The sequence below is a fragment of the Neophocaena asiaeorientalis genome, unplaced genomic scaffold (genome assembly GCF_003031525.2).
Source record: "Neophocaena asiaeorientalis asiaeorientalis breed wild unplaced genomic scaffold, Neophocaena_asiaeorientalis_V1.1 scaffold363, whole genome shotgun sequence".
Classification (NCBI taxonomy): domain Eukaryota; kingdom Metazoa; phylum Chordata; class Mammalia; order Artiodactyla; family Phocoenidae; genus Neophocaena; species Neophocaena asiaeorientalis.
The window spans coordinates 282,187-354,275 of NW_020172006.1; the positions used below are offsets into that span (position 1 = coordinate 282,187).

The 72,089-nt window shown below is 39.2% G+C and overlaps 2 protein-coding genes across 2 annotated transcripts in view; both read right to left on the minus strand.

Moving 5' to 3' along the window:
- Positions 1-10,178: 10,178 nt before the first annotated feature.
- GDPD4 (glycerophosphodiester phosphodiesterase domain containing 4) lies at positions 10,179-33,361 on the minus strand. The gene is given in 6 exon segments (XM_024749732.1): positions 10,179-10,248; positions 11,025-11,107; positions 18,844-18,991; positions 31,826-31,980; positions 33,047-33,268; positions 33,356-33,361. Coding segments are annotated over 6 exon segments (684 nt in total).
- Positions 33,362-70,352: 36,991 nt separating this feature from the next.
- Positions 70,353-72,089, minus strand: part of PAK1 (p21 (RAC1) activated kinase 1) — a 147,757-nt gene continuing 146,020 nt past the window's right edge. Inside the window, exon 15 of the mRNA XM_024749686.1 lies at positions 70,353-71,690. Coding sequence (XP_024605454.1) covers positions 71,604-71,690 — 87 coding nt within the window. The 3' untranslated portion in view covers positions 70,353-71,603. The remainder of the gene's footprint in view (positions 71,691-72,089) is intronic.

The following is a 72,089-nucleotide window of genomic DNA, read 5'->3' on the forward strand; positions in this document are numbered from 1 at the left end:
GAGTATAGTTTCTTTACATTGTTGTTAGTTTCTGCTGTATAACAAAGTGAATCAGCTATACGTATACATATATCCCCATGTCCCTCCCTCTTGCATCTCCCTCCCATCCTCCCTACCCCACCCCTCTAGGTGGTCACAAAGCACTGAGCTGATCTCCCTGTGCTATGCAGCTGCTTCCCACTAGTTATCTATTTTACATTTGGTAGTGTATATATGTCCATGCCACTCTCTCACTTCGTCCCAGCTTACCCTTCCCAATCCCCGTGTCCTCAAGTCCACTCTTATTAAAGGGGCACACTCAAAAGCTCACACACTCTGAGTTCCAGTGTAGAGGCAGTAGTTTGAAAAGACCCTGAGTCAGACACATTTGCTAATATTGGAGAGCCTCACAGAGAGTCAGGAGGCAACTGGGACTCTCCTGGGGGAAAGCGTTGCTTCTCTGGTAATACAGAGGAGAAATGATATCTTTTTATTGAAGCATAGTTGATTTACGATGTTGTGTTAGTTTCAAGTGTACAGCATAGTGATTCAGTAGTTTTGCAAATTATATTCCATTATAGGTTATTACAAGATATTGGGTATAGTTCCCCTGTGCTATACAGTAAATCCTTGCTGGTTATCTATTTTATATATAGTAGTTTATATCTAGTTTGTATCTGTTAATCCCATACCCCTAATTTGTCCCTTCCTCTTTCCCTCTCCCCTTTGGTAAACATAAATTTGTCTTCTATGCCTGTGAGTCTCTTTCTGTTTTATATACAGATTCATTTGTATTATTATTTTTTTAATTCATACTAAATTTTTTTTCTTTTGTTTTCTATTTTTTTTTAACATCCTTATTGGAGTATAATTGCTTAACAATGCTCTGTTAGTTTCTGCTTTATAACAAAGTGAATCAGCTATACATATACATATATCCCCATATCTCCTCCCTCTTGCGTCTCCCTCCCACCCTTCCTATCCCCCCCCCCCAGGTGGTCACAAAGCCCCAAGCTGATCTCCCTGTGCTATGCGGCTGCTTATTACATTCCCATCAACAGTGCAAGAGGGTTCCCTTTTCTCCACACCCTCTCCAGCATTTAGTTTTTCTTTTTTGAGTGTGTGGTATGCGGGCCTCTCACTGTTGTGGCCTCTCCCGTTGCGGAGCACAGGCTCCGGACGCGCAGGCTCAGCGGCCATGGCTCACGGGCCCAGCCGCTCCGCGGCATGTGGGATCTTCCCGGACCGGGACACGAACCCGTGTCCCCTGCATCGGCAGGCGGACTCTCAACCGCTGTGCCACCAGGGAAGCCCCAGCATTTATTGTTTGTAGATATTTTGATGATAGCCATCTGACCAGTGTGAGGAGATACCTCATTGTAGTTTTCATTTTCATTTCTCTAATGATTAGTGATGTTGAGCATCCTTTCATGTGTTTGTTGGCAATCTGTATATCTTCTTTGGAGAAATGTCTATTTAGGTTTTCTGCCCATTTTTGGATTGGGTTCTTGTTTTTTTAATATTGAGCTGCATAAGCTGCTTGTAAATTTTGGAGATCAATCCTTTGTCAGTTGTGTCATTTGCAAATATTTTCTCCCATTTGGAGGGCTGTTGTTTTGTCTTGTTTATGGTTTCCTTTGCTGTGCAAAAGCTTTTAAGTTTCATTAGGTCCCATTTTTTACTTTCGTTTTTATTTCCATTTCTCTAGGAGGTGGGTCAAAAAGGATCTTGCTGTGATTTATGTCATAAAGTATTCTGCCTATGTTTTCCTCTAAGAGTTTTATAGCATCTGGTCTTAAATTTAGGTTTTTTAATCCATTTTGAGTTTATTTTTGTGTATGGTGTTACGGAGTGTTCTAATTACATTCTTTTACATGTAGCTGTCCAGTTTTCCCAAGCACCACTTACTGAAGAGGCTGTCTTTTCCCCATTGTATATTCTTTCCCCCTTTATCAAAGATAAGTTCACCACATGTGTGTGGGTTTATCTCTGGGCTCTCTATCCTGTTCCACTGATCTATATTTCTGTGTTTGTGCCAGTACCATACTGTCTTGATTACTGTACCATTGTAGTATAGTCAGAAGTCCAGGAGCCTGATTCCTCCAGCTCAGTTTTTCTTTCTCAAGATTGCTTTGGCTATTCGGTGTCTTTTGTGTTTCCATACAAATTCTGAAATTTTTTGTTCTAGTTCTGTGAAAAATGCCCTTGGTAGTTTCATAAGGACTGCATTGAATCTGTAGATTGTTTGGGTAGTATAGTCATTTTCACAATGTTGATTCTTCCAATCCAAGCACATGGTATATCTCTCCATCTATTTGTATCATCTTTAATTTCTTTCATCAGTGTCTTATAGCTTTCTGCATACAGGTCTTTTGTCTCCTTAGGTAGGTTTATTCCTAGGTATTTTATTCTCTTTGCTGCAATGGTAAATGCATTGCATCGCGGTACGCAGGCTTCTCATTGTGGTGGCTTCTCTTTTTTTCAGAGCACAGGCTCTAGGCACACAGGCTTCAGTAGTTGTGGCTCGTGGGCTGTAGAGAGCAGGCTCAGTAGTTGTGGTGCACAGGCTTAATTGCTCCGTGGCATGTGGGATCTTCCTGGACCAGGGCTCGAACCTGTGTCCCCTGCATTGGCAGGCGGATTCTTAACCACTGCGCCACCAGGGAAGCCCTTGTTTGTTTTTTATGTATTATTTGTGTGAAAAGTTACTATAAACCTATTACAGTATAGTGCTATATAGCTGACTGTGTTAGTTGGTTTCCTAGGCTAACTTTGTTGGCCTTATGAACAAATTGGACTTAATGAATGTGCTCTCGGAACGGAACTTGTTCTTATGTAGGGGACTTACTGTACTGGGAAGGGGACTCTGTGGTATCACCTGTCACCCATACACTGTTTTTGGCACTGCCCTCAGCCCGGACTCATCCATGGGAATTCGGGCAATCAGCCCAGGTGTCCCTCAGGCACCGTACTCACAAAACCTCTAGCACAGATCTGTTGGCACAGAACCACTGAAGTCAGGCACTGAGACTGCCACAGTCACGCACCTGGACCCAGCATGGGAGCTACTGAGTCAGTCCAAACCTTGGCCCCGCCTCAGTGCGCTTGCACGGCAAAGCCTGCAGCCACTATCGCCGGATCCGCCCCAGCCACAGGAACACCAGTAATCTGCTTGGATATCCCAGACAAACTGAGTTTACATAGCTACGTGTGTCGCATAAGTCCCTCGGTTGCAGAACCACTGCACACTCAGATTTCAGTCCTGCTTCTGAAGTCGCTCAGCCTCTGGGGATCAGCTGGAATTTCAACCCCACCTCCACTCATGGGCAACCTACCAGCGCTTGCGTGCTCCCAGAGCTCACAGAGATGGAGCCACTCCTGCCGTGAGCAAGTCGAGTAAAGCTGCTATGGCGGGGCCCATCCCTCCCTTCGTGCACATTAACAGTGGGGCTTCAGTGGCAGAGCCCTGCCAGCTGTGAGCACGCTGAGAATAAGGCTGCTGTGGTGAGCCTCACCCCTCCCTTCGAGCATGCATGTTAACAATGGGGCTTCAATGGTGGACCTGGGCTCCTTCCTGCACACACGCCCAGTCGCAGCTTGGACCACACTCCAGCCCCTTCAGGCTGTCTCCGTGAAGCCAATCCATCTTCTCTCTGGGTCTGTCCTCTGAATCCCAAGCTTCAGCACCTAGCACCTCACACACACCAGCAGACATGTGTCTCAGGCTAGGGAGTGCAGGGAGGTGGCCAGACCCTCTGTGCCGGTCTCTTTCTGTTCTACCTGATCTCCCCACCAGTGAAAGCGCTTCCCAGTGTGAGGGAACCTTTTCTCTCTCACAGCTCCTGCCCAGGGCACAGGTCCCGTCCCAATTCCATTTTTTTTTCTTTCCTCCTACCCAGTTATGTGGTGATCTTTTTTGTAATTTTGGTTTTATGAGATCTTCTGCCAGCATTCAGCAAGTATTCTGTGAGAACTGTTCCACATGTAAATGTATTTTTGATGTATTTGTGGGAGGAGGTGAGCTCCCCATCTTTCTATTCCACCATCTTGATCAGGCTCCCCTTGTTTTATTTCTGATCTTAGAGGGAAAATATTCATTGTTTCACCATTAAAATGATACTGGCTGTAGGTTTTCTGTAAATATTTTCTATCAGATTGAGGAAGTCTCATTCTATTCCTAGTTTGCCCAGAGCTTTTTTTTTTTTGGTGGTACACAGGCCTCTCACTGTTGTGGCCTCTCCCGTTGCAGAGCACAGGCTCCGGACGCGCAGGCTCAGCGGCCACGGCTCACGGGCCCAGCCGCTCGCGGCATGTGGGATCCTCCCGGACCGGGGCACGAACCTGTGTCCCCTGCATTGGCAGGCAGACTCTCAACCACTGCGCCACCAGGGAAGCCCTTGCCCAGAGCTTTGATCATAAATGGGTGTTGATTTTTGTCAAATATGCTTTTTCTACTTTATTTTGTTAATATGGTGGATTATAATGATTAATTTTCAAATGACATATTTATCTGGCACTGTTGGGATAAACCCCACTTACTCATGATGCATTGTCCTTTTTATATACTGATAGATTCAATTGCTAATATTTTGTTCAGGATTTTTGTCTAAGTTCATGAATGATATTGATCTGTATATTTAGTACTTGTAACATCTTTGTCAGGTTTTATATGAGTTTTTTGCTGACCTCAAAGAATCAGCTGGGACGTGTTCCTTCCTCTTCTTTTCTCTGAGTTGGTATGGGATTTCCTTCCTTCCTTCCTTCCTTTTTATTTCTTAAATATTTGATCAACCAGTGAAACTCTTTGGCCCTGGACTTTTCTTTATGGTGAAGTTTTTGATATACAAATTTGACTCTGACAGATAATAGGCTATTACAAATTTATGTATCTTTTCTCAATTCTAGTAAGTTTTGTATTTCAAAGAATTTCTCTACTTCAAGTTGTCAAATATAATGGCATAAAAATGTTCATAATATTCCTTTTTATGTCTAGGATCTGGAGTGATATTTCCTCTTTCATTCATCATTTATCATATTGGCAATCAAACTCTCTCTCTCTCGCTAAAAGTTTATCAATTTTCTTTATCTTTTCAAGAACCAACTTTTCATTTCCTCTATGTTTGTATCTTTTCTATTTCATTGATTCCTGCTGTCTTTAGTGTTTCCTTCCTTTTACTTAGAGAAAAATTTACTTTTCTTTTTCTAGATTCTTAAGGTAGAAAATTAATCAATATTAAACCAATCTTCCCTCTAACATTTAAAGTTAGAAATTTCCCTCTAAGCCCTGCTTTAGCTGTACCCCACAAATTCTGTTGTTGTATATGCATTATCCTTTAGTTTGAAATATTTTCCAACTTCCCTTGTGATTTATTCCTTGATCAATGGGGTGTTAAGAAATACGTTAATTTCCAGCATCTAGAATTCATGTTTGTTTCTAATTTAATTTTGCCGTGGTCACAGAACATACTCTGTAAGATTTCAGTCTTTTGAAATTCATCTATTGATGACACTTTTCACACTTTTTAATTTTATGCATTCCTTAACTAATTATTGCAATTTTAGTTATTTTTACTTTTGTCTTTTAACCTTCATGCTTGCTTTTAACCTTCATGCTTGCTTTATAAGTGATTGATCCCCTACCTTTATTATATATTTACATTTTCCAGTGAGATTTTAAGTTTTGTATGCTTTCTTATTATCAGTTAGTGCCATTTCTTTTCAGTTTAAAGAAGTCCCTTTAATATTTCATGTAGAATCAGTGTAGTGGTGATAAACTCCTTTAGCTTTTGCTTATCTTGGAAACTCAATCTCTCCTTCATTTCTGAATGATAAACTTGCTGGGTAGAGAGCTCTTGGTGAGATTTTTTTTTCCTTTCAGCACTTTGAGTATGTCCCACCACTCCTTTGTTGCCTCAAGTTATTTTTCTCTTGCTGCTTTAAGGATTCCCTCTTTATCCTTAACTTTTACCATTTTAATTGTAATGTGTCTCTTTGGGTTCATCTTATTTGGAGCTCTCTGGGCTTCCTGGACCCAGATATCTGTTTCCTTCCCCAGATTAGGAAATGTTTTAGTCACTATTTCTTCAAATAATTTTTCTGGCCCTTTCTCTCTCTCTTCTCCTTCTGGGACCCAAATGTTATTCCACATGACGTTTTCCCAAATCTTCCATATGATATCTTCACTTTTTAAAATTCTTTCTTCATTTTGCTGCTCTGTCTGGGGGAGTTCCACCATTCTTTTAGCTTGCTCATTAGTTTTTCTACCTCATCTACTCTGCTGTTGAAGCTGCTAGTGCATTTTTTCAATTCAGTCATAACTTCTGTTTGGTACTATCTTATATTTTTTATCTCATTGTGAAAGTTCTCACTATGTTCATCCTTTCCTCTCCCGAGTTTGATGAGCATATTTATGACCATTACATTAAAGTCTATCAGGTAGATTGCTTATCTCAGTTTCATTTCGTTGTTTTTCTGAGGTTTGTGTCTTGTTCGTTTGATTAGACCATATTCTTCTCTCTCCTCATTTTGCCTAATTCTCTGTTTCTTTCTATGTATTAGGTATATCAGCTGTCTCTCCCAGGCTGTTGTATAGATTGTCATGTAGTTTATTTGGGGAAATATGCCATGTACACTTGAAAATATTCTGCAGTTGTTGGGTAAAATGTTATATGTCAATTAGGTCAAGGTGGCTGAAAGTGCTGTTCAGACTTCTATATTCTTTTTGTTTTATTTTTTGTGTTTAATTGTTCTTTCAAGTACTGAGTAAAGAATGTTAAAATCTCCAACTATGATCTCTCTTTCAGTTGTCTAACATGTTTTGAAACTCTGTTATTAACTGAAAACAGAGTTATAACTATAATGCCTTCCTGATATACTGACCTTTTCATCATTATGAAATCTATCTCTGTTTCCAGTAATGTTCCATGTTTTGAAGTTTATTCTTTTTCAGAAAATATTTTTATGTTTATTGTTTGCATGGCATATCATTGTCCCATCCTTTCACTTTGTAATCTATTTGTATCTTTGTATTTGAAGTATTTCTTTTGTAGACAGCATATGGTTGGGTCTTATGTTTTTCTATCTAGTCTGACAATCTCTACTTTTGATTTGAGTATTTGATCCATTTATACTTAATGTAAGTAATTAAATGGTTGAATTAATGATGACCATGTTTCAACTTGTCTTCTATTTGTTTTGTCTGTTATTTTGCCTCCTTTGTCCTTTTCTCTCTGAATCCATCTACTATAAAGAGAGATTCTCTTGCTGGCATTGAAGAAAAATCTGCTACATTGTGAGTGGGCCAAATGGCTAGGACTGGATATGGTCTCTAAACTCAAATCAAAACCCAGTCAACAGTGATCACAAAAAAAGGGACATTTCAGTTCCTGTAAGGAACTAAATTCTGCCAACAACCAGTGATCTTGGAGACTCTAAGTCTCAGAAGAGATTGCTGCCCAGGCCAACACCTCAATGTTAGCCTGGAGAGACTCTATGCAGACGACCCAACAAACCCACCCGTGACCCACACAAACTGTGAGATGATAAATTTGTGTTGTACTGAGCTGCTAAATTTGTGGTAATTTTTTCTATAGCAATAAAAACTAATACATATGGTAATAGAATCTATCCAAAATGAAGCAAAGAAATTAAATAGGCTACAAATAAACATGAACAGAGTTTCAGTCACTTATAGGATAAAATGAAACTGTCTAACATCTATGTAATTGGAATCCCAGAAATAAGGTAGAGGCAAAAAAAATTTTGAAAAATAAAGACTGAAAATTTATCCAGTTTGATAAAAATTATACTCTGACTGATCTAAGGAGCTCAAAAAACTCCAAGCAGGATGGACACACACACACACAAACACACTCACTCACTCACTCACTCATATACACACTCATATACAACAAGATAAACTATAATCAAATTACTGAAAACCAGTAATAAGAGAAACAATCTTAAAAAGCAGCCAGAGAAAAAGGACATATACAAGTAAAGGAACAATGATTTTTTTTAAAAAATGGAAGATCTTTCTGGAAGACTTTTCATAAGAAACTATATGAGACAGAAGACAAAGGATTAACTTCATTAAAGGTCTGAAAAATATATCCTAAAGCTAGAGAGGTGATAAAGCATTCCAGTGGCAGCAGTAGGTGCAGCAGTACATGCCCATCTTGGAGATGGTCATGGTGCAAGATGTGACACTATGCTTAGTGTTCAAGGCTGTATTCTCCCCAAACTGAATTGGTCTGGACTGTGTTTTCGGCTTCTTTCCAGTCTCCCTTGTTCCTTGCCTGATTCCAAACTTGGTCCACCCCTTCTAGGTATCTCTTGGAGGTACTCAAACAGCCTTCTCATGCATTTACTTAGTTCAGGCAAAATTGGTTTCCCTAATTGGGCAACTAAAAGATCTTAAAAACAGGAAAAATTCTTAATTTATTTCCTACTTACCTTACTTTCTTATCATCATTCAACACAGTTGGAAGTTGGGGTCAAGTTAACTGAGTACTTTTCTAAGGCATTATAGCCATGTCTTTTATCCCAATTTAAACAGCTCTTTGAGCTTTCCTTTAAAAGTTCTCTCCGTTCATGCTTTCCTCAACATTCCCATATTCTTTTCATTTCTTCACTGGATTACTGTTATGGGCCAAATTGTGTCCCACATTCATATGTTGAACCTCAAAATCTGATTATATGGAAACTAGATTAAAACGAGGCCATTGGGGTTGGCCCTGATCCAGTCTGACTAGAGTAGAGAAAATTTGGACACACAGAGAGACATGAGGCAGGGGTGGGTAGAGGTGTGTGCACAGAAGAAAGGCTGTGTCAGGACACAGAAGAAAGTGGCTATCTGAAAGCCAGGGAGAGAGGCCTCAGTAGAAACCAAACCTGCTGACACATTGATCTTGCACCTCTAGCCTCCAGAACTGTGCGAAAATCAATTTCTGTGTTTTAGCCACCCAGTCCATGGTATTTTGTTATGGCAGCCCTAGTTTACTAATAAAACTACTAAAAGTCATAAGGGAGCTGGAACATAGCCTTCAGACTTCTTAACAGCCAGCAGGGTGATCTAAAAATCCATGTAACTCAGTGTTATTTGAGATCTCTCTGTCCCTTAAGAGATTTGAGTGAGCTTGGTTTAAACCTTCAGTTTCACAGAATGAAAGTCCATTTCCTTTCATTTAATTTATTCAAATTTCTGAACTTATTTTTTCATGGTCCCTTTGGATCCATTGCTGCAACTCTAAGTAATGTATGAGTTTAACCCTCTGCCAGCTGGTACATGGCATCTCATGATCTTTACCATTGTCCACAATAAATTAAATTAATTCATGATTTTGTGACTGTATCAACTTTACTTAAGGCTCCAAGAGCTATGAGAAGAAACTGTATCTGGTACTGCACAGTCCTCTGCTTCCTAACTGGTTTTCCCCTTGACACTGCACTGGCTTCCCAAACCTGTAACTCACTGTGTGATTATACCCACAACCACCTGAATAATAAACTCTAGCTTCCATTCCCTTACTGGACCTATCTCACTTAGCCTCTGAGTTATTCTGCTGAATAATAAGTTATTCTGCTATTCCATCCCTTTACTCAGAAGTCTGCACAAGCTCCCTTGTTTGAAATTCACTTGCCATCTCCTGATTCTTATATGCAGGGCCTAGACTCGATTCCAGCATCCCCCCTCCACAGTTTTCTCTCTCCACCTTCCAATATACATCACCCACAACTGAAGCCACATAAAGCACATTCAGCCCTGGTAAGCATGGCACCTTCTCTGTCCTGGACCTAGGGGCCTAGCCTAATGGCATCAATTGCTATGCCTCTGCCTGCTTCGTCACTGCTCTCTGTGGGCCAGAACCTCTGTTCTCTTGTGTCACCCTACATAGACGGCTTTCAGTTACTTCAGTCTCTCTCACAGTGCCTGGCACAAGGTAGGTACTCAATAACTATGTGATGAATGAATATATCAACAAGTGAACAAAAAATACCCGTGTTCAAAATCTTCCAAGGAGTCTCATTGTTTAGAGGATAAAGTCCACAATGAATCCTGATGCCAAGGGCCCTCCAGAATCTGTGCCCAGCCTCTTTGTCCCAACTTCTCACTGGTCCCCACTCTTTCAACACTTGTCAAAAACATTAAAGGCAGGCCCTGTATCCTGGAGGCAATGGGTAGGAATTAAGAGAGTGGGCTAGGCCTCTGATTTACCTGTGTGAATGCCAGTGCTCTGGAGTAATTTTTCTTTTTGGCTCTCTCTCCACCTGGAAGGAAGCAGACTATCCATGAGCCTCACAGACCTCTTCCAAAATAGGCCATAATTCAAGGCAGTGGCCAGAAAAGAACATTATCCAGTCAAATTCTACCTTAAGCAGAGGGTTTGTAGTTTCCGCCTTTAAAGGAGAACTCAAATGAGGAAATGATGGGCATGATGAAGTCTAAACAACCATGGACTCTTCTAGCTAAAATTCTTCTACCAGATGTCCCCTCTCCCACCCTGAACCTTGCAATCTTGAAGCATTTTCCCTCAAGAATTCTCAAATGTTATTTTCTTGGACAGATAAAAAGACTATGGTCTGGAAAGGGGCAGTGATTTTCCCAGGGTCACCCAGAAACTAAAGGCAAAGCCACAACTAAAATCCAGGCTCCCCAGTTTGTGAACTTGCTCTTTACACAGCACTCTGCATGTCCAATTTTGTGGAAGGTGGGAAGGTGGAGACACTTGTTCTGAGCAACCTTCAATCCCTGTCCTCTCCCAACTGATCCACACCAAAACAGTAGTAACAGGATTTGATTAAGCTTTAGTGAGAGTCCTTATTCTTAGAATATGGTCTCATTTTTAGGAGGTAGAAGGGGTTGTGAGGAGCTGCAAGCAGCATGAGAAGAAATGGGAGGTTCAGATGATAAAACCCTGTCTTCCTGAGAATTCGCCATATAGAATTATGGGGAAAATGTAACTGTTTTTTCTCAAATTTACATAAGGACCATTTATATTTTTATTTTGGGAAAAAATCATTTAAAATTACAAACATATGCTTACCAATGAAAATAAAATATGGCAACAATGAAAACTGCAGAAACACACTCCATGAGAATCCACATGAACTTATAGTAACTTGGTGTCTGCAAAATAGAAAATAGTTAAAGGATTTACAGCTAGAAGGGATTTTAGATCATGTAGGCCAGGTCCCTTGCTTGGCTGCCAGGGAGGAGAGGGGGCAGACCAGGCAGAGGAACCTTGATGATGGGGTTGGTCTCAAACACAGAGAGTACCTGCTGCTACCCTAACAATCCCCCCTTTCATGTGCCAAAGGATAAAATACTTCCCACACTTCTCCCTGGACCCTCAAGATAGGTGTTTGAGGGAGTCCCAGAGATGTCACAGAGCAAGTGTATTCTGGACCCAGGACTACAGCCCAAGTTTCTTGACTTCCAGTGTTCTATGTTTTCATGGCATGGCTTCCCAAACCTGGCTGTGCATCCAAATCTACCTGAGCAGCTTTTAGTAATACAGGTTCCTGGGCCTCACTACAGACTCAGGAATTAGAATTTCTGTATTTTTAACAAGCTTCCCAGGAAAAAGCAACCAGTCTGTGAACCAGCATTTAGGAATCCTTCTCCTAAATCAGCATGCTTCAGATAAATATGTTGAAATTATAATTCTTAATTAACATGCCAACTTCTCCAGTCTCCTTGCCTGAATCACCCAGTTCACAGAGCTCCATCTTCTAGGTTCTCTTGTATGAGTTTTTCATTTCGCTAGTTTACTCATCCCTTTCCACCTTCATTGTCCCCCTTCTAGTATTACTTGATGGTACTGGGTCTATCATTTTTATTTTTTCTTATGCCATTTCCACCCTATCCCATGGTCTTTCCTTGGACTGATTAACCATGATAATAATAACAATAACATGAACTATCATGATAATGATGAGAACAACAACTAACATTAATGAGAATTTACAGGAGTTAAGGAAGCATTCCAAGCACTTCAAAGGTATTTTCACAGTTAATCCTCACAACAGCTCTACTAGGCACGTACATTAGAAGCTCTTACCCAACTTCCACTAAATTGAGGCTCTTCATCCTCTCTGGGAACCTAGCTGACCTGTGCTTTGGCCTGCTTCAGGATGCCCACTAAGTGAGCTGTACCGTCACCAAGAATCAGTTGTTCTTACTACCCAAATGGCTTAGAACAGCTGCACCAGTTGTTTAAATTGCGCTGTGTAATTCAGTGTTACTTAAATCTGAGCTTAAAAAGTATGTCATTTTCAAGGAAACTAAGTCGATGCTTTGAAAAACTTGATGAAGAAAGAAAAGGTCATTAAAAAATAAACTGCTTTTGATTTAGGTATGAGAGAAACACTAAGAGATGAGGGGAGGATTATAAAAAACTGGGTGGCTTCCTCATTCCCGTCATTTCTCCAAATGACTTCACGTTGTTTTACTTTTAATTTTTTAAAGTATTTATTTATTTATGTATCTTGGCTGCGCCGGGTCTTAGTTGAGGCATGCAGGATCTTTTAGTTTCGGCATGCAGGATCTTTTTGTTGTGGCATACAGACTCCTAGTTGCGGCATGCGGACCTCTTAGTTGTGGCATGCAGACTTAGTTGCAGCATGCAGGCTTTTTGGTTGTGGCATACGGGAATTTTTAGTTGCAGCATGCGGGTTTCTTAGTTGTGGCATGCAGACTTCTTAGTTATGGCATGTGGGCTCTTAGTTGTGGCATGCAGGATCTTTTAGTTGCAGCATGTGGGCTTCTTAGTTGCAACATGCGAACTCTTAGTTGTGGCATGCATGTGGGATCTAGTTCCCTGACCAGGGATCAAACCCAGACCCCATGTATTGGGAGCGCAGAGTCTTACCCTCTGGACCACCAGGGAAGTCCCTCAAGTTCTTGTTGTGCTTTAAGGAAACAAAACGTAGAAATCATAGATGGTTCATTGGAAAGTATACATAAGCAAGAGAATACAGAATTCAATCAGCTGAAATACACTCAAAGGAAAGACATTGAGTCTATGTCAAAAAGTGAATGATTTAAATTAAAATGTGTGAGGTATGTATGTGGTAGATTGTTAATAAAAAAGACCAAAATATTCCTCCCAAAATGCAGGTCTATATGCAATGTGACTTTGCTGTTCCTCTCCATCAAAAGGTAAAGTCTGTTTCTTCCCTGCCCCACCTTGAATCTGGACTTGACCATGTGATTTTCTTTGGCCAATGGAATATTAGCAAACATCACACTGGGATATCCTTGAAAAGGTATGTGCATTGGGACTTGACCTCTCTTGCTGCTGAGAACCCAATGCAACCAGGTGAACATACACAAGCTGGATTCCTTAAGGATGACTGACCAAACGAAGAGAGACCACAGTCATCTCAGGTAAGACCATAGACATATGAATGAGGCCATCCTACCACTTAGTCCAACCAAACTGGCTGAGCACAGAGAAACCACTCAGCCATCATAGAGAATGTGACAAACATTTATTTGTTTTAAGCCACTAAGTATTAGGTACATTTTTTTTAATGTAGTAAAAAGCTAATACACTGTATATCATTTTTTTTTTTTTTTTTTTTTTGGGTAAATGGATCCCCTGCATCGGCAGGCGGACTCCCAACCACTGCGCCACCAGGGAAGCCCCACTGTATATCATTTATTTCACGATTCCCCATTTAGAATTTTTGAATTAACAGACCGCTAAGCAAACAGGATTATTTTGGATAAAATTGCTTCTATTGTAGTATTTTTTTAAACATCTTTATTGGAGTATAATTGCTTTACAATGGTGTGTTAGTTTCTACTGTATAACAAAGTGCATCAGCTATACAGATACATATATCCGCATATATTCTCCCTCTTGCAGCTCCCTCCCACCCTCCCTATCCCACTCCTCCTGGTGGTCACAAAATTCCAAGCTGATCCCTCTGTGCTGTGTGGCTGCTTCCTACTAGCCATCTGCTTTAGATTTGGAAGTGTGTATATGTCCACGCCACTCTCTCACTTCGTCCCAGCTTACCCTTCCCCCTCCCTGTGTCCTCAAGTCGATTCTCTACATCCGCATTTTTATTCCTTTCCTGCCCTTAGGTTCTTCAGAACCTTTTTTTTCCCCACATTCCATATATATGTGTTAGCCTACAGTATTTGTTTTTCTCTTTCTGACTTACTTCACTCTGTATGACAGACTCTAGGTCCATCCACCTCAGTATAAATAACTCAATTTTGTCTCTTTTTATGGTTCAGTAATATTCCATTGTATATATGTGCCACATCTTCTTTATGCATTCATCTGTCGATGGACACTTAGATTGCTTCCATGTCCTGGCTATTGTAAATAAAGCTGCAATGAATATTGTGGTACATGACTCTTTTTGAATTATGGTTTTCTCAGGGTATATGCCCAGTAGTGGAATTGCTGGGTCGTACAGTAGTTCTATTTGTAGTTTTTGAAGGAAGCTCCATACTGTTCTCCATAGCGGCTGTATCAATTTACATTTCCACCAACAGTGCAAGAGTGTTCCCTTTTCTCCACACCCTCTCTAGCATTTATTATTTGTAGATTTTCTGGTGATGGCCATTCTGACTGGTGTGAGGTGATACCTCATTGTAGTTTTCATTTGCATTTCTCTAATGATTAGTGATGTTGAGCATCCTTTCTTGTGTTTCTTGGCAATCTGTATATCTTCTTTGGAGAAATGTCTATTTAGGTTTTCTGCCCATTTTTGGATGGGTTGTTTGTTGTTTTAATATCGAGCTGCATCAGTTACTTATAGGAAGGAAGGAAGGAGGGAGGGAGGGAGGGAGGGAAGGAAGGAAGGAAGGAAAGAAGGACGGAAGGAAAGAATAAAGTTATTAAAATTAAAAAATTTTTAATTATTAAAAACTAAAAAAATTTAAAGAAAGAAAAGGAAAGAAAGAAGAGAGCAACCAAACCAAAAAACCAATGATAACATGTGCTAAAAACGACACAGACACACACACACACAAATGGACAGATAGAATCCTAGGATAAATGGTAAAAGCAAAGCTATACAGACAAAATCACACAAAGAAGACTTTGGCTGATATGAGAACTGCTACTTCGGCTTTTTTTTGATTTCCATTTGCATGGAATATCTTTTTCCATCCCCTCACTTTCAGTCTGTATGTGTCCCTAGGTCTGAAGTGGGTCTCTTGTAGCCAGATATGTATCCATTCAGCCAGTCTATGTCTTTTGGTTGGAGTATTTAATGCGTTTACATTTAAGGTAATTATCGATATGTATTTTCCTATTACCATTTTCTTAATTGTTTTGGGTTTGTTAGTGAAGGTCTCTTCCTTCTGTTGTGTTTTCTCCCTAGAGAAGTTCCTTTAGCATTTGTTGTAAAGCTGGTTTGGTGGTGCTGGATTCTCTTAGCTTTTGCTTGTCTGTAAAGGTTTTAATTTCTCTGAAATCACACAAAGAAGCATACACATACACACAAAAAGAGAAAAAGGAAAAAAATATATATATATATAAATAAAAAAGGAGAGCAACCAAATCAATAAACAAATCTACCAATGATAATAAACTCTAAATATTAAACTAAGATAAACATAAAACCTGAAACAAATTAGGTGCAGAAAGCAAACCCCAAGTCTACAGTTGCTCCCAAAGTCCACTGCCTCAATTTTGGGATGATTCGTTGTCTATTCAGGTATTCCACAGATGCAGGGTACGTCAAGGTGATTGTGGAGATTTAATCCACTGCCCCTGAGGCTGCTGGGAGAAATTTCCCTTTCTCTACTTTGTCCGCACAGCTCCTAGGGTTCAGCTTTGGATTTGGCCCTGCCTCTGCATGTAGGTCACCTGAGGGCGTCTGTTCTTTGCTCAGACAGGACAGGGTTAAAGTAGCAGCTGATTAGGGGGCTCTGGGTCACTCAGGCCGGGAGGAGGGAGGGTTACAGAATGCAAGGCGAGCCTGCGGCGGCAGAGGCCAGCATGACGTTGCAGCAGCCTGAGGCACGCCCTGTGTTCTCCAGGGGAAGTTGTCCCTGGATCACGGGACCCTGGCAGTGGCGGGCTGCACAGGCTCCCGGGAGGGGAGGTGTGCATAGTGCCCTCTGCTTGCACACAGGCTTCTTGGTGGCTGCAGCGGCAGCAGCAGCCTCAGCGCTTCATGCCTGTCTCTGGTGTCTGCGCTGATAGCCGCGGCTCACACCTGTCTCTGGAGCTCGTTTAGGCAGTGCTGTGAGTCCCCTCTCCTCAAGCACCCCGAAACAATGGTCTCTTGCCTCTTCGGCAGTTCCAAAGTTCGTAGCTCCCGTTGTTTTTGGTGTCTGCTGCCAGTGAGTAAGGTTGGTTCAGTGGGTTGTGTAGGCTTCCTGGTGGAGGGGACTGGTGCCTGTGTTCTGATGGATGAGGCCGGATCTTTTTTTTCTGGTGGGTAGGACCGTGTCTGGTGGTGTGTTTTAGTGTGTCTGTGACCTTTTTATGATTTTAGGCAGCCTCTCTGCTAATGGGTGGGGTTGTGTTCCTCTCTTCCTTGTTGTTTGGCATAGGGTGTATCACCCACCCCGGCGGATGAATAGACAAGCCTTTCAGGCTGATGAGTGCTGGGCGGCACCGATCCTCTGTGAGGGAATCTCTCCGCTTTGCCCTCCACACCCCTGTTGCTGCGCTGTCCTACGTACCTTGTTGTTTGGCAAAGGGTGTACAGCACTGTAGCTTGCTGGTCTTTGAGCGGAGCTGGGTCTTAGTGTTAAGAGGGATATCTCTGGGAGAGCTTTTGCCATTTGATATTATGTGGAGCCGGGAGGTCTCTGGTGGACCAGTGTCCTCAAAGTCCTACGTGGCTCCGAAGCTTCCCCCCCTCCGCCACCTGCAGCCTCCGCCAGCGAAGGGCCTTCCTAGTGTGTGGAAGCTTTTCCTCCTTCACAGCTCCCTCCCAGAGGTGCAGGTCCCGTCCCTATTCTTTTGTCTCTGTTTTTTCTTTTTTTTTTGCCCTACCCAGGTACGTGGGGGAGTTTCTTGCTTTTTGGGAAGTCTGAGGTCTTCTGCCAGCGTTCAGTAAGTGTTCTGTAGGAGTTGTTCCACATGTAGATGGATTTCTGATGTATTTGTGGGGAGGAAGGTGATCTCCACATCTTACTCCTCCACCATCTTGAAGGTTTCCCTATTGTAGTGTTTTTATTCCCAATTTACAAATAAACAAATAACCTGTCTGAGGCCCAGACAGGTTAACTAACATTTCCAAGGTCACACAGTAAGTGGTAGAGCCAAGATTTGAATCTGCATATTCTAACCCAGAGTGTGGGCTGCTTAGGAAAGTCCTTGGGATACTGGCCCCACCTCCCTGAACAAAGTGACTTTGGGTCCTTAAAAAAAAAAAGCCCAGGCCAGGTGTAGAAGGAAGTTTTTTACTTACATTCTTTTATACTCTTTGAATTTTGAATCACATGAATTTATTATCAATTCAAATATTATGAATTAAAATATTAAAATGAAAAGTTTTACTTAATAAAGTTTTATTTGATATATACAAAGGGACAACTTTAAGACATTACTGATTTAGGGGGGATAGGATTATGGAGGAGTGTACTGCTTTCTAATGTATGGATTTTCATAATGATTGAACTTTATATAATGAACAAGTTTACTTTGCAATCAATTTTAAAAAACAAAAATGTTAGAAAAGTATATAGTACATACATGAAGCGGGATGGTATGGGGACAGACAAGTGGAGAGGCTTTACCTACGCCAAGGGACCTGCCATCCAAGGTTTCCTTGAGGGTCATCTATAGAAAACTGCCCGAGCCACCAAGAAAGAAGAGGTAAGCAATTTTACACTGCCACCAGAGGGCCTCAGTACAGCACTGGCCCTGTGAGATTGTGCCCTTGGCCTTGATCCCCTTTCTCCTGCTCCTGACCCTGATCAAGACAGAAACAAGGGCCAGTGAACCTGGAGTTATGGAGAAAGCAACAAGAAATATTTAGGCCTCTCATTTAAAAAGCTTTAATTTTCAAGGCAGTTTAGAGTCTGGGTTATTCTCTGGACTAGACTGTTGATGCTGAACTGAGGCTTTTTGGTGACTAAATTATCTAAGAGTGACTAGAAAAGCTATGGGATCTGAGTGAGACCGCATTCAAGGGCAAGGAAAGATCTAGTTCACAGAGCAGTTTACAGAGTCAGTGGAGAGAAATTAAGCTGTTTTCTCTTATAGATGTCCGACTCAGTCAACATACTCTACACTGATTTGAAAAACAGCTTCTGTAGCAGTTAACTGGTTAGCTGGGGTTCCCTCTACAGACAGTAAGTGGTGGGATTTAGCTGGGATTAAAACACAGGTCTTCAGGTCCCCACACTTCTGGCCATAAGCAGTAGCAGGACAGAGGTGAAATCAAGCTCGGTGGCTGGACACTCACTCTCCTTTGCTCAGGACACACAGTTTTCACTTTGGAATCAAGTACACTTGATTTTCTCCCCACACCCCATGCCACTGTCATTGTTGTTGTGCCTATAGGAAGGTGTGGCTGCAGTAACAAAACTCTGGAGTCAGACCTCATTTTGAATCTTGTATCATGTGAAGCTACAAACTTCAGATCCCCCATGGGGATACTCTTAGTGGCTAACTCAGAGGGTTAAATTACATAATGCATGAAAGGCAGTGTGAAGATTCAATATTAATTCAATTATTAAAACAACATTAATTTTTCCCTGAAAATCACAGAAGGATCTGGGTGAGAGAAAGGGGAATGCCATTTCCAATGTCACATAAATCTCTGCTCTTAAGCAGCTTCCCTGGGGACTGCACAGTAGGCAGTGTAGGGGTGGGGTGGGGGACAGAGACCCCTATTATACCAGAGTTGGAAGAACAATCTGGACCATTAGCTCACCATGAAGAAGTAAGGGTGATTTATCTCATTTAGGACCTGAATGTTGTCTGTGGTCACTGAATGAATGCTGGAGCACCAGGCCAGTGAGAAAAGCCAAGGTTCACTGACGATGTATAAGTTGATGTTGATGTTAACTGCTTTATATTCTCTGGGAAGAAAAAGAACCCACAGGAGATTTAGACTTAATCTTACTCTCATCATGTAAAAGGGAAACAGCCACCATGTCTGTGAAAGGCTGTTGCTTAAATCACCAGAAGTAGTTGGTAGTAGGACAACTTATGATATGACATGCAGAATGAGCTCATATTACGGTGAGATAAAGGACTGGATTTAATACCTTTCCTCCTGTACCAACAGTAGTATTTTAGTAAACTGGCTTCCTAAGGGAAAGAGGAGGGAAGGAAGGAAGGAAGGAGGAGAGGGAGAGTGGGAGGGAGGGAGGAAGGAAAGGGAGACAGAGGGAAAGAAAAAAGAAGAAAGGCCCTAACTGTAGAATTTGCCAATTTCCATGGTGTAAATACTCCCACAATTTGCTCCCATAAGCTGAAATGCACCAGCTCCAGTACATTGTTTTATAGCAAATGTACTTCCTTCCATCAGAGTACTTACCACACTCTACTCTATTTATCTGCTTTCCTATCAGTCTTCTTTACTTGACTGTAAGCAAATTAAAAGCAGAGACTGTGTCTTACTCATCTCTGTATATCCAGTACCTAGCATACCTGCCTTCAGAAATAGTTAAAGGAAGGAATGAAGAAATGAATACCAATTTGGTGAATATTTAAATTTCAAATATAAAGAATTTTTATAAGCATTGAGTAGGGGGAATGGAACACAACACTTCCCAATGTCAGAACTTCAAATGTCAGTAAATATTTGTGCACTATCTACAGAAACAGTAGAAGAACACCTAGTCAAGTTGTTATTTTCAGAGATTAAATTTCTCAGAAAATACACCATGTAAGTGCCTTCAAAAGACTTTTTAAACCCTGAGATGGTATAGCATATTGAAAACAGCTCTGTACAAGCCTGGGTTTGAATCCCAGCTCTGTCACATACTAACCTGGCAATTTCTTAGGCTCAGTGTATACACTGTAAAATAAAAATAACCATACCACCTTTACAGGAGTGCTTGCCATTAGTTACCCAATATGTTAGATTGTCTTTAAGAGAATTCTACAGATCACCTAAAGATAAATTTAAAAAATAGAAATAAGGAAATGGTTTTTAAAAACCTACTTTTTATACTTTTTGAAACCAACACATAAAAACCAAACACATTTCTATATATTAATAAACATATAGAAATTGAAATTTAAAACAATACTATTAGCAATCACTCCAAAGAAAATTAAATACTTAGGTATAAACTTAACAAAACAAGGAAGGATCTGAAAGCTGTAAACTGCATAATAGTAATGAAAGAATATGTTTAAAACATAGGAGAAATCTTTGAGATCTAAGAGCTAGACCAAGAACTCTTAGACTTGACACTAAAAGCATGATCCATAAAAGGTAAAATATAACTATTTTGTAACTATGGAATCTATTGAAGGCTTTCAACTTCCAGGGGAGTTTTGGATGGTAAGTTATAGTTAACTTTGGTTGATTTCATCACTTGGCACAGCAGCAGTTACAGTACACCAGCCCCTAGCCCCATGGCAGGCAGCTGTGCCCATGTTCCTGAAGCAGCTTGCACACACCTTGTAGGAGCCAAGGTGAGCCAAAAGGATGCTATCCTTCATATATTAGGTATCTGTGCTCTGATCACTGATTGATGCTTCCATCCACAGAGCTGTAGACAGAGTAGGGAAGCCATGATTTTTGTACCTTCCCCCATTGTTGCAAACCCCTCCCACTCCCACTGAAGTGACCACCAGGGGTTAAAAGGGCCAGGACTCTTTCCTCCCCACCTTTTTTCTTTTTTTCCCTTTTTGGGAGTCATACATTAAAGACTAGGACATGCAAAAGCAACTTTATATATGGGGAAAATTAGAAAGTGACATGTATGAGCAGGGAAAGGAACAGAAGAGATTTGAGAAGAACTCAGGCTGATCCTTGGCACAGAGACAGCCAACAACAACAAATAAATAACAAAAATACAGCATACCTTGAGGAAGGGAAGAATCTGATTTCCAGAGTTACCAGATTATTAGATTGAAATATACATTTTTCAACAAAAAAAAATCACAAGGCATACTAAGAAACAAGAAAATAGGGTCCATTCAAAGGAAAAAAAATAACTTGATAAAAACTGTTCCCAGAAAAGAGCTGTTGGCAGATATGCTAGACAAGGACTTGGAAACAAGTATTTTAAAGATACTCAAAGAACTAAAGGAAGATGTAGATAAAGTTTTAAAATGTGTAAACAAAATTTAAATATTAATAAAGAACATAAATCCTAAAAGAGAAACCAAAAAGAATTCTAGAACTGAACAGTATAGTAACTGAAATGAAAATTTTATTATTAGGATCCAAAGGCAGATTTGAGCAGGTAGAAGAAAGAATTGGTGAAGTTGAAGACAGGCCAATAGACGTTAACCATTCTGAAGAACAGAAAGAAAAAAATTGAAGAAAATGAACAGCCTAAGATGTCTATGGGACACCATCAAACAGATCAATATATGCATTCTTGGAGTCCCAAAAGGAAAAGAGAAATAGACCAGGACAGAAAGAATATTTGAAAAAATAATGGCTTAAAACTTCTCAAATTTGATCAAAGATATGAAGGAAAACATCCAAGAAGATCAACAAACTCCAAATAAGATGAATTCAAAGGGACTCACACTGAGATGCATTATAATCAGATTTTCAAAAGCCAGAGAGAGAATGCTGAAAGCACCAAGAGAGAAGCAACTTGTCTCATACAAGGGATCCTCAACATCACCAGCAGATTTCTCATCAGAACTTTGGAGGTCAGAAGGCAGTGGACCAACCTATTCAAAGTGTTAAAATACCGTCAATGAAGGATCTTATATCCAGAAAAACTGTCATTCAGAAGTGAGAAACAAATTAAGATATTCCCAGAAGAACTAAAGCTGAGGGAGTTCATGGCCACTAGACTCACCTTGCAAGAAAAACTAAATGGAGTTCTGCAAGGTGAAATGAATGGACACTAGACAGTTACTCAAAACTGAAGGAAGAAATAAAGATCTCAATAAAAGCAAATATATGGGCAATTATAAAAGCTAGTACTATTGTAACACTGGTTTGTGACTGTACTTTTTATTTTCTACATGATTTAAGAGACTAATATATCTAAAAAAAAAATTATTAGTCTAAAAGTTAGTATTATTGTAAATTTGGTTTGTAGCTCCAAAAGTTGTTTTCTATGTAATTTGAGACTAATGCCTTTTTTTAAATTACTAGTTTACGTTTTGGGGCACACAATGTATAAAGATTTAATTTTCTGATGTTAACAACCCAGAAAGGTAGGAATAGATCTGTAAAGGAAAAGAGTTTTTCTATATTATTGAAATTAAGCTGATATAAATTCAAATAAGAGTGTTAAAGCTTTAGGATAGTAAATGTAATTCCCATGCTAACCACAAATAAAATAGATATAGAATATACACCCCCCAAAAATGAGAAAAGGATTTAAACATTTCACTATAAAAGGTCAACAAAACAAGAAAGAAAATTGTAATGCAGAAACCAAAGTGACAAAAAAGGCATAAGGCATACAGAAAGTAAAGAAAGAAAAAAAAAACAGATGACAGAAACAAAATAACGAATATTTACAGAAATGACAGAAGTAACAGTGTGACAAAATCCCTCCTTGTCAGTAATTATTTTAAATATAAATGGGTCAAACTCTCTAAGTAAAAGACAGAGACTGGCAGAACAGATAAAACATATGTTTCAATTCATGATGTCTACAAGAGACTCACTTTATATTCAAAGACACAGATGGATTACAAAAGAAAGGATGGAAAGACAATCCATGCAGATAGTAACCAACAAGAGCAGGGGTGGCTATGCTGATATTAGACAAAATAGGCTTTATATCAAGGTTATAAGAGACAAAGAAGGACATTATATATTAATAAGAGGTTCAATACAGCAAGAAGATACAACAATTATAAACATTTACACACCTAATGGCAGATCAGCAAAATTTACAGAGCAAAAACTAACAGAATTGAAGGGAGAAATAGACAGCTGTACAATAATCATTAGAGATTTCAATATCCCACTCTCAACAATGGATAGAACAACCACACCAAAGATAAGTAAGGAAATAGAGTACTTAATCAACACAAGGACTAACTATATCTAACAGACATATACATAATACTCAGCCCAACACTAACAACATACACATTCTTCTCAGGTGCACACTTTGCAAGATAGACCACATGTTAGGCAACAAATTAAGTCTCGATAGATTCAAACAGATTGATACCATACAAGTATCTCCTCCAACCACAACAAGATGAAATTAGAAGTCAATGACAGAAGCAAAACTGGAAAATTCACATATTTGTGGAACTTAACACACTTTTAAACTACCAATGGATCAAGAAAGAAATCACAAGGGAAATTACAAAATACTTGGAGACAAATGAGAATAAAAACACAACATACCAAAACTTATGGTATGCAGCAAAAGGGGTGTTGGGCGTAAATTCATAGTTATACATGCTTACATTTAAAAAACAAGAAAGATCTCAAATCAGCATCCTAACTTTGTAACTTAAGGAACTAGAAAAAGATGAACAAATTGATCCAACATAGCAAAAGAAAGAAAATAATACAAGATTAGAGCAGATATAAATGAAATTGAAAACAGAAAACCAATAGAGAAAATCAATGAACCCAAAGGTTTGTTCTTCAAAAAGATCAACAAAATTGATAAACCTTTATCTAGATGTACTATTAATAAAAAGAGAAACTCAAATTACTGAAAGCAGAAATAAAAGTGGGGACATTACTACCAATTTTACAGAAATAAAAAGGATTATAAGAGAGTACTATGAACAGCTGTATCCCAACAAATTGGATAACCTAGATGAAACAAATTCCTAGAAACACAAAACCTACCTTTTAATCATAAAGAATTAGAAAATACAAATAGACATACAATGAATAAGGAGATTGAATCATTAACCAAAAACCTTCCAACAAAGAAAAGTCCTGGACCCATTGCCCTCACTGTTGAATTCCACCAAACCTTTCAAGAAGAACTAATACTAACCCATTAGGATAGCTACATCAAGAAAAAAAAAAACAGAAATCAACAAGGGTGCAGAGGATATAGAGAAATTGGAACCCCTGTGTACTGTTGATAGAGCTATTATGGAAAGCAGTATGACAGTTCCTCAAAATATTAAAAATAGGATTACCATATGATCCACAAAGTCCACTTAATGGATATATTGCCAAAACAATTGAAAGAAGGGTCTTGAAGAGATATTTGTACACCCATGTTCATAGCAGCATTATTCACTATAGCTAGAATGTGGAAGCAACTCAAGTGTTCATCAACTGATGAATGAATAAGCAAACTGTGGTGTATACGTGCAATGGAATATTATTTAGCCTTAAAAAAGAAAGAAATTCTGCAATGGATGGATTTAACATGGATGAACCTAGAGCATTTTATGCTAAGTGAAATAAGCCAGTTGCAAAAAGACAAATACTACATGATTCCACTTATATAAGTCAAAATCAGAGAAAGAATGCAGAATGGTGGTTGCCAGGGTCTGGGGGTGGGGGAGCTAGTAGGGATGTTATTGTTTAATGAGTATAGAATTTGAGCTTATAAGACAAAAAGAGTTAGGTAGCTTGATGGCAGAGATGGCTGCACAATGTAATGAATGTATATTAGAATGACTGAACTGTATGTTTACAAATGATTAAAACAGTACATTTTATATTATATGTATTTTTACCACAGTTAAAACACTTTCTAAAAATGACTAAAATCTGAATAAACTATAGACTTTTAATTTAAAAATCTTATGTTCACATGAAAACCTGTACACAAATGTTCATAACAGATTTATTTATAATAGCTCATAAACAGAAACAGTCAGATAGCCTTAAGTTGGTAAATGATTAAACAAACTTCAGTACCTCCACACAATGGAATACTACTCAGAAATGAAAAAGGATAAACTATTATATACGTAATAACCTGGATAACTCTCAAAGGGAATTATAGTGAATGAAAAAAAGCCAATCACAACAGGTTATATACTCTACGATACTATTTATATTACATTCTCAAAATGACAAAATAATAAAAGTAGAGAACAGATTAGTGATTGTGGGTTTGAGGTGAGGGGAAGTGGATGGAAGTAAGGGGAGTGTAGTTATCAAAGGGAAACAAAAAGAACACTTCCAGTGATGAAACTAGTCTGTCTTGGTTGTGGCACTGGATATACAATCCTACACATGTGATAAAACTGCACAGAGCTATATATACAATAACACACAAGATGAATATAAGTAAAACTGGGGAAATTTGAATAAGATTGGTGGATTGCATCAATGTCAATACCTTGGTTTTGATATTGTACTAAAGTTTTACAAGTTTTACCATTGGAGTAAACTGGGTAAAAGGTATACAGGATCATTTTGTGTTATTTCTTACAGGTTAATATGCAATTATCTCAAAATAAAAAGTTTAATTTAAAAAATACAATTTTTTTAACATCTTTATTGGGGTATAATTGCTTTACAATGGTGTGTTAGTTTCTGCTTTATAACAAAGTGAATCAGTTATACATATACATATGTTCCCATATCTCTTCCCTTTTGCATCTCCCTCCCTCCCACCCTCCGTATCCCACCCCTCCAGGCGGTCACAAAGCACTGAGCTGATCTCCCTGTGCTATGCAGCTGCTTCCCACTAGCTATCTACCTTACGTTTGGTAGTGTATATACGTCCATGCCTCTCTCTCGCTTTGTCACAGCTCACCCTTCCCCCTCCCCATATCCTCAAGTCCGTTCTCTAGTAGCTGTGTGTCTTTATTCCTGTCTTACCCCTAAGATCTTCATGACATTTTTTTTTCTTAAATTCCATATATATGTGTTAGCATACAGTATTTGTCTTTCTCTTTCTGACTTACTTCACTCTGTATGACAGACTCTAGGTCTATCCACCTCATTACAAATAGCTCAATTTTGTTTCTTTTTATGGCTGAGTAATATTCCATTGTATCTATGTGCCACATCTTCTTTATCCATTCATCCGATGATGGGCACTTAGGTTGTTTCCATCTCTGGGCTATTGTAAATAGAGCTTCAATGAACATTTTGGTACATGACTCTTTTTGAATTATGGTTTTCTCAGGGTATATGCCCAGTAGTGGGATTGCTGGGTCATATGGTAGTTCTATTTGTAGTTTTTTAAGGAACCTCCATACTGTTCTCCATAGTGGCTGAACCAATTCACATTCCCACCAGCAGTGCAAGAGTGTTCCCTTTTCTCCACACCCTCTCCAGCATTTATTGTTTCTAGATTTTTTGATGATGGCCATTCTGACTGGTGTGAGATGATATCTCATTGTAGTTTTGATTTGCATTTCTCTAATGATTAATGATGTTGAGCATTCTTTCATGTGTTTGTTGGCAATCTGTATATCTTCTTTGGAGAAATGTCTATTTAGGTCTTCTGCCCATTTTTGGATTGGGTTGTTTGTTTTTTTGTTATTGAGCTGCATGAGCTGCTTGTAAATTTTGGAGATTAATCCTTTGTCAGTTGCTTTATTTGCAAATATTTTCTCCCATTCTGAGGGTTGTCTTTTGGTCTTGTTTATGGTTTCCTTTGCTGTGCAAAAGCTTTGAAGTGTCATTAGGTCCCATTTGTTTATTTTTGTTTTTATTTCCATTTCTCTAGGAGGTGGGTCAAAAAGGATCTTGCTGTGATTTATGTCATAGAGTGTTCTGCCTAAGTTTTCCTCTAAGAGTTTGATAGTTTCTGGCCTTACATTTAGGTCTTTAATCCATTTTGAGCTTATTTTTGTGTGTGGTGTTAAGGAGTGATCTAATCTCATACTTTTACATGTGCCTGTCCAGTTTTCCCAGCACCACTTATTGAAGAGGCTGTCCTTTCTCCACTGTACATTCCTGCCTCCTTTATCAAAGATAAGGTGACCACATGTGCGTGGGTTTATCTCTGGGCTTTCTATCCTGTTCCATTGATCTATCTTTCTGTTTTTGTGCCAGTACCATACTGTCTTGATTACTGTCGCTTTGTAGTATAGTCTGAAGTCAGGGAGCCTGATTCCTCCAGCTCCGTTTTTCATTCTCAAGATTGCTCTGGCTATTCGGGGTCTTTTGTGTTTCCATACAAATTGTGAAATTTTTTGTTCTAGTTCTGTGAAAAATGCCAGTCGTAGTCAATTTTTTAAAATATAATAAAAATGTACTCTGGGTTTATAACAAAAATATTATTTATAACAACAATAGCACAAAGGGCAGCAGTCAATGGAATTAAGATTTTAATATTCTATACTCTATATTATGGAATAAGTTAACTCAAGGTAGATTGTAATAAGATAAGGATACTTTTTATAATTCATACAGCAACCAGTAAAAAATAATTTAAAAATGTAAGAAGCCAGTAGAGGAGATAGAATAGAATACTAAAAAATAATTGATTAACTAAAAAAATTAAAAGGCAGGAAAAGAATGACCAAAATAAACAACCTAGAATAAAAAGGACAAATAGAAAAAAATAGTATGATGTAATATAAACCCAAGTATATTAATTATTAAACTAAATATTAATGGGCCAAGCATTCCCATTTAAAGGCAGAGACTGTCCTACTAAATATAAAAGCAAGAACCAATAATATTTTATGAGATGTTTATAAAAGACGTACTTTAAATATAAAGACACAAAGCAGTTGAAAGACAAAGGACACAAAAAGAAATATCACACAAATACTAATTATAAGAAAGCAAGTGTGGCAATATTAATAAAAGTAATCTTTAGGCAAGAATTATAACCAGAGAAAATGGACATTTCATAATGAAAGGGTGGATTCACCAAAAAGATCTAACCGTTCTAAAATGCAAATACACCTAATAAAAGAGTTTAAAATATGAGAAGCCAAACAACCATAACAATCACAGTAACAGCAACAAACAGAGCTAAAGGGAGAAATATACAAATCAACCATCAGAGTTGGAGATACTACACCCCCTTCTCCATAACCGACAGATGATGCACAAGGAGGCCTTAACTTCTCTCTGACTGAAGAGGTTGCTCCCAGAAGAAAGAAGGAAGAAGACATGGTCTAATCTCCTTGTCAACATGATACCTACATATTTTCTAAATATAATAATAATATTTACCAGGAAGAGAGGCCTTATGTATAGAACATTTTTTAAAAGGATGTTTCTGGTTGAGTATTTCTTTATTATATATTTTGTAAATAAATACAGAATGTGGATTTATGAGGCATGCGTCCCTGGAGAAAGTCACATAAGCCATACAACTCCCTGGGAGTATTAAATGCAGATGTTCTGTGACTCAAATGCTCTCCTTCTAAGTGAAATAACCCTGCAAACACTCACTTGGAGGCTGTATCTATTACTGTGGGCCACAGAGTATGGGTCCAATAAAGGAAGAAACCTGCAAAGTTGAAATCAATGTCTCTAACCTCTCCTTGCTTTGTCTGAGCCTCTTGATAGAATGCTGTATCTTTGAAATTAATAATAAAACTTCATAGTAGGTAAGTTCTCTGATGTGTGTGAGTTTGATCTGCAAACTAATGTTTCGTGTTAACTGAATAGAAAAAGCAGGGGGAAGATGCAGTATAAAATGCTTAAAAAGACTATCAACCAATTTAAACTAATTGATATTTATAGAATATCACACCCAACAAATGAAGAGAGCTCACCTTTTTCAGGTGGACATGGGAAGTTCACCAAGATATACAGCACAGTGGTCTATAAGAAAAGTTTAAATACATTTAAAGTATTGAAATCATGTGTTTTATAATGTTCACCGAGCACTCTTGATTAGCACCAAGGTGAGCTTTGGTGAGATTTTTTTATCATTTCTATGTGTCTGGACTACAGGAGGAAATCAATGGGGAGGAGATTTATAAATCAGCATTCATGTCAAGACAAATCAAAATAATGCCTCTATTATTTCAATCAATAAACCATCTTTATTCCCAACATCTGATATACACATTGTGTCCATCTGTTTGTATTTCAAATTGGCAGCTTTGCCTTATACCAAAACAAACCTTTCAAAGGCGTGTCAATAAAATTAAAAATTTAAAAAGAAAAAAAATAAAGTATTGAAATCATATAGAGCTGTTCTCTGGTCACAGTGACCTTAAACCAGAAGTCAATAACACTAGATAGACGGAAAATCCTCAAATTTTAAAAAAGTTAGCAACATGTTTCTAAATAATCCATGAGTCAAGTGGGAAATAAAAAAACTTTTAAATATTTTAAGTTGGATAATAAGAATATATCAAAATTATCTGTGGAATGCAATTAAAGCAATGCTTGCAGGGAAATTTACAGCCTTAAATGTTTACATTAGAAAGGAACATCTAGAATCAATCACCTAATTTTCTGCTTCTAAAAGAAGAGCAAATTAAACCTAAAGGAAATAGAAGAAAGAAAATAATAAAGATAACAGCAGTCAAAGAAATAGGAAAGAAAATATGCAACAGAATAAAGCTAACAAAGCCAAAATTTGGTGTTTTGAAATGGTTAGTAAGATTCATAAACCCCTGGCAAGACTGACCAGGAATCAGAGGGAAAATAAAAATGTTCAGTACCAAAATGTATTGGAACTACAGGTAACAGTTGCACAACACTGTGAATGCACTAAATGCCACTGAATCGTTTACTTTAAAATGGTTAACTTTATGTGAACTTCACCTCACTAAATTTTTAATAAATTAAAATTTTTTAAACACTTAAAAATTCCCGCATCAGAAATAAAACAGAGGGCATCTCTATATTCATATAAGTTTGATCAAAGTAATGTATTTAAAGCATTCTCAGTCAAAATGGCAAGGTCACAATGTCTTGTGAGTGTGGTCTGATGGAAGTAAGCACTGCTCACAGAGAATGTATTGGAAATGTGATCATAATAAGTATTCTGGTCATGAACAGTATACAAATAACAAGTTACAACCGCTTAACTTCTTAAAATTTAGTGTTTCTTGAGGGGAATGACTTGGAATAAAGTCTGCTCATGAACTGTCACAATCAACCTTGTATTATAGGCATATGGAAGAAACCCTTCTTCTTCTGATTAGAATATATAGTTTCCTTAAGAAAAAGGATGATGCCTCGCTTATGTTGACTTTTCACATAAAACTAGCATGGCGCGCTGTACATATTACTACTCAGTGAATATTTGCTGAGCTAAATTAAACTGCTTGATTTTCTAATAGGACTTAGGATATGATCTCTCTTAAGTCTGATGCCAGCTGAAACTATGCCCATATAACTACGGCCAATGAATAACTAAAGGCTTATTAGTGAAAGAATTTGGACTCTGGAGTCTGTCAGGCCTATATTTAAATCTCAGTGTGGTCCCTTACTGACCAACTGTATTGACTTTGGTGAATTACCTAACCTCCCTGAACGTTTCCTCTTTAGAGGCAAGATTCCTCATTCGCAGAATGGTGGTGATGATAATTTCCAGGGCACAGCATGTAAGGATGGTGATGATAAAAGCAACATTCATACAACAACACATGAACAACAATATGTTCATACATTTGCCCAGCATTTTGCTCTGTGCATATATGCATTATGTCACTTAATCTTTTAACCATTCTATCAAGTTACTGTTATCCTTAATTTTCAAATGAGAAAACTGATGAGTAGAAACTTGTCCAAAGTCACACGTGTAGCTGATGGGTAAGCCAGAATTTCAAAAAGAGCCTGTGGTCTACCAACAGAACTTGACACATAATAAAGGCTCAATAGTGGAAGCTATTATAATTATTTCCAACTACTAGATTAATCTAAATTATGGTTAGGAGAGAAGGAAATCATCTTGGAGCCATTTTCTCTTTGATAAAAAAGTAAAAGGAAATAGAAATACACTCAAAACAGAGGAGTAGTTGGGCAAAGAGAAATCTTCTGAATGGGAAAAAGAGGTAATACATGTGTAATTATCTAATTCTAAAAGAAAAAAGACATATTTTATGATCATCTCCCCCCATGGCCAGAGAGGCTGGAAAAGTCGGAACATGAACAGAGGTGTATCCAACAGCCTAGCTCATGGCTTGAGATACAGAAAGATATCTAGGGGAATTTTTACTAGCTCAAGAGATTTTGGAGATATATATGTATATCTGAACAAAATACATATACATGTTCAGACTGTCTCTGAAGCCTTTACAATTATCTGGAAAAAATTATTTTTAATCTAAGAGAAAGGGAATATGGATTAAATTAAACAGTGATTAATAATAGTTAAGTTTGAAAAAGTTACCACTTTATTCCCAGGTGCTTTTAATTCTAAAAATCTGTCTCTGATTATATATTTATAAATGTGGTGGTTAAGAATTTCAGTTTCTTCTCATACTTGGCTGTTTTAAGGGTTTTTCTAGTAATGATTTAATTATGTTCTGAATTATATCTGTAAGAAATCTGGCTATCTGGATTACAAAGTTATTTACAAGGTACTGCAATCCATCTAGTAATGGCAGAAGGAAATCGATAACTTTCTGAGTTCTGACTTTTCAATGATCAATTTATATAAAAACAAAAACACCAAGCATACAAAAAGGTGTGTTGAATGATGAGAGATTGAAGCATGAAGGAGGAGCTGAAGAGTATGTTCCAGGAAGAGTCTACCCTTGATAAATGTTTGTTGGCAGAGATGGAGGGAAGGGTAAGAAGATGAAAACAGGAGATTCCAAAAAGATAGCCACACACAGAAATCTTGAGGTGGGAGGGGGAACCTAAGTAGCTTGGTTGGGATACAGATTTCGTGCAAGTAAGGCAATATATGCCAAAAGAGATGTGGTCAAACACTTACCTCTATCCACTGTAGAACAGCCTCTTGTGGTCAACATTTATTCTACTGATATTTTCTTTTGTGAGGCGTTCAATGGAGAATAACTGGCCCACTTGCTGAAAACCAGGAGCTCTTTTCCTGACATACTCCCTATCAAAACCAGGCAACCAAAAAATCTGTAAGGAAAAACAGGAAGTCTTTCAGTGGATAATCCAGCTGTTTAGGTACAAACAGCCCCAAGTAGAATGGCTGGAGCCCCATTCCAGCATGGGTAACAGTCTATAGGGAGCAGAGAGATTCTAGCCCTTGGTGATAGAGTCAACCTGGCCTAATATTGTCTAATGAATTCTTATAATGGGGCTTTCACCCAGGTTGTTCTGGAGCTGAGTTTTCCCAGTTAACATCATGGGACCAAGGGTCCACTGTGTCCTCACACTGGCCAGAGTGGATGAGGAGCTGGTACGTGTGCATGAAAGGTGGGAATCATAAACATCTCCTCTGGCTAATGATGCTAAAAATCATCTTTGCAGGGGGTCATTTCCTGCCTATGGGGAATGCTATTAGGACTCATCGGTGGAAATAGTTCTATTTGCAAAAAGACACATATTTGTTCCACTCATAGCTTTCTTCTATATTCTGAGAAGTTAAGACATTTGGAATGACTGACTGCCCAAATGCAGAGTTGCTTCTGAAAAACATGATGAAAAAGTCTCTGCTCAAAAAGTCTCTTTATATGTCATTAACGAAAGCCAAGTCCTCAAAGCCTTAGTGTTCCATACCAAGGCTCTTTCTTTTTTCTCTTTTTTTTTTTATAAGGACCAATGGCTATAGAACTTGAGCCATTATTCCCCCCAGTGGGGAGCAGCAACTAAGAGAAGAAAGATGGGGTAGATTCTTTCTCCCCGTTACCTCGAGGCTCCTTCTAATAGCTGTATGCTGGTGATGGTGCAGGTCACATCATATAGCCATTACACACATTCCCTTTTAACAGAGTGGTGACATTTCATTTGGTTTGTAATAGCAAATAGCCTCAATGTTTTTCCCCACTGATGTAAATTTCATTGGGTCATTCTTAGATGGCCACATATAGCTGTATAAAGTAGTCATCTCCATTTTTACAGGGAGCAGAATTATTTTAGGATCCCAGGGAAGATCTACAAGGTAGGTCAGATTCAGCTGCTATGCTCCTGGGACATGCTACCCACCTCCCAATCTCTACCATAAATACTAAGATAGACATACCAGATGTTGCTCAATCTTAGAGTCAAGGATCACGCTTACTACATGGCGGACATACAAGCTTCTGTGAAAATGTCTTGGTGCAGGGGCATTAAGATCAAATATCACAGATTTTTTTTCCTTCTGTGCAAGTTCCAATAATTCAGTTAGTTTTGGAATCTTCTGATTTCCTGCTTTTTCTCTATCAGCCTCTGATAGGGGCTTTATATTGTAAAATGGTTTGAACTAAAAATAAATATATCAGAGAAAACACTGGCTCCTATCAAAAGCATTTTCCAATTCTCCTGCTTTTAGTCCCACACTCAGCCCTACCTCCATGTTGGTCCATTACCATTCAACCCACCAGGCCCTCCAAAATACTGGTCCTGAGAGAAGATTTGCCAAGAAGAGATATTAAATGTAATCTCCATAGGTAATCATGGTATTTGGAATGATTTATTCTATATTGTAGAACCTGCTGTATTTGTACTGAAGGTCCTTCATGTTCTTGTCTTGAAGTTCCTTTTCAACCTTTTTTTAACTATAACTCAAAATATTACAATCCCCTTTCAGTTGCACTGGCTTCCACATTTTCTCTCACTGTTCTAGTTTTGTGTAATGGAAAGAGAATAGGCTTTGACTTCAGACTGAATTGAATTCAATCCCAGCTCTATCACTCATTTGCCTTTGATACCATATCCACCTGTTAAAATCCTATCCTCAAACTGCAAAGCCCAGTTCAAATGCTACCTCCTTAATGAACCCTCCCTTAAATATTCCTAAACTAAAGAGACTTCAATGGTGCTAAACCCCAATGACCCATTTTTAGGCCTTTGTAATTGTATGTCTCATTCTGCCTTCTTCAGTCATTTGTACATATCCTAGACCAGGTTCAAATCCTAGCTTCATATACTTCTTGCTGTGTAACATTGGTAAAACCATTTAAAATGTCAAAGTCTTCATTACCCTAATATAAAATGGGGAAGGGGAGAAGTAATCTATGTATTCACAGGATTATTTTGAAGATCAAGTATGATAAAATATTTACCAGGTCTAGGAGCATGTCTGGTACACAGAGAAGTGTACAATTCACAATAGTTCCCTCACTCTCTACTGCTTCTACTGCAGTGCAACTCCCTAATGGCAGGAACTGTTATAATTTCTTTGCAGTACACAGCATTTCATCTTATACCTCAGTCCATACATATGTTAGCTATATTAACTTTAATAGATGGCTACTTTTATTGTCATTTGCCAATTTGTAGGTAAAGTCAGTGATAACAGGCTATCTCTCAGAAGGAATAATCTCTCTTTTTCTCTATACAACTTTATCTTCATTCTCCTTCTCACACTTTCCATTTCTTCTCCATCCTTTGACTTCCTAAGCAACCTGCCCTTTCTCACCTTTTTCTCAAGAAAGAATAAATCACATTGCACAATATTCCCATGCTATACCTGAAGGCAGATCGTAAGTCTGGAATTAAACCATGGTCTACATCTGAGTAGAGGTTTATAAGTAAAGGTTTTCTTAATCCTCAGGAAAATAGAAATTTGCTTTGGAATACAAGCTTTTGTTAGATTCTACCAGATCTAGACCAACTGATGCACTTAATCATTAGACCTTCATGAGGGGAAAATTGTTAAAAGAACAGGATGGGAAAGACCAAGAAAGGATTTAAATAACTCAGCTGTGCATAATTTTTTAAATGTCCCTGAATGGGCAAAAGGAATAAGAAATGCACTATACAAGGACATTTATTTATGAAACCTTTACTTTAATGATAAAGTGGATGAAAAATTCAAAATAGTAAAACTATAAAGATTAATCAATAGGAGAGTTTAAAACTAGATTCCAGTAATCTCTAAATAGCATTACAGGGTAGATCTAATATCTGAAGTAAGTTGAGCCTCTTTTTTATATATAAAATGGGAAGACTTATTCAGAAAAATAAACTGGAAAGGGACAATGCCAGTTTAGACTATCTCCAATGTAAAGTTGAACATTTTCAAAACAGCACTAAAAAGTCCTTGGTTCTCTATGCCTATGCTTAGAAAAATTTCAAGTAGAAGAGCCAGTGGGTGATTCAATGTATCATATTGGTTTAGAAGTAGGAAAATTATCCACAATCTGCCCAATGATGCCACTTTGAGGGAAACAATACCACTCAACAGACAATTATGAGAACTATCTGTAAATATCAATGAACAACAATACAGTTTTCTTGTTGATACAGGTACAACTACCTTTACTATTAATGTCACTACCATAGAAAATCACATTTCTCAGAGCACTAAAACCAAGAAGTGGGAATTTTTAACAATCCTAAGTCCTTTTCCATGTCTTTATCTATAACTGTTAGAAGAATACTACTTTCTTCTCTATGGCACATTCTTATAAGCTTTGTTAGGAACCTACTTTGCAAGAACCACCAGAAGAAATGTACCACAGGAAAATTATTATCAGGAGTCACAGAAAATTCTACTGCACATTATCAAATTGTAACTATGGACTTGAGTATGTTGATTCAAAAAAATAACCAAATAATTGTCCACGGTACCAGAACCTAAGGGGAAAAGAGGCAGAATAATTGGAGTTAAACCCACAAGAGTTCAGACTGACTCTGTTGCCTAAGATCCTATTAATGCTGAAGTTAGAAAAGATCTAAGCCAACTATAACAGGCAATATAACAAGGCTTAATTATCCCTTGCATTAGTCCAAGCAATATGTCTATTTTACGTTTTTTAAAAACCCCAAAACTGAGATGGTGGTCTGCCACCAATATCTGTGAGCTATTAACCAAAGAGTTATACCTCATTTTCTAGCACTGCCTAACCTGAATGTACTCTCTTTGGTCCTATCTTTACTTTCTTTCATTTCCTAGCTTATAAAGATAGCCAATATTTATTGCTTTCACCAGAGCAAAATCAACACTTCACCTGGAAAGTTATGTTTCAGGCATTTATGGAAGTCCCATCCTACTTATCTCAAGTCTTAAACCAAGATCTTAAGGATATGCAGTAACCCATACCCATCTTGAAATTCTAAGACTGACTCTATAATTCTATTCACATAGACTCTAAGGAGAAATTTTAACTCTACAAAATAACATTTCATTATCCAGGAATCAGCGTGGCCCTGTGTGAAGGGCCATACACTAAACATTTTTGACTTTGTTAGACATATAGTCTATGTCACGATTATTCAACTCTGCTATTATATTGCAAAAACAGCCATAGACAATTCATAAGTGAATAAGTATGGCTATGTTCCAATAAAACTTTATTTATGGATACTGAAATTTGACTTTTATATAATTTTTATGTGTCATGAAACATTATTCTTTTGATTTTTCTTCAACCATTTAAAAATGCAAAAACCATTCTGAGCTCACAAGCTATAAAATAGTCAGTGGGCTGGATTTGAACAGCAGGCCATAGTTTGCAAACCCCTGACCTCGGCCATGACCTATTGGCTAAGGAGAGACATAATCTAGTGAGAGATTACAAATTAACCAAAATTATCCAAGGCCAAACACTCAAGAAAATTAAGATGATTTCTGGGATTAACTGGATGTTGTAGAGTATAGGTGGCAAGCTTTTTTGAAATAGCTCTCTGTATGATTTGACTTACATCTTGGAACCATTCTCACAAAACACAGAAAGACCTTCAGTGATCTCAAAATTATTTCTTCAACCATCATCTTTGCTGATCTTCCAGATCATCATAAATCTTTCTTTTTGAAAGTAAAAGGGAAGGCCATAGTCTATGGGTATTAATTTAACGACAAGACATACATCAAAGACTCTGCCTATTAATGCCTATTCCTTGATCCAAGGCTTTTTATCTTTGCCTCAGAAAAACATGCAGTCTTAGCTAAATTAGTCTAATAATCTTCAGATCTCATAATAGGTTCATCTATTTTATGGTACCACATTCAATATAATACCTCTTGTTAACTTAAAATATCCAGTATTTTTATATTAGTTGATTAATTACAAAATATCTACCTTCTCTTTCTCATATTACCAGTTACTAATGTAACACGCTTAAGAGCAACTGTATTATCCTTATCAACAAAGGAGAATCTCATCATTTCTATAATTTGAGAACTGCCCATACCTGGAACAGATCTTTTGGATGCTGCTATATCAAATCTTGATTTAATGTTACTTATTGATAGGTTAAACTTAAAAATGAAAAAAGGTAATAATAGGCTGATTATGCAATAATTTTTCTAGATTCCCTTATAGAATCTCAGATCCATTACCAGATATCAAATTGGCTCAACTGGCCAAAATTATGGCTGTCTCTATGGCATGTGGGATTACTAAAAATAAAAGGGTAAATATATGCATTGCTTGTTTGCCTTTCAAGTGATTCACAACTTTGGAATGTTATGGGGGAAAAAATAGAGATTTTTAACCTCTTCAGTTATCTGTATTAAAAATGAATAATAAATACGCATATTACTAGATGTTTTGGAACTCCCCAAACAAATTGCTGTCCTGAAGGTAGAGCCCCACAGTAAAACAGACATTAGAGGAAATACTTGGACAGATCATCAACAGATGATCTAAACAGAATGCTCTGATTAATGTCCTTAGACAAGGGCCTCTTATAGAAAAGAAAGACCAACCTATGGAATTCAAGAATTCCATCATTAATGCAAACTTGGTAATTGAAGAGAAATTTATTCTCTCACAGTTTGGAGGCCAAAAGTCTAAAACCAAGGTGTTATCAGGCCCATGCTCACTCTGGCGGCTCTGGCGGAGAATCTGTCTGTACTAGCTTCAGGTGACTGCTGACATGCCTTGGCCTTCTTTGGCTAATAGCCACATCACTCCAGTTCCTACCTCCATGATCACATCGCTTCCCTTCTCTGTGTGGTCTCCTCTATATGTATGTCTGTTCTCCCCTTGTCTCTCCATTACAACAATACATGATTATATTTAAGGCCCACCCAGATAATCCAGGATAAGCTCCTTCTTTCCAGATCCTTAACTTAATCACATCTTTTGCCTTTATGATAATGGTCACAGGTTCTAGGGGTTAGCATGTGGCTATATCTTTTCTGGGGTCACCAATCAACCTACTACACCAACTCAATAATGATTATCTGTGTAAGTAATACCTAAATGAAGGGAAATGTACTTAAGCTAGTAGAAGATTTTTTAAAATGCTTGGGGTGTAATAGTGAATGTTTGTCATGACAATTCTCAGAGAAAATATACATAAAACTTCACTAAAGTTGGTTGTGTCTCTTGCATAATTTCTGTCTTCTTTTAATATGTGGGAATCAAGCTTTTTGATATTAACCCAGGACAAGGTTAAATGTTCTATGGGGCTGTTAGACCTCTCCAATTGTAGGACTCCCCAAACCCTTAGAAAACAATATCTGCTTATAAAGGCAGACATTGACTTTACATATATATATACACACACATATATAAGTTTTCCTAGGAAACAGCCTTCTAAGGATATTGATTCCATCAACAGGAATTGAATAATTTGAGGTAATTATCAAAAATTTGTCTTTCACTTTGGCTGATACAATAAATATATAATTTATTATAGTATTATAAATAACATAGCCCAAGCCCTTGGCATACAACATCACAGTTTAAATTCTTTAGCCTGAGTAAATATAGAAAATAAAAAAGCACTAAATTTACTTTTAACCAACTAGCACCACTGTTAACACTTTGTGTTGTAGCTCCATTGGGTGGGTGATGTTTATTAAATGCAATTATAAGGACCTGCATTGGACTTGGTTTTGTGGCAGTGGATGGTACTTGAAATGCAGTGTTACAGGAAAATTAATTTATCAATGCCATTAACTATACATTTTCAACAACACTGAGAGAGAAGAAATGAGTATGACACACAGATTTGCTTACTAAACCCTGGATAACCATTCATTCAGCAAGCTTATGCTGTGCGTTCATAAAACACCAATCCTGCTCTCAAGATATTCACAGTATAGTAAGGGAGATAAGACAGACAAATAAAACATGATATAAGTTCCATGACAGTGGTCACTGAAAAAGTGACCTTCTTAGAGTTGGACTACAGTAACAATAAAATACAATTTGCAGAAAACTTCAAATGCATTATTTAATTCAACCGCAGAACACTACATTAAAAATGAAAAAACTGAAGCTTTAGAAGCATAAATGACATGCCCAATGGTTCAACTAATAGGTAAATGATAAGTGACACCCAACTGTTCAACAATTGATGAACAATTCCAGGCAAAAATCTAACCCTGATGCTGGGATGCTTTCCTCAGCTGTATTATTTCCCACTATAAATATGCTAGAATAAGGGTCTTCAAAGTACTGGTTAGTAATGAGGTGGGGAGTTTGTACCAGAATATATTTTAACCAACTACTTTCTTCACCAAGAAATCTTGCTATGTAAAGAAAAAGTCAACTGAACTAAACAGTGTGTTTAGTGACACAGCTGATTTAAATTATCCGGTTGTTCTAGAATAATAATAATTAAAAACAAATAGGTGGGTACAATAAGTTACAGAAGATTTGAGAGAAAGTGAACTATAGTTGCTTTAGTTTATGATAACTGAAAATAATGAATGTGGTAAGAATCAATTAAACACAATAAAATTTTGACAAAGTTGGTTCAGAAACAAACTCATTTAAGATTTTTTCAAGTCTTGTGAATCCTTTACCAACAAATGTTATATTATTGCAAGATTGTAATTCAGTTTTCTCTTTGTTAAAATAACAAAAACTGATCTTTGAATATTCAGTCTTTTCCTTAAAATATGGACTAAATCTTTATTTACATTGTGGGTCATCTGCCCAAAACATCTGTCCCATTTTTCCCCAAAATAACTGTGTACTTTGTGGTAACCTTGGCATGCCTGGTATTATTTTTAAATAAAAACAGAAGTTCCTCACTTCTGAAGGAACTCAAGTTCCTTTAAATTATGTTATCTTCTGCTATTTTTATTTTAAAACATTGTATTACCAGTCTGCTTAATAGGTAGTAAAACTACAAACATTCATTGTTCTCAAGTACTTAATATTCTTAAGTGACCAACCCACTACAATAACATTTTTTATATCACCTTTCCAGTATAGGACTCTAAATTCAGAAAAACAGAACTCCTTGAACAACGCAGGAGTTAGAGGTGCTGATCCCCACGTAGTCAAAAATCTGACTATAACTTTACAGTCGGTCCTCTTTACCCACAGTTCTGCATCTGCGGATTCAACCAACCACAGATGGTGCAGTACTCAGTATGCATTTTTTTTTTTTAAATCTGCATGTAAGTGTACCCATGCAGTTCAAGCCAATATTGTTCAAGGGTCAACTGTAAAATTATTAAATACTTTTACAACCAAATTATGTGCTGTTTCTTAGATAGCAAAATATCAAAGGTTGACTTCTTCATGCTATATGCCATATCCTACTTACAAGCAAGAAGGATGCCAGAAACACTTAGATATGTTTGGTATGCTCTGAATTACTCTTAATCTTGGCAATATTCCTTGTTTACAAATCTGTGGTAAGTGTATGCTTATCATTATAAGCAACAGCCAAATGGTTTTCCAGAGTGGCTGTATCATTTTGCATTCCCACCAGCAATGCATGGGAGTCCAATGGATCCATATTCTCACCAGTTATTGCTATTCCCAAGACTTTCTTTTTTTGAAGTCATTCTATAGGTTTTACCATAGTATCTCATTGTGGCTTAAATTTGCATTTCCTTAATGATTAATTAAATTGAGCATTTTTTCATGTGCTTATTTGCCATCCAGGTACTTCTTTGGTGAAGTAGCTATTCAAATATTTGGCCATTTTTTAAATGGCTTAATTTCTGATTTTTGAGTTTGGGGTTTTTTTTTTTAATTATTCTAGATAAAAGTCATTTATCAGATATGTGATTTGCAAATATTTTCTCCCAGTCTGTGACTTGTCTTTTCATTCTCTTAACAATGTATTTCACAGAGCAAGTTTTTCATTTTGATAAGGATCAACTTATCAATTTTTTTCTTTTAAGGAGCATGCTTTTGTTGTTCTAAGAACTCTTTACTAATCCAGGGTCACTGCAATTTTCTTCTACACTTTCTACCAGAAGTCTATACTGAATAATAAAAATAGAAGATTTTATTTTTAAGTGTCATTTATTCCTTCTCTGATGCTCTTTCTTTCATGTCGATCCAAGTTTCTGACCTATGTTATTTTCCTTCTCTTTGAAGAACTTCTTTTGATGTTTCTTGCAAGGCAATTCTCTTGGTGACAAATTACCTCGGTTTTTGTTTGAACAAGTCTTTATTTCTCCTTTAATTTTGAAGAATAATTTTGCTGGATATATAATTTTAGGTCAGTGGGTTTTTTTCTTTCAACATTATAAATTGTATACTCTTCTTGTTTGCATGGTTTCTGATGAGCAGTCTGACGTAATTCTTATCTTTGCTCCTCTGTAGGTGAGGATTTTTACCCTTCTCTTTGGATTCTTTTCTTTGTCTTTGGTTTTCTGCAGTTTAAATATAGTATGGCTAGGTATAGATCTTTTGGGTATTTATCCTGCTTGGTGTTCTCTGAGCTTCCTGGATATGTGGTTTGGTTTCTGTCATTAATTTTGGAAAATTTTCTGCCATTAGTACTTCAAATATTTCTTCTGTTCTTTTCACTTTTTCTTTCTCCATTTGGAATTCCTATCACATGTATGTTATACCTTTTGTAACTATCCCACAATTCTTGGCTATTCTGTCCTGTTCTTTTCTTTTCTTTTTTTTTTTACATTTCAGTGTAGGAAGTTTCTAGTGATATATCTTCAATATCACTGATTTTTCCTTATCATTTTCCAGCCTACCGATGAGTCCATCAAAGGCCTTCTTTATTTCTGTTAAATGTTTTTGATTTCTAGTGGTTCCATTTGATTCTTTCCTAGAGTTTCCATCTCTCTGCTTACACTACTTATTTTTTCTTTCATGTTGTCTACTTTTCCCACACTTCTAATATGTTAGAGCCCTTAACATATTAATTATAATTATTTTAAATTCTCTGACATTTCCAAAGTCTGTGTTATATCTGAGTCTGGTTGTGATGCTTGCTTTGTCTCTTCATACTGTGTTTTTTCTTGTCTTTTAACATATCTTATAATTTTTTTGCTGGAAGTTGGATATGACGTAAACAGTAATAGGAACTGAGATAACCATGCTTTTACTGTCAGGTTTTATATTAATCTGGCTAGGACCTGGACTATGTTTAATGTCTGCTATAGCTATAGGTACCAGAGGATTCAGTTTCCTTGTTTTATTTTGTGTCCTATCCTATTTCTCTGGGTTCCTTAAGAACTTAAACAGAGTCTGTTTAAGTTCTCAGTCATAATCCACTTTTATTATACAGAAGCCCTGTTCATGTAAGGTGCTGAGGAAGGGAAGTATACTATAACCTTATGATTAAATCTTTGTATTTTTTAGTGGGTCTGAGTCTGGGCTATGACTTTCAAAAGCATTTCTTAGTATTTTTTTTCTCTACCTTTACATGACAGAAAGGCTAGAGAGGGCTTGAGTTGACTGATTTCCCTCCCCATGTATTTGATAAGGTTATGGTAATGTGGTTACTTCTGGAGACTAAGCCTTTGTAATGGAGAATACTCTGGATGTATTTCAAAAGGGTTATATTCTCCTTTCCCTGTTCAAAACCCAGAGATGATTTTGTTTTCTTGATCTTCACTGTAAGAACCTGATGGAGTTCCTGGAGGCAAAACCCACAAAAATGTGGGGGCCTGTATAAAACTGGGCCCTCAGGAGTTTTTAAGACTCAAACTAGTTCACACTCAGCCTTCAGCAATTACTCAATATTACCACTTAAACTGCTCCTACCAGTTACTGGCTCCAATGGCTTCTGCTTCTGGTAAGCTGATCTTGGCTGTGATTCTCTATATTCACTTGTCTCTCCAGATTTCAGAGTAACGGTTTGCCCTACAACTTCAATTCTCAAATGTATCCAAGAAAATTCATTGATTTTCAGTTTGCTTGGATTTTTTCTTGTTTTGAGGGCAGTGACAACTTCCAAACTCCTTACATATCAAAGTTGAAAACTGGAAGTCCTCTCTGATTAGATTAAGGGGGTTTGGGGGTTTGCTTTCTTCAAATATTGACTTTGTATCCTGTGTCCACCCTAAACTCACCTATTAATTCTTGGATATTTCTGGTAGATTCCTTGGGATTTTATACATAGACAATCAGGTCCTCTGCAAACAGAAATAGTTCTCTTTCTTCCTTTGCAATCTGAATGCCTTTTTCCTTACTTATTGCACAGGCTACGACTAACAATATGATGTTAAATAGAGTGATGAGGCATCCTCCCTTTTGCCAGGTCTTATGGAAATGAATTCAGTCTTTCACCACTCAGTATGATGGAGGCTATAGGTATACTGTTAAGAAAGTTGCTTTCTGTTTTTAGTTTTCTGAGAGAGTTTATCAAGAATGGAACTTGATTATATTATTTTCTTCTTTGTGTACGTTAACATGATAAAATTCATTCATTTTCAACTGTGAACCAGACTTGCATTCTCAGGATAAAACCCCTTTGATCATGACATGTTATCCTTTTTATATATTACTGGATTCAGTTTGTTAATATTTTGTTGAGGATGTCTACATTTTTATCCACAAGGGATACTGTTCTAAAGATGTTTTCAAATGGCTGGGACTTCCCTGGCTGTCCAGTGATTAAGACTCCATGCTCCTGATGCAGGGGGCAAGGGTTTGATCCCTGGTCAGGGAACTAAGATCCCCCATGCCGCACAGTGCAGCCTAAAAAAAAAAAAAGGATTTCTTCAAATGCCTTTTTATGGATTTGTTACCAGAGAAATGCTGATATCATAAAAATTCATTAGAAATTATTCTCTCCTCTTCTATATTCTGGAAGGTATTTGTAGAATTGGTCTTATTTCTTCCTTGTGCATTTTGTAGAATTCACCAGTGAATATGTAACCAAGCAGGACCCCATGGGGGCCTTCCCAGGACAGATCCTCCCCCATATCCTCTGCTTTAGCTCCTCTCTGAAGTACCTAGATAACAGTATTTGATGCACATTTCCTGAGTTGTTTTGCAGATGTAAAAATCCCCCCTCTCCAACAAATGGAAGGTGTTAACTACTTGAGACCATGAGCACATAGCCCCAGGCCTTCTGGAGCCTAAGGACTGATAATGTTAATCCCTGTGACACCACCCTGTTACCTCACCATCAGCCAATCAGAGAATTGTGCCCAAGCTGATTACATACCCTTCAAACCCCTGCTCCCTCACCTGGCTTGTAAAAGTGCTTTGCCGAGGGCGAGGGCTTCCCTGGTGGCGCAGTGGTTGAGAGTCCGCCTGCTGATACGGGTTCGTGCCCTGGTCCAGGAAGATCCCACATGCCGTGGAGCGGCTGGGCCCGTGAGTCATGGTCGCTGAGCCTGCACATCCGGAGCCTGTGCTCCGCAACGGGAGAGGCCACAACAGTGAGAGGCCCCCCGTACCGCAAAAAACAAAACAAAACAAAGAAAAAGTGCTTTGCCGAAACCCTTCAGGGACCTCAGGGCTTTTTAGGGCATGAGCCACCTTGTCTCCTTGCATGGCCTTGCAAAAAATCTTGCTCTGCTCCAGACTCTGACGTTTCAGTTTGTTTGGCCTCAATGTGTGTTGGGCACACGAACTTATGTTAACAAATACATCAGCAACTGGAATCTTCTGTTGGAAGTATTTACACTACAGATTCAATTTATTTAATAGATATAATACTATTTAGTTTGTGCATTTCTTCTTGAGTGAGTTTTGGTAGTTTGTGTCTTTAAAGAATTGTTCCATTTCATCTAAATTGTCACCTTTATGAGCATAGAGTTGTTCATAGAAAATGGTGTGCTGCTACATGTTTAACAATGGGCTCTCCATGAATATAAAGGCCTGATCTGTACTGTTTGCCAATTTTTGTTGCTTAAATACTACAACCATGCCTAATATCATAACTGGTTTAACAACTAGTTTCAAAAAGTTCTGAAATGTAATAACTGGCCCTCATGAGCCAATATGAGCCAGCTCCACAGTTCACACTATTTCATTACTATCCATTTTTAATGTCTGGAGAGTCTGTAATGAGGAACATTCTTTCTTTCCTTAATATTGAAAATTTGTCTTCTCCGTTTTTGTCTTGGTCAGTTGACTAGAGGTTTATCAATTTTGTTGGTCTCTTTAAAGAATAAGTTTTTGTTTCACTGAGTTTTCTATTTCTCTGTATCTATTTCATTGATTTCTGTTCTTTATAATTTCTTCTGCTTATTTTGGGTTTAATTTGCTCTTCTTTTTCTAGTTTCTTAAAGAGAAAGCTTAGATTATTTATCTGAGACTCTTCTTTTCTAATATAAGCAGATAATCCTAGGGTTTTTCCTCTAAGCAGTGCTTTAGTTGTAGTCCACCAATTTTAATATGTTGTGTTTTTATCTTCTTTCAGTTCAAAGTATTTTCTAACTTTCCTTGACATTTGCCTTTTATCTATGGGTTATTTAGAGGTGTGTTTGTTTAATATTTGGGAATTTTCCAATTCTAAAAAAGAACCAAACAGAAATTCTGGAGTCAAAGAACTCAACAAATGCAGTAGAATGCACTGAAAATAGAGCAGATCAGATGAAAGAGAGAACAGTGAGCTGTAAGATAGGAGTCTAAAAATAATTTGGGTAGGAGATAGAACTAAGGTTTTTAAAAAGTAAAAAAAAAAAAGAAAAATCCCTGCAAGAGGTATCAGACTCCATTATTAGAGCCAACATAAGAATAATGGGTATACCAGAAAGAGAAGAAAAAGAAAAGGGGACAGAGAGTTTACTAAAGGAAATAATAGTTGAGAAATTCCAAACCTGGGCAAAGACCTGGACATCCATGAAATTAATTGATCACCTTATTATCTCAGTGCAAAAAACCTTCTCCAAGACACACTATAATGTAGCTGTCAAAAGTCAATGATACAGAAAAAAAATCTTAAAGACTGCTGTTGGGGGTGGTGGGGAGTAACCTTCAAAAAAAACCAACCCACTAGACTATCATCAAATTTCTCAGCAGAAACTCTACAGGCCAGGAGGGAGTGGAATGACATATACAAAATATTGAAAGATAAAAATTGCCACCCAGAAAACTCTATCCAGCAAAGTTATCCTTCAGATATGAAGGAGAAACAAAGGCTTTCCTAGACAAACAAAAGCTGAGGGAATTTGCTACCACTAGACCTGCCTTACCACAAATGTTGAAAGGAACTCTTCTATCTGAAAAGAAAAGACAAAAGTACACAAAACTCTAAGTAAGGTGATAAATAGGATTAGGAAACTGTAACTCTATTTTAGAATAGGGTGTTAAACATTTGATTATAGCATAAAGGTTAATGGAAAAGAGCACTAAAATGGACTATAGCCACTATAATTCAGTAATGAACTCACAGTATAAAAAGAGGTAATTTCTGGCAACAAAATTATAAAAGGGGAAGAAGAAAAGGACAGAACCTGTATGGGCAAATGAAGATAAGTTGCTATCAGTAGAAAACGGACTAATTTATTTATGAGACATTTTATTCAAACCTCATGGTAACTGCAAAAGAAAAATCTAGTGCAGAGACATGAAACATTTAAAAAGGGGGAAACTGAGCAAACTATCATGGAAAACCAATTTAAAAAGGTATACGGAGAGCTTGGCCAAGACGACAGAGTAGGAAGACCCTCAGTTCACCTCCTCTCATGGGTTCACCAAAATTACAAATATTTACAGAGCAACTATTGATGAGAAAGACCAGAATCTAGCAGGAAAAATCTTCTATAGTTAAGATATAAAGAAGGAATCATGAGACATGTAGGAGGGGTGAGGTTGCAGTAAAACCATACCCCCAGGTGGGAAACCCACAAATGGGAGGTTAATTGCAATTGCAGAAGTCTTCCCCAAGAAGCAATAGTTCTGAGCCCCACATGGGGCTCCCCAGCCAAGGGATCCTGCACCAGGAAGATGACCCCACAGAGCATTTGGCTTTGAAGGCCAGCAGGGCTTACTTTGGGGAGACGCAGAGGGCTGTGGGAAATAGAGACTCCATTTCTTCTTTTCTTTTTTTTAATAAATTTATTTATTTATGGTTGTGTTGGGTCTTCGTTGCTGCACGCGGGCTTTCTCTAGTTGTGGCAAGTGGGGTCGTTGTGGTGCACAGACTTCTCATTGCAGTGACTTCTCTTGTTTCAGAGCACAGACTCTAGGCATGTGGGCTTCAGTAGTTGTGGCACGTGGGCTTATTTGCCCTGCGGCATGTGGGATCTTCCCGGACCAGGGCTCGAACCCGTGTTCCCTGCATTGGCAGGCGGATTCTTAACCACTGCATCACCAGAGAAGTCCCAGAGACTCCATTCTTAAAAGGCGAACAGAAAATCTCACATGATCCAGGACCCAGGGCAGAAGCAGAAATTTGAAAGAAGCCTGGTTTAGACATACCTGCTGATCTCAGAGTCTCCCAGAGAGGCAGGAGGCAACTGGAGCTCATCCTGGGGACAAAAACACTGGTAGCAGCCATTTTCAGCAGCTCATTCTACCACATGGACACTGGTGCTGGCAAGCACCATTTTGCAATCCTCCCTCTAGCTTATTAACACTGGGACCCAGCCCAACCCAACAGCCTGTCAGCACCAGTACTGAGACACCTCAGGCCAAGCAGCTACCTGGGTGGGGACACAGCTCCACTCTCCAGTAGGCAGGCTGCCTTAAGACCCCCTGAGCCCACAGGTGACCTGGGACACAGCCCACACACCAGTACACAGGCACTAGACCCAGGACCCCAGGGCCCTGCAGCCAGAGACCCTAGGACACACCTCTGCCAGTGAGTGGACTGGCACTAGCCCCAGGACTCAGCTTCATCCACTGGTGGGTGGGAACCAGCAACAGGATCCCTTGGGCCCTGATCCCACCAACCAGCAGGTGGACACCAGCCCCAGGACCAATGTAGCCCCAGAGCCTGCCATAGCAGGACCCAAACCACCTACCAGCAGGCTGGTACCACCCCAGGACCCCCTGGGTCAGAGCCCTACCTACCAGAAGGCCAACACCAGCTCTGAGACACCTTGGGCCCCTCACCCAGCTATCCCAGGATAAAGCCCCACCCACCAGTGGGCTGACATAAGCTTTTGGACACCCTGGACTCCAGAGCCAGCTGTGTAAGGAACTGGCTCCACCCAACAGCAAGCCACACCAGCTCCAGTACCCCCAGGACCCTGCAGCAAGAGATTCTGACACCCACCTCTGCCCACCAGTGAACTGGCACTAGCCCATGATGCCCCAGGCCCTGGCCCCACACCAGCAGGCCACACCAGCACCAAGATACCTTGGACTCCTCAGCCAGCCACTCTGAGGTCCAGTGCCACTCACCAGCAGGTCAGTACCAGTTTTGAGATACCTCGGAAACCACAGCCAGCCATGTCAGGAACCAGCACCCCCACCAGCAGACCAACAAAAGCAGTAAAATCAAATACGTCTGCAATTAGCATTAAAGGATACAAAACAAAAAGCAGTAAGATATGATGTCAAAAACCATGGGGAAAGAAGACTGAAAATGCAGAGTTATTAAAATGAGTTAGAAATTAAGAGATTAGCAACTTAAAATATTTACATATATATATATAAGTATATATATAAATAGATATATGTAAATAGATACACACACACACACACACACACACACACACACACACACACACACACACATAAACACACATTGCTCTTATACACCTCATGGTAACCAGAAACCACAAATGTATAACAGATACACACACAAAAAAGAGAAAGGAATCCAAACATAACACTAAAGGTAGTCATCAAATCACAAGGAGAGAGGAAAAGAGAAGACAAAAGGAACAAAAAAGAACTATAAAAACAATTAACAAAATGGCAATAAGTATATACCAATCCGTAATTACTTTAAATATAAATGGCCTAAATGTTCCAGTCAAAAGACCTAGAGTGGCTGAATGAATACAAAAACAAGACCCATATGTATGGTACCTACAAGAGACTCACTTCAGATCTAATGACACAGACACAGAGAAAGCAGGGGATGGAAAAAGATATTGCATGCAAATGGAAACAAAGAAAAAGCCAGGGCAGCAATACTTATATCAGACAAAATAGACATTAAAGCAAAGATTGTAACAAGAGACAAAGAAGGACATTACATAATGATCAAGGGATCAACCAAAGAAGATATAAAAATTGAAATATGTATTTACCCAACATAGGCGCACCTAAATACATAAAACAAATATTAACAGAAAAACATAAAAATACTATGAGAATTTAACACCCCACTTGCATCAATTGACAGATCATCCATAGAAAATCAATAAGGGAGATCAGCTCAGTGCTTTGTGACCACCTAGAGGGGTGGGATAGGGAGGAAGGGAGTGAGACACCACAGGGAGGGGATATGGGGATATATGTATACGTATAGCTGATTCACTTTGTGATAGAGCAGAAACTCACACATCATTGTAAAGCAATACTCCCATAAAGATGTTAAAAAAATAAATAAATAAAAATAAAAAGATAAGTGTAAAACATGAAAAAAAAAGAAAATCAATGAGAAAACACGGCTTAAATGACACATTAGATGAAATGTGTATCTATTAGACTTAATAGAATATTCCATCCCAAAGCAGCAGGAGACAGACACATTCTTTTTGAGTGCACGTGGAAAATTCTGCAGGAAAGGCCACAAAACAAGTCTCAATAAATTTAAGAAGATTGAAATGATATCAAACAACTGTCCTGACCAAAATGTTATGAGACTAGAAATCAACTACAAGGAAAAAAACTGCAAATACACAAACACGTAGAGACTAAACAATAAGCTTACTAAACAACCAATGGATCACTGAAGAAATCAAAGAAGAAATTTAAAAATACCTGGAGACAAATGAAAACAAGCCAACATCTATGGAACACAGCAAAAGCAGTTTTAAGAGGGGAGTTTATAGTGACACAAGACTGCCTCAGGAAACAAGAAAAATCCGAAATGAACAACCTACCCTTACACCTAAAGGAACTAGGAAAAGAAGAACACACAAAACCCAAAGTTTAAAATGAAAGAAATACAAAGATCAGAGCAAAAATCAATGAAATAGAGACTAAAAAAATAAACAAAAGAAAAGATCAATGAAACTAAGATCTGGTTTTTTTAAAAGATAAACAAAATTGATAAACCTTTAGCCATAGTCATCAAGAAAAAGAGAGCATCCTTAGCAGGTGCAAACTATTATATATAGAATGGATAAACAACAAGGTTCTACTGTATGGCCCAGGGAACTATATTCAATATTCTGTAATAAATCATAATGGAAAAGAATATGAAAGACAATATTATATATATATATATCCAGAAACTAAGACAACATTGTAAATCAACTATACTTCAATAAAAAATAAATTAAAAAAAAAGAAAAAGAGAGGGCCCAAATCAATAAATCAGAAATGAAAAAAGTTACAACTGACACCACAAGAATATAAAGTATCACGAGAGATTACTACAAACAACTGTATGCCAATAAATTGACAATCTAGAAGAAATGGAAAAACTCCTAGAAATGTAAGATCTCCTAAGATTGAACCAGGAAGAAATAGAAAATATGAACAGACCAATTACCAGTAGTGAAACTGAATCAGTAGTATAAAAACAAACAAACAAACAAAAACAACAACAACAAAAACCCAATTCCCAATAAACAAAGTCCAGGACCAGAGGGTTTCAAAGGTGAATTATACCAATGTTTAGAGAAGAGTTAACACCTATCTTCCTCAAAATATTCCCAAAAATTGCAGAGGAAGGAATGCTTCCAAACTCTTTCTATGAAGCCAGCATCACCCTAATACCAAAATCAAAGATACAACACACAGAAAAAATTACAGGCCAATATCACTGAATAACATAGGTGCAAAAATTCTAAACAAACTATTAGAAACTGAATTCAACAACACATTAAAAGGTCCATACACCATGATCAAGTGGGATTCATCCCAAGGATACAAGAATGGTTCAATATCCACAAACCAATGTGATACACCACATTAACAAATTGAAGAATAAAAATCATACGATCATTTCAATAGATGCAGAAAAGCTTTCGACACGGTTCAACATTCATCTATGATAAAAACTCTCAACAAAGTGGGTATTGAGGGAACATATGCCAACATAAGAAAGACCATGTATGATAAGCCCACAGCTAACATCATTGTCAAAGGTGAAAAGCTGAAAGCATTTCTTCTAAGATCAGGATCAAAACAAGGATGCCCACTCTCACCACTTTTTCTATATACTAACAATGAACTGTCAGAAAGAGAATTAAGAAAATAATTCCATTACTGTACCAAAAAGAATAAAATATCTAGGAATAAATCTAACTAAGGAAGTAAAAGAATTGAACTCAGAAAACTATAAGATGCTGATGAAATAACTGAAGACAAAACAAACAGATGGAAAGATATACTGTTCATGGATTAGAAAATTAATATTATTAAAATGACAATATTACCCAAGGCATCTACAGATTCAGTGTAATCCCTGTCAAAATACCAATGGCATTTTTCATATATCTAGAACAAATAATTTTAAAATTTGTATGGAAACACAAAAGAGCGTGAAGAGCCAAAACAATCTTGACAAAGAAGAACAGAGATGTAGGAATCATGCTCCTGGACTTCAGACTATACGACAAAGCTACAGTAATCAAAACCGTATGGGCCTTTCCAGTTTTTATAGCAGGAGGTGGTCCTGTCTCTTAAAGTAGAGGACTTCCCAAATACAAGAACAGTCTGGGGCTCAGAGTAGCCTGCCCAAGATATGCCATAATGCATATTATTTTGAATTAAAGTTACTTGAGAGAGGAGATTCAAGATGGCAGAGGAGTAGGACGTGGAGTTCATCTCTCTCTATGGAAGCATCAGGAATACATCTATAGATGCAACAATTCTCACAGAACACCAGGTGAAAACTAGCAGAAGACCTTGGACCCCGGGAAGAACTATAAAAATCCCTACATAACTGGGCAGGATGGAAAAAGAAGGGAGAGGAGGAGGAGAGGAAGTGGGACAGGGCCTACACGCCGAGGCAGGGGAGCTGAAGCAGAGGAGAGATTCCCGAATTCGGGGAAACCCTCTCTCCAACACAGAAATCGACCGGGACAGAAGGGAAGCATCTGAGGCTGTCGGAAGAGGGCCAAGTGGCCAGTCTGTGACAGATGGGACAGAGTGAGAAATACACAGATAGTCTGTACCATGGCCCAACGTGCCCCGGACTTGGAGGTGTGTTCACAGATGTGCAAGGGGGCTGGGAGCTGGAGTGTGGGGATTTGAGAAGAGGCCTGGAGGGAGAACTGCTGTTGGCTGTGGGTAGACGGACTGAGGGGACAGGAGGGAGGAAACCCGCAGCAGGGAATGCCTACAGAGGAAGACTGGACTGCCTTGGAAGCAGGGCATTCTTGCTGAGTCACACACAGGGGAAGGAGCTGCTCTTGTAACCTCTCTCTCCCCACATGCCAGTGCCTGCTGCTGAGCAATAAAAAAAGCCCCCTCAGAGCTGGCCTTCATGCACTGGCTGCAGAGCAAAAAAAAAAAAAAAGCCCGGGGAAGGGACCTTCACGATGGCGGAGGAGTAAGACGTGGAAGTCACCCTCCTCCCCACAAACACATCAGAAATACATCTACATGTGGAACAACTCCTACAGAAGACCTCAGACTTCCCAAAAGGCAAGAAACTCCCCCACGTACCTGGGTAGGGGAAAAGAAAAAACAGAGACAAAAGATTAGGGATGGGACCTGCACCTCTGGAGGAGGAAAACTTTCCACACACTAGGAAGCCCCTTCACTGGCAGAGACGGGGGGTGGGAGGGGGAAAGCTTCGGAGCCATGGAGGAGAGCACAGCAACAGGTGTGCAGAGGGCAAGGCAGAGAGATTCCCGCACAGAGGATCGGTGCCTACCAGCCCTCACCAGCCTGAGAGGCTCGTCTGCTCACCCACCACGGTGGGTGGGGGCTGGGAGATGAGGCTCGGGCTTCAGAGGTCAGGTCCCAGGGAGAGGACTGGGATTGGCTGCGTGAACACAGCCTGAAGGAGGCTAGTGTGCCACAGATAGCTGGGAGGGAGTCCGTGAAAAATTCTGGACCTCCCTAAGAGGCAAGAGACCATTGTTCCAGGGTGTGTGAGGGGAGGGGATTCCTTTCCAGTGTGCCAACAGAAGGCAGAGCACCACCTAAACAAGCTCCAGAGATGGGCACGAGCCATGGCTATCAGCTTGAACACCAGAGACAGGCATGAAACGCTAACACTGCTGCTACAGCCACTAAGAATCCTGTGTGCAAGCACAGGTCACTATACACAGCTCCCCCACCCTGCCCCAGGAGCCTGTGCAGTCCGCCAATGCCAGGGTTCCGTGATCCAGGGACAACTTCCCCGGGAGAACACAAGGCACACCTCAGGCTGTTGCAATGTCGTACTGGCCCCTGCCGCTGCAGGCTCACCTGGCATTCCAATTATAACTACTGTACACCTCCCTCTCCCCGGCATGAGTGAGCCGGAGCCCCTAATCAGCTGCTGCTTTAACCCCATTCTGTCTGAGCGGGAACAGAAGGCTGAGGGCAACCTACATGCAGAGGTGGGGCCTAAACCAAAGATGAACCCCAGGAGCTGTGCGAACAAAGAAGAGAAAGAGAAATTTCTCCATGCACCCTCAGGAGCAGTGAACTAAATCCCCAAAATCAACTTGAGGTACCCTGCATCTGTGGAATACTTGAATAGACAATGAATCAGCCCAAAACTGAGGCAGTGGACTTTGGGAGCAACTGTAGACTTGGGGTTTGCTGTCTGCAACTGACTAGTTTCTGATTTTTATGTTATCTTAGCATAGTGTTTAGCACTTGTTATCATTGGTGGATTTGTTTATTGGTTTGGTTGCCCTCTTCTTTTTAATTACTTCTTTATTTTTGTATTTTAATTATTTTTTTATTTTAATAATTTTATTGTATTTTTTTCTCTTTTTTTTCTCCCCCTTTTCTTCTAAGCCATGTGGCTAACAGGGTCGTGGTGCTCCAGCCTGCTGTAGGCCTGAGCCTCTGAGTTGGGAGAGCCCAGTTCAGAACATTGGAACACCAGAGACCTCGTGGCCCCACGTAATATCAATCAGCGAGAGCTCTACCAGAGACCTAAGTCTCAACGCTAAGACCTAGCTCCATGCAACAGCCAGCAAACTCCACTGCTGGATGCCTCATACCAAACAACTAGCAAGACAGGGACACAACCACACACATTAGCAGAGAGGCTGCCTGAAATCATAATAAGGCCACAGACACCCCAAAACACACCACCGGACGCGATCCTACTCACCAGAAAAACAAGATCCAGCCTCATCCACCAGAACACAGGCACCAGTCCCCTCCACCAGGAAGCCTACACAACCCATTGAACCAACCTTACCCACTGGAGGCAGACACCAAAAACAACGGGAACTATGAACCTGCAGTCTGTGAAAAGGAGACCCCAAACACAGTAAGTTAAGCAAAATGAGAAGACAGAGAAACACACAGCAGATGAAGGAGCAAGGTAAAAACCCACCAGAACAAACAAATGAAGAGGAAATAGGCAGTCTACCTGAAAAAATATTCAGAGTAATGATAGTAAAGATGATCCAAAATCTTGGAAATAGAATGGAGAAAATACAAGAAACGTTTAACAAGGACTAGAAGAACTAAAGAGCAAACAAACAATGATGAACAACAAAATAAATGAAATTAAAAATTCTCTAGAAGGAATGAATAGCAGAATAACTGAGGCAGAAGAACAGATAAGTGACTTGGAAGATAAAACAGTGGAAATAACTACCATAGAGCAGAATACAGAAAAAAGAATGAAAAGAATTGAAGATAGTCTCAGAGACCTCTGGGACAACATTAAACGCACCAACATTCGAATTATAGAGGTCCCAGATGAAAAAGAAAAAACAAAAGGGTCTGAGAAAATCTTTGAAGTGATTATAGTTGAAAACTTCCCTAATATGAGAAAGGAAATAGTCAAGTCCAGGAAGCACAGAGAGTCCCATACAGGATAAATGCAAGGAGAAACATGCCAAGACACATGTTAATCAAACTATCAAAAATTAAATCCAGAGAAAAAATGGTAAAAGCAGCAAGGGAAAAACAACATACATGGAATCCCCATAAGGTTAACAGCTGATCTTTCAGCAGAAAGTCTGAAAGCCAGAAGGGAGTGGCAGGACATTTTTAAAGTAATGAAAGGGAAACTCCTACAACCAAGATTACTCTACCTGGCAAGGATCTCATTCAGATTCGACAGAGAAATCAAAATGTTTACAGACAAGCAAAAGCTAAGAGGATTCAGCACCACCAAACCATTTACAACAAAAGCTAAAGGGACTTCTCTAGGCAGGAAACACAAAAGAAGGAAAAGACCTACAAAAACAAACCCAAAACAATGAAGAAAATGTTAACAGCAACATACATGTCGATAATTACCTTAAATGTAAATAGATTAAATGCTCTGACCAAAAGACATAGGCTGGTTGAATGGATACAAAAAGAAGACCTGTATATATGCTGTCTACAAGAGAGCCACTTCTGACCTAGGGACACATACAAAGTTAAGGGATGGAAAAAGAAATTCCATGCAAATGAAAATCAAAAGAAAGCTGCAATAGCAATTCTCATATCAGATGGGGAATTCCCTGGCTGTCCAATGGTTAGGACTCCGTGCTCTCACTGCCAAGGGCCCAGGTTCAATCCCTGGTCAGGGAACTAAGATCCCACAGGTCATGCCGTGCAGCGGGAAAAAAAAAAAAAAGGAAAAAGATATACCTTTTACATGTATCAGTATTCCATTACCAGGATAATGCTATGTACCAAGCATGGACAAAACCTAAGTCACACATAACAAAAAGCATCTACTACTCACACATCTGAGTTGATTGGCTCTCAATTCTGCTTATCTAGACTGGCCTCAGCTAGAATGACCAGACAACTCTGCTCCATACGTCACTCAACCAGGTTGGCCTGAGTATGTTCTCATGGTGATGGAAGTTGTCCAAGAGAACAAGTCTCAATGTCAAGCCCATCTCAAGCTTCTGCTTCAAGGGGTGTCTTGAAGTCAGAGTCAACTCATGGTAGAGGGCACTGTAAAGTTGCATGGCAAAGGGTGTGAACACAAAGAGTGTAATTAAAGGAAGGGTGAGAATCGAGGCCAAATGATATAATCTACCTCACTATATTATCAGCAAATCAAAAAACCTTGAGGCAAAAAGCATTAGCAAAGGGGCTTCCGTGGTGGTGCAGTGGTTGAGAGTCCGCCTGCAGATGCCGGGGACATGGGGTCGTGCCCCGGTCCGGGAAGATCCCACATGCCGCGGAGCGGCTGGGCCCGTGAGCCATGGCTGCTGAGCCTGCGCGTCCGGAGCCTGTGCTCCGCAACGGGAGAGGCCACAACAGTGAGAGGCCCGCGTACCGCAAAAAAAAAAAATAAAAATCATTAGCAGAGACAAAGAGGGACATTTCATAATGATAAGAAATTACTTTTAAACAATTTTCCATTTATAGGCAACTAATCACACAGCCTCTGTAGGAGAAACAGACAAATCCACAATCATTGTGGGAAATTAAGCACACTTCTCTCAATAAAAGATATAATAAGCAGATAAAAAAAGTCTGTAAGGATATAGAAGATTTTAACAACTTAATAAATTAGTCTTAATAAACATTTATAAAACACTGTACTCAATGACTGGATAATTTATATTCTTTTCAAATGGAAATGGAACATTTATCAAAAGTACAATTAAGCCAGAAATCAGTAAGAAAAAGAGAACTAGAAAATCCCACATTTGGGAATTAAACACCATATTTATAAAAACCCATGGGTCAAAGGAAAAAGACCACAATTGAAATGAGAAAAGAGTTTGAATCGGTTGATGATGAAACTACATGAACTTGGTATGACTAGCTGCAAATATTGGAGCGTCTAAGAAATATGCTGTGAACCAAAGTTCTGTGACTGGGAGGAAGGTGAGCTGCTTGAATACCGAATAAAAGGGAGCATTTAAACCAGAATCATTACCATAACCACTCTCCACATATCTACAGATCTCTAATTTTGTGTTCAACAGCCAGAGTAGGCAAGTTCACATGAAAATCAACAATATTTAGGGAAAGATCAATAGATATTGTTTCCCTTGAAGCTCCTTCTCTGATTTCCAAACCCATGTATCCAACAGCCTACTGAAATCCCCACCTGGATTTTTCAGGGGCATTTCAAAATTAATATGTCCAAAACTGAACCCTTGACTTTCCTTCCAAAACCTATTCCTCTTGAAGTCTGTCCCATCTCAGCAAAGGGCACCACTCTTCACACAGTTGCCTGAGGCAAAAACCTGGGCTTGCCTGTCAGGATTAAGATACCAGAAGACGACTCACTCTCCCCCCATAAAAACTAGAAAACTGGACAAAATGCATGAAACAACTACTTTCAGACATTGAAAAGGCAGCCGTGAGCAGTCACCCTCAAGAGAGAAACAGACGAGCGCGCCCTTCACACCTGCAGGGACTTCCAGATAAGCCGAGCCACCGGGCCTGCCCAGGGGGTGCGGGGCTTGGTACCGCTGTGCCGAATGGGGACTGGGGGCCGGCTCAGGTGGAGCCCTTTGTTTTCAGCGTCGTCCCTCGGGCAGGGGTCACAGTGGCAGCTTGCAGCTACAGCTTCACCTGACGTGGTGAACTGACTGGGTAGAGGGCCTCAGGTGTGCCTGCCAACTTGAGAGTATTAATGTATTAGAGCATTTTCTAGAGATGCTTACGGGGGAAGCACGGAACTGGCCACGGTACTTACTGTAACTTCGCAGCCCCAGACCTAAACCTGGAACTCAGGCTGGAGAAGCCGGCGTCTCTCAAGATGGAGGCCAGGCAGAAGGAGGAGCCCAAGGCTGCAGGGGCGGGTGGGCGTGGCCAGGGGCCTGGCCCCAGATGCCCAGTCAGACACTAAGACTGAATCTAAAGCCGACACCCGACCTTAGCTCCGAGCACGACGCTTTAAATGTCTTTTAAGGTTTACCCTGTTTGTTTTGTTTTTGTTCTTCTAAAAATAACATAAATATAAACTTAACTCTTGTTAACATTTAGTTCAGGCATTATTTTCCAGCCCACTTATTCATAGATTGTCTTTTTTTTTTTTTTACTATTTTTTCTTGCCTTTTTTTCCCCAAGCTGCTTCAAAAATAGACCTGTTTTAGTCTTGTTTCTTTGTTTAATCTTTGATTCATACAGCTATTTCTCTAGCTCTGACCTCATTTCTGAGCTCTAGATTCTTGTCTCCAACTGCCTGCTGGTCATCTTCATCTGAATGTCCTGCTGTAGACACCTCAAACTCAGTAAACCGTAACCTAAATTATCTTTCCATCTCCTGTGGCTCCAAATTGCTAAATAATAAGATCTGAAACCTACTCCTCATTCTTAACTCCTCCTTTTCCTCTGCAAACCCCCTCCCACCTTATACCAACCAAATTCTGCTTATTATATTTCCTTATTAATATATGAATATATTAATATTCATTTCTATTCATTTCTCCTAGTCATTCTCTTGTTAATTTCAATGCCCACTAGGCCCCTAATCATCTCCCTGGGTATCAACTGCTTAGTACTGCTATCTATGATAAGCGTTAAGGTAGTTACTACAGTAGACTCCCAAAGAATCTCACTGCTTCCAGTTTATCTTTCACAAAATCTACCTTTCAAAGATCAGGTAGTGATCTTGTTAAAATGCAAACCTGAACACGGTTAAAATTCATTCCTAAGGTTAAAGTTTAAGCTCCTTAAATTGGATCCTGCCTTTCTCTCCAGCTTCATCTTCCACCTACTCTCCTTCATCCCCACTCATATTGAAACTCCAGCAAAACCAAACCACTTGTACTGCTCCCCTACACCATTGTGTATCTTTCTTCATGTTGTCCCTACTGCCAGGCTGACCCACTTCCCACCCCCCAACTTTCACCTGTTAACTCCTCTTGTTGGTGGAAAACTCAGCTCAGGAAGCCTTCTTTGATCATCACCACCCATTCCTCACCACCAGACTCGGTTAAATACTTCTTCCTCTTGTCCCATATGTCCCTCCAAATGATTGCACCCACTGAGATTAGGTAGCAATCAAGGGATTAAGCGATCTTTTATGATATGAAGATTTTCTGAAACTTCATTCTGACTTTTTCTTTAGACACCTTTTCCTCTTATCAACAGAGAATGAAACAAGCTGTAGAGGTTGGTCCCATGTTAGGGCAAATACAGACCTGATCCTATCACTCTTGGTTTCAAAGCAGAAGCATAAAACTAAAGCATGCAATACAGAATATAGAAAAGGCTACCAAAGAGCTTATCAAATAAGTCTAATTATCACATTATTATTTCAAAGAACACAAGTATTCAATTAATCTCTGTGGGAGGCTTTAACTTTTAACTTGCCTGTTAAAAATCAGTAATGAAAGTTGACTTGGGGACATGAAAGTAAGAAACCACAGATTTCCCATTGATATCTAGGAAGGTTATTTTCCCAGCTTTATTGTCCCAACAAAAGGGACTCAATTTTGTAAACTCATTAATCTAATTAATTTGTAATAAATATTGTTTTAAGTGTGGTGGGCCCTATCTGATCCTAGACAAAAAGTATGATGAACTCAAACAAGACTGTGTTGGAAGAACTTAGGTTTTTTTTGAAGACTCAAAACTACAAACTGAAAGTTTGTTAGTCATTTCTTCAAAACTCTACTTTCCTTCTGTAGAATATAGATTCTTAGTCCAATAGCTTCCACAAGGAGCAAGATGACCTGAGATGGTTTTTTCTAGTGATCATTGTTACACTATCATCTAAGGGAAAATTCTGCTTAAAATGACATAAGAGAAATTGTAGTTTGCTATGGACCATAAAGTCTAATTCAAATACTTTGCAAATGTATATTCTCCCTCTCTGTCTCTCTCTCTGTCTCTCTCTCTCTCTCTCTCTCTCTCTCACACACACACACAAACACACACACAAAGCTGTATGCTATTTAAACATCTAGGATGGCACATGGTCACCTAGGCCTTTGCATATAGGAGAGGTTTCTCAGCAAAATATAAGAAGCTAGTAGTAGTATAAAAACACAGCAAATTCCTAACTTTGCCTGCATCCTAAAGTCTAGTCAATATCTATCTCAACTTTTTGTTTTCTAATTACTGTAAAAGCAATTTTATTGCTCACTGCTTGGAATGAAGGATGAGTCAGGGGTTGTTTTAAGTACCAGTTACCTAAATCTGAACAATGATAAAATTGACACAAAGAAAGAGATAAATTTGAGACCTATAGATAAATGTCACCTCGTCAGCTGAGTGCCAGCCTCTGATTTCTCTTTCTTGGCAGCATGCTGGGGCTTGATGCAGATTCTAGTCAACTGTGCAGCAATGTATGAACCCCAAAGTTTGGGCCTTATTGCTGCTAAATATATACGGCATGCCTGTTGTAACAAATGTCCTTATTAAAAGGAATGAATCTCCTTTTAAGTGGAAGGTCACTGAAATTAACATTTTGCTTTTAATATACCCATAATAAAGAAATATTGAACTACAAGTCTGAAAGAGATACTAAATACTAACATTAGGGCTTAATCCCTTAGCAGCTTGGCAAGAAAGAAAAAGAGGTCCATGCTTTTGAACAGAATATCCTCAAGCAGCCTCAAGTGGATACAGGTTTTTATCAATGTTGATTGGCCTTTGATTCTGTGGACCAAAACCAGTTACTGGCTAACAGGCTCAAGCACAACTTAGACTCCTAGTTGTTGGTTCTTCTATAAAACCTTCAATTTAGTGCCAATAAAAGAGTACGAGGCATAAAGTCTCCTGACAGACCAGGTAATTCCAAGCATTATAAAATAGGACTGCATTTGCTGTGTGACAGGGATCGTGTTAAATGCTTGCACACGTTTTATTTCCTCAGGGTCTTAGAGTTAAATACTATAATTGTACTCATTTCACAGGTCTAGAAACTGAGGCTCAGAAAGATTAAGTAGCTTCTCCACAGTCACACATACCTCTGACAGAGCCAAAAATTAACCCAGCCCATTTGACTCCAATTACACTGTGCTACTTTGTTTCCTTAGACCTATGTGGTTCAGTTAAGTGGCTACTAGTCACCTATGGCTATTTAAGTTTTAATTAATACAAGTTAAATAAAATGTAAAAGTCAGTTCCTTAGTCACTAACCAAATTTCAAGTGTTTAATAGCTGCGTGTGGCTGGTGGCTACCATACTAGACAATACAGTTATAGAATTCATTATTGCAGAAAGTTCAATGGACAGTGCTGGTCTAGAGTCTCTGGTAACTGGGAAGCTCTCTCTCTTTTCTGATAATGAGAATTACCTAAATTACCTTGTTACTTGACTTCCAGGAAGTCAAGTATCAAGTATACTTTAGCTCAAGTATAGCAATACTTTAGCCCCTGTGGTCAACATATTTGTGTTCATCTTTTTTTTGGTCCTGATTTTCTGCTTGTATTTTTTTCTTATTGTTTCACTGAAAATGTTCTGTTTGCAGGTTTTCTTAAATTATTTATGGAAAAGGCAGGATATAAATATAAATAAATAAAAAGCAGGACACATGACCTGATTTTTGTATGACCTTTCTGGTATAAGGTGCAGAATAGGACTCATGAGCCAGCTATATGCTGTCTTCAATAAGCTCACTTCAAATATAATAATATAGGCTGGATCAAAGTAAATGCATGGAAAAAGTTTTATCATGAATCAAAGGAAAGCAGAAGAGGCTACATTCATACCAGATAAATTATATTTCAGAGCAAAGATAATTACTAGAAACAGAGAAGGACATTATATAATGATAAAAAGGTCAATCCACAAAGAAGATATAGCAATTCTAAATATGTATTTGCAGCAGACAACAAAATTACAAAATATGTGAATGAAAAATTGATAGAACTAAAAGAGAAATGGACAGATCCACAATAACAGTTGAAGTCTTCAACACCCAACTCACAACAATTGATAGGACAATTAGACTGAGAATCAGCGAATATGTAGAATTCAACAACAACATCAACCAACAGGATCTAATGGATATTTATAGAATACTCCACCCAAGAGCATCAGAATATGCATCCTTTTCAAGTGTGTATAGAACATATAATAACATAGACCATATTCTGTGCTTGAAAACAAACCTCAACAAATTTAAAAGGGTTTAAATCATACACAGTGTTTTGTCTGATCCACTGGAATCAAACTGGAAGTCATAACAGAAGGATAACATAAAAATCTACAAATATTTACAAACTAAACCACATACTTCTAAATAATCTATGGGTCAAAGAACAAATCTCAAGGTAAATTTTTAAAACACACTGAACTGAATGAAAGTGAAAATACAACACAAAAAATTGTGGGACACACCTAAGGCTGCGTTGAGAGGGAAATTTATGGCACTAAATGCATAAATTAGAAAAGAGGAAGTCTCAAATCAATAATCTAAACTCCCATCTCAAGAACCTAGAAAAAGAAGAGCAAAATAAACCATAACATAGAGCAAACAAAGCCAGCAGAAAGAAAGAAATTATAATAAAGAGGTATGAGGCAGGAGGGAAGTAGATGTGGCTATAAAAGTAATATGTGGTAATAGAAATGTCTGCATTTTCATTATATCGATGTCAACATTTTGGTTGTGATATTGTTCTATAGTTTTGCAAGGCATTACCAGTGGAGGACACTGGATAAAGAGTGTGTGGAATACCTCTGTATTATTTCTTACATTTCATGTGACTACAATTATCTCAAAATAAAGAGTTTAATTTTAAATACAAACAACAAAATAAGAGTATTTTATAACACAAATATAAAAAGAATAATTATCCAGAATATACAAAAAATTTCAACAAATAAAATATTTAAAAGATGACAAAGTAGAAAAAAATGAGGAAAAGATTTGAAAAGGCACTTCACAAAAGAGTAAAAGCTATATGAAATACTGCAGTACACACACCAGATTGGTTATGATGAAATAGTCTGACAATATCAAATGTTAGCAAGGACTGACTCAGCAATGTGAAAAAGGTTGAGCAATGTGTATGAACTCCAACACTGGTGGGAGATTAGAGTGGTACAACTTCTTTGTAAAACTCTTAGGCATTATCTTAAAATAATTGAAGAGATACATGCCCTGTGATCTAATAATTCCACACCTAGGGTATCTTCTAGATAAATGTGTGCTTGTGGGCACCAGGATAAATATACAACACTGTTCACAGCAGCATTACTTGTCATAGCCCCAAATAGCAGCTAACTTACGTGCTCAACAGAAGAACGAATAAATAATATCTGCACATTCATACAACTGAATAACATAGAGCAAACAAAGTCAGATGACCAGACAGCACACACACCAGGCCTTTAGAATAGGATTTATAGGAGGAAACCAACAGCAGGTTTGGAAGTCCCCTGTTGCTCACTGCAATTTGGAGTCAGCACACAGGGATGAAAGGGATCCTGGTCCTGGCATGAATATGGCTGTACAGTGTCTCCTAATCAACTCCCTCCTCTCTCACTGCCAATAAGGAAGGTTGTTTCTTCACAAAGGAAGAGATTTAAAACCATAGAGTGGCTGCCTGACAAGGGTTGTGATCCAATAGATGCATGACATGGCAGAACCATGGCTTCTAGCCCCATTCACCACTTTATCATACATCAGGTAGGAGTGCACAGGCTGTTTCCTGACGAGGGGCAAAAGGACATGTCTTGATATGGCAGACAAGCATTCCAGTAGAATTGATTTCCTTAAGCATTCAAATGTAGCTAGTTCCCATGGAGCTCAAAAGCCATGTCTTTTCTAGGAGGCCAGCCTGCAGAGAATCTTGGGAAAGTCAGCCCTTATTTCTCCACCACCTCCAATCTCGGTGTGGCCTCTATGCATTATACCCCATTCCATCTGTCATATACACCATTTCAATCTATAGGCAACCCTGGAGAATGGTTACTACAGTGACTAGGGCAGTGGTTCTCAAAGTGGGGCTGTTGGAATCACCTTGAGGCCTCATCTGCAGAATGCAGATCCACGGAGGTCTCTGAGAATTTGCAGGAGTTCTCAGATAACGCTAATGTTGCTGGTGCAGGTACCACACTTTGAAAATCTCTGGAAAAAGGAAAGCCATGAATAGTCCTTTCCTAAATCAGGGGCTAAGGGAGCTTAGACTCAGACAAGAAATGAGGTACCGGAGTTCTGACTGGGGTACATTGGATAACTATCGTGCCTTTCCCCGTATGCAGAATACAGATTATTCTACTTGCCACTAATCATGATCCATAAAAGCAGGATGTGTTGATTAGGGCACAGACAGCCCTTTGGCTATAAGATTATGAAGATCAGTTCTGTGATCTAAATCCACCTGGTTAAAATAATAATAAATAAAATCATCCTGGCTAAGGAGTCCGGGCTAATCCACCCAGTGACTAGAATGGTCTCTAGTTAAGAGGCTCTAGGACTAGAGTTAAGCTATAGCATAACTGGCAGATTTCCTACTGTCTTCAGCCACAATTTCCCCCAACCAGGAGTACGACTACGTCATGTCTCCTAGCCCTCCCCGCCACTGCCAACTGGGAAGTTTTCTCCTTTACATCTCAGCCAGGTGGTGGCTATGGGCCTGAGAATCACAGAAAACATGAAACAGCTGTGTTATCACCTCAGGTTCTAGGTCATGGTTCATGGAGGGAAACAGGTGACAGCCATTTGACCACACAGGAAAACAGCCTAGGAAGGGCATATTATGCCGTCCATCGTTGTGTGTTTTTGTGTGTACGCGTGTACATTGTGTGTAGTTAAAGTTAACATTCATAGTTACAGGGCTTGAATAAAAACTAACCAAGACCTGTAGGATTGCTCCCAAGTCTTTCCCAATCACCAAGAATCTTGTCATCCCAGGAGGTAGGAAAAGAACTAAACATGGAACTTAAGTGTCCATTGTTCACAGTCAATTTCATAGACAGGGAGTGAGTAGTATAATTCAATGGAGTAACATAGGAAACTGGGAGTAGATAAGTGTCAGGAAACACTGGAGTGCTTCAAGCTCCCTTTGCTGCATCCAGTAACTGATGACTGATTCAGCATTGTGACAGATTAGCAAAGGAGCCACTGTCAATAAGTGATGCACGGAAGAATGGGGTGGGCTGGGTGACAATCCTCCGGAAGGGATCCAAGTATAAGATAGTATGTACTTCCTCCAAATGCCTCCCATGGTTTCAGGTATTCCCTTATTTCTGGTGAGAGGCTTCTTCTGAAAACATCTATAACTGGCCCAACATAATCACCTTAACAGGAACCCAGGAGTAGCCCCATCACCACCAATCTCCTTGCTCCATGGTCCCATAGGAGTTGGACTGCATTTAGTTACACCCAGAGGTGAGGACACCTAGCACAATGCTAGGTGGCAAGGTTTACAATAATATCAAATGCAGGATAAAGATATTACTGTGACCTCAGTTGGATGGGCCGCCACTACCCAGCCTCATGGCGTAGCAGTGCCTTCAGGTTGGATCTGCTCACTCTTAGTACAGGGTATTGTGCAGACTTTCCAACTACCAAAGAGAATCAGGTTTAGGAAAAAGTGCAGAGGTGTAGAAAGGAACATCTAGGTTCAGGTCCATGTACTACTCCAGTTATTTCCCCATCCCCTAACTGCTGGGTCCCTAACAGATGGCTGAGAGCATATAGACCCTTGCAGGGTTTGCTGGGCAGAATTCTAAGATGGCCCTTCTACGGTCTGAATGTGTCCCTCTCCCCCAAATTCATGTTGGAATCCTAATGCCCAATGTGATGGTATTAGGAGGTGGGCCCTCTGGAGGTGCTTAGGTCACGAAGGTGGAGCCCTGATGAATGTGATTAGTGCTCTTATAAAAGAGACCCCATAGAGCTCCCTAGTCCCTTCCACTATGTGAGGACACAGAGAGAAATTGGCAGTCTGCAACCTAGAAGAGGGCCTTCACCAGGACCTGACCATACTGACACCATGATCTTAGACTTCCTAGCCTCCAGAACTGAGAAATAAATTTCTGTTGTTTATAAGCTACCCAGTCTGTGGTATTTTGTTATAGCAGCCCAAACAGACTAAGACAGCCCCCCAATATTCCCTGCCTTTGGTATACGTGTACCTTTTCCCAGTTGTTCAATACATACAGTAATATAGGTACTACAGTGAAGGGATTTTGCAGATGTAATTAAGTTCCCAAATCAGTTGACTTTAAGATAGGGTGATTATCTAAATAAGGCTGACCTAATCATGTAAGCCCTTTAAAAGCAGTTTTCTCTGGCTAGTTGCCAAAGTGGATGTCAAAGAGCTATGTTCTAGCTGGTATAGAAGAAAGCAAACATTCATTTTATGAACTGCCTATGGGGGCCATGTGGCAAGAAACTTCAGGCAGCCTCTAGGAGCTGGGTCCCCCGCTGACAGCAAGAAAATGAGCACCTCAGGAACTTCTCTGGTGGCGCAGTGGTTAAGAAGCCGCCTGCCAATGCAGGGGATGTGGGTTCGAGCCCTGGTCCGGGAAGATCCTATATGCCACGGAGCAACTAAGCCCACGTGCCACAACTACTGAGCCTGCAAGCCACAACTACTGAGCCCGTGTGCCACAACTACTGAAGCCCATGTGCCTAGAGCCCCTGCTCCCCAACAAGAGAAGCCACAGCAGTGAGAAGCCCATGCACTGCAACAAAGAGTAGCCCCTGCTCGCTACAACTAGAGAAAGCCTGCATGTAGCAATGAAGACCCAACACAGCCAAAATAAATAAATTTTTAAAAAAGAAAAGAAAAGAAAATGAGGACCTCAGTCCTACAACTACAAGGAAATGAATTCTACCAACAACCAGTGAGCCTGGAAGATGACTCCAAGCCCCACATGAACTACAGCCCTGGCTAACACCTGGACTTTCAGCCTGATGAGATCTTGAACAGAAAAGCCAGCTGGAACCGAGCAGAACCCTGCACCCCCCTCCCAAGTACAAATCCCCTCTATGTCTCCTGCCTCTTCTTTATAGAAAAGCTGAAGTCTCCAGGCCTTCCTGAGTCACAAAAGAGTAGGCTCAAGCAGCTAATGATTAGGACAATAGAATCACAGACTCAGTGTCTGATGCACATTGCTGAGTTGTTTTACAGACACTGTAACTGCCACCAGAGGGAAAAAGCTAACTGCACGATGATCAGACTGCAGCCATGACATGAACTGCTCCATCTTGAGCAATATTGAACCTATGGCTAGCACAATTCCAAGAACTGGCCTTAAGAGAATGGGATTAACACTATTGCTCATAATAATCTATATCCTTGTGGGCATCAAAATAATTTAGCTTGTTCTGCCTTTCTATGTAAATGAGCAACTACAATGGTCAGCAAAGAGATGGTACAGACCCACGTCAACATCTTCCACTCTAAGAACATGACGCCCTGTTTCAGCGTGAAGAAGTTACAGAAGACCGACCTTCACTCATAGTCCCATAGAAATGGAACGATGTTCTGACAAGCGGGGATTTGTAAGCAGCTTTTGGCAGGAAAGAGCTCTTTGCAGGAAAAAGCTCTCTGCAGGAGGCACCCTTTTGTCTTGTCACTAACCTTAAACCAGGCACCCCCATGCTCTACTCATCCCTGGCCCTAGCACACCTTTCAAATCTTTTGATCACACAATACCTTGTCTAATCTCTTGGTTCTTTCTGTAGATCGAAGAAGTAGAAATGAAGTAATTAACAGATGACCAGATCTCTTCCCTAGGTTCCCCTTCAGTAATATCGTGAACAAACTCTGTGAACAAGATAGCATCTAAAGAAAAATCACGCGAAGTCAACAAGCCAGCACACAAGCCTGCACAGTGTGGGATGGCAACGACTCTGACCTCCATCTTAACGATTAACTGAGATTATGTCCCTTTTTCCCTTAAAACACTTTCACGGCTGAGCAGAGTCTTTGGAGATGGTTTTGGGGGAACAATGAATCCACCAGCTCCCCGGATTGCTGGCATTCTGATTAAAAGCAACTTTCCTTTCTACCAACATCTGTCTCTTTCTCTCGAGTATTGATTTTCGAGCGACAACCAGATGGACCTGATTCGGTAAAACAGCCACATCATGCTCCAGCTTCTGACCTATAGAAACTGTGAGACAGTTTGTGTTGTTTTAAGCCACGATGTTTGTGGAAATTTGTTATGCAGTAATAGAAAACTAACACATAGGGGACAGATGTGTTCAGTACTCATATAGAATTAGACAAGCAGTGATTGTCTACGAGTAGAGAGTTTCAGAGTTCTGTTTCCACACTCTGCAGGCAAGGAAAGGCATGGAAATATGCGGTTAAGCTGCATGGACCTGAAGAATATTCCATTATCTGAGTGGATGTCTAGATATACCAGTAGTAAATGTTACCAAACAAAAGTTTGAGTGTCAGATACACAGTAAGGCCAAACAAACGGAAACACGAGAGTCTGGAGCAGAGACAGGCTTATTGCAGAGCCAAGCAAGGAGAACGGGTGGCTCGTGCTCAAAAACCGTGAACTCCCCAATGGTTTCTGGAGAAAAGTTTTTACAGGCAAAATTTGGGGTGAGGGCTGAAGGGTTGTGTGACTTCTTCTGATTGGTTGGTGGTGAGGTAACAGGTTGATGTTCCAGGAATCTTGCGCTCAGCCTGTACCATCCTCCACCTGCATGGGGGCCTTAGTTTCTGCAGAAGAACTCAAAGATGTTGTTACGTATATCTCTTGAGGAGGAACCAAGATCCTGCTTTAATGGCTACATTACAGTTTCTTGTTTTTTTGGCTGTACTGCACAGCATGTGGGATCTTAGTTTCCCAGCCAGGGATCAAACCCACACCCCCTGCATTAGACGTGTGGAGTCTTAACCACTGGACCACCAAGGAAGTCCTGCACTACAGTTTCTTGATTATTCCTCCTTTGTTTCTGCATTTCCTTACTTCACTGATTAGAAACTGTTTAATCTGCTCTTTGGAACTCAGTAAGGTCTACAAGGCTGAAGCCTTGATCCTGCAAATAAGAAAGGAGGGGACATGGAACTGCTTTTGTGCCCAGGTGGGCCCCACAGGGTCCTGTTCGGTTTCATAAACAGTCATCCCTCTAATGCTTAAACTGAGTGTTGGAAAGTTCACAGGACAGCCAACACTGGGGTTTTAAAACCCAACCAATCAGATAACTCTAAGATTCCAGAGGGGTAATTAACTAACAATTCCTCAGCCCTCATCAGACTAACCAGTTTACTTCTGCAATCTCAAAGTAAGGAGGTACAATCTTTGGGTCTTCATCATTCCTGTCTTCTGATGGGCCATACCATCATCTAACATTCCTTCTACCTTATACATAAGCAATCCAATTGTACTTGTCCTTTCAGTAACTGCATGGAGGTTCTCCTGTGCCTGTGTATTTTTTTTCATAATATCGGGGGTCACCAATCATCACTTTTGACCCCTTAATCTAAAAGCCATAACCACATAGCTTTATAAGAGTTGTTGGCTCACTCAGTCCTCGCTGGAGTTACCTCCTTCACTTGGAGGTGGGGATGGGGAGTGTGATGGTTAGTTCTGTCAACTTGTCTGGGAAGCCCATTATCTGGTTAAATGTTATTTCTGGGTGTGTCTTTGAGGGTGTATCCAGAAGAGTTTAGCATTTGAATTGATGGACTGAATAAAGCAGATGGCCCCCCCAGTGTGGGCATCATCCAATTAGTTGATGGCCTGAATGGAACAAAACGGGAGAGGAAGGCTGCTCTCTGACTATACAGCTGGGACATTGATCTCTGTCTGACTATACAACTGGGATATTGATCTTCTCCTACCCTCAGTGCTCTTGGTTTTCAGGCATCAGACTTGGACTAGAATCTACACCATGGTTCTCTGGCTGTCTGGCCTTCAAACTACACCACTGGCTTTCATGGGTCTCCCACTTGCAGATGCAGATCATGGGACTTCTCACCCTCCACAACTACCTAAGCTAATACCTTATAATATATGAACATTTTTGGCCCATTTCTCTTAATTAAATTATACTTTAAAGTGTTAAGAATAAAGAATACACATTGAAGTATATAGTGGTAAAGGGGCAGCTTATCTGCAACTTAATCTCAAATGATTCTGGAAGAAAAAAAAATTTTTTTTCCCCTTAACTTTCAAAATATCAAAATAAAAAATTAGAAAAGAAAGGAAGGGGAGAAGGAAAGAAAGAAACAAAGAAAGGCATACTCCAAGTAGAATATCTTCATCTCCTTTTATTGAAGGAAATAAAACTTGTGCTGCAGAGGCAGTAGTACCTCAGAGCATGACAAGGTAGCCATTGGGGCTGACATGACAAGCCATAATGCTGGCCAGGGGTCCTACCATAATGGGAGGACCAAAACCACAAAGATAGCAGGAGGTAGCAAACATCCCCAACACCCAGTGCAGGCATTTCCATTTGCAGAGAGCTTGGCCATGCATTGTAAAAACAGGGTCCCCTCACAGCTGGCAGACTATCATCTCAGGCCAACAAATCCATCCAAAACTAACACGTAGCCTCAGATTTGGAGATCGTTCCCTTTGACCCAAAGATTCAGGCCATCAGAAGATCTGAGTTAATCTTTTAGCTCCTTATTGCTGATGGAAGAAGAGGCTGAGTTCTTGAAACATCACATAGGTATAGCTGGACAGGTGCTGATGCCCAGCCTTGTTCTAAAAGCAGCTAAATTTTTTTTCCTGACTTTTCACACTGCTCTCACCCAGCATGTGCTCTAGGAAACCTCTCAACGTTCTAAACAAGGACAGAATGAGGGCAGCAGCCTAGGGGGATTTAGGGAGTCAAAAGCTGCTACATAGCCAAGACCATTTCACAAGAAATAGCGTGGGGAACACTATTGGGTCAAGATCCTCCCAAACAGCTGCTAGAAGCATACACAAAAAAAAATGTGGTAGCTCTCCCTCCCATATCAGGATCAGCTGTGCCAAAGTCATGGTCCAGAAAAAAAGAGCCATTTCATATCCCTGGAAGAATATCAACCTCCATGGCATTTCTCAAGTTATTCCAATTTTCAAGTACAATAGTGTGTTTGGGCAGTTTTGAAATAGAAAAGCAAGCACTAAAGAAAAATCTCAACCGACTGCAAATTGATAATGTTATAAAGCCAAAAATTTATACAGTCAAGAACTGATGGGTGGAGAAGGATTTTGCTATGTAGAAACAGGAGTCCAAGGGTTTATTCATATAAGCCCTTGATCATAAACCACCCTCACATCCACAGATTGGGAGCAAATTCCTTATTTTAAAATGGCCATCATCCGATTAGTCAACTGCAGTTCTCTTCGATGCTGGACACACGGTTTTCAAGGATCAAAGTCTTGAGAGCACTAGATCAGGAAAGGGGAGGAGCAAGACAAGGAAGAGCATCAGGGGCTGGAATTTCCGAAATGAGCATTTATTTCACAGAAGGCGTGGCACAATGAGGCTGGGGTGACGTGGTTTTAGTGATTGTTCTTGGTTGCCTCCTTTGCTGCAGCAATCAGTGGAGTGAGGCTGGAGAGGGGCTTGGCAATCTTCAGGAACTGATGCTAAAGAGGAGAAAAAGAACAAAAGACACATGACAATTTACCATTCTTCCTCAGCAACCATTACAAGATGATAAGGGCATCCATGTTTGCACAAGGTGCTGCCTGGAGAGCTTCAGATCATCATCCCCAAATTGAAGCATATCTTTAAAAGATAACATATCATTTTGGAGAACTGTTTGGCAGTATCTACCTACAGCTAAATACACATCTATCCTATATCCCAGCAATTCCACTTCTAGATTCCACTTCCAAGGGAAATGAGCTTGTGAATCCACCAGAAGACACAAACAAAAATGCTCATAGCAGCTTTACTTATTACAATCATAACTGAAAAGAACCCAAATGTCCAAGATAATGGAAGAATGAATAATATTATATTTATATAATACCACACAAAAA